This window comes from Lygodium microphyllum, chromosome 22 (assembly GCF_053477565.2).
Source record: "Lygodium microphyllum isolate KBCC chromosome 22, Lygodium_microphyllum_v1.1.10, whole genome shotgun sequence".
Classification (NCBI taxonomy): Eukaryota; Viridiplantae; Streptophyta; class Polypodiopsida; order Schizaeales; family Lygodiaceae; genus Lygodium; species Lygodium microphyllum.
In genome coordinates this window covers 66,603,974-66,676,062 of record NC_141156.1, presented here as the reverse complement: position 1 = coordinate 66,676,062, position 72,089 = coordinate 66,603,974, and the positions used below count along the sequence as shown (strand labels likewise).

Here is a 72,089-nt window from a genome sequence, read left to right as displayed (position 1 = left end):
TCCAATTATGTGCCAAAGTCTTGCTCGCATTGTGGAGCTCTTGCCTACCCTACCATACTTGGATTCTTCTAGTTCAGCTTTCGTTGAGGTTCAATATAGGGGATATGTCCAATTCTTTTATGTTATGGTCTCATTGGATTCATTTGTTATTGAAAAAACCCATTCTCTGGGCATCCCTCAATATTGGAAGCATAACAAGTATATGGATCTTTCATGCTTAATTAGGGCGCATCAATTGCACTCTAATGTAGCTCTGAACAAAGGAACAAAGATTCATGCACCTATCTCTAATTTAGTTGAATGTAGCTAGGTTTTCCCTTTTGTTCCAATCCTTTTTAAACACGTCTCCTGTTGATAAGTAAGTTAAGTGTTTTTTAAAGGTTTAAAAAAGCTCTTTAAGCCTAATGTTGCCAACCATTCGTGCAATAGGAACATTCACACTTCGTATTTGCACAATGTCACAAATACTGCATTGGTTTTGAAAAATGCATGCCTCACTAAAGAGAAAAAAAAAATTAATTGCTTTTAGTAGATGTCATACTTTTTATGTTTGCAATCTATGTTTCTTGATAAACAATTGATATTAATCCAACACTTTTAAGTGATATAAGATTGTTTGAATTAATGCTACATGTCAATCTTATTCTTTCTTAAACTCCTCTTCTATTTTTAAACATCAACCTTGCATTTTTCATCAACATGTCAACCTTATTCTTCCTTGGACTCCTCTTATATTTCAATCCATCTACCACTACATTAAGAAACTCTTGATTCACATCAATTATTTAGTAAGCACTAACTATACTTATGTGAGATAGACAAAGAGATTAACATTGATAGATAGAGGTCCATGAATATTGCATTAATCTACATGTGCATGCACGCGCACACACAAACTCTTCACACATTCAACATCTCACAAGGGAATGCATTATTGTATTTATAAAAGCATGTTATCTATTATGGTATATAAGTATATACGACTAAGTGCATGCTTTTGTGAATAACGTCAACAAACAACCTATTCACATTCCTAGGATTTTACACATTAGACATGAAGTGTCTTGTTAAATGCATGCGAAGTGTATTATTTATAATTCTTTTTTGAGCAAAGGGAAGTGACCCTACAATAGCATGGCTGTTTCCCTTTTCTCACAAAAACCCAAAGTGTACGAGATGAAGCCTTGTGAGCTTTGAAAGTCTACCAATTATGCAATGCACAATTAACAAGTTTGGCCAGCAATGCCAGTGAGACCAAGTAGTATATATAACACAACCATAACACAATTATCAATCTCTCTCCACACCTCCCAATATTTAATAAAAGACCTACTCTCACCCCATTTCCCTCTCATTATGTTCACTTAGTTATGTTGTAGGGAAAAGGACCAAACCTTACACTAGGGCCCATTACCACAATATTAGTGAGTTTGCGAATCTCCCAATTCCCATTTTTGAATACTAAAAAGGTGGCACCCGGATAGCATGCCCATAAGTTTCTCAAGACCATATGATTGACCTATCATTGGAAAGGGCTTGAAAAATGGAATCTATTGAGCTATAGAGCGCTCAATTTGGAGTTATAGTGTTCAAGTTATGACAAATCCAAAGATTTGACCACGTGTCCCAATCTTATGGGAAATTCCCATATTCCCCAATATGGTGTTCATTCCTAGGATACCTTCACGACCCTTAGTGTAGTTTAGGAAAGAAAATGCATGCAATGATGAAAATTGTGCTTTAAAAATCAATTTTTTGATGAAGATATTGATAAAGATCAAGATATACCAATCAAGCATTCAATGTTTACATCAGAATATATAAATGCATTGAAAACTTTGTACCAACATTGTATTTATCTTAATGCATTCATGCAAGGACATGTTTCTTGATATAATTTATATCCTTTAAAATACTTTACATGGCTCTCGATCCACCAACCCCTAGCTCTCTCAATCCAAAAATTCCTAACTATAGAAAATATCCTAATGTAATATTTCCAATCCCAAAGATCCTACCCATATTCACGGAATGTTAGGGTTATTGAACGCCCATGCAAGAATGATCTAGGGTTCTTACCCTAAGGATCAATTGACCAAATACTAGACTTCCATATGAAATTAGGAACCCTAGGATCAAGACGTTATCGGCCTAGTAGGGCTAGGGTTGGATTGGGTCAAGAGGACTCACAAACCCCACATCTTGACCAAAGGTATTCTTGACCAAGGAGTACCGTTTGATGGGAGAAATAATCCCACAAGTCAGGTGCGACACTATGCAATAAGTTGCAACGTCGCATGGTTTTGTATTTAAATCACAAAATAGATTTGCCACTCCTTAGAACAAGGTTGGCGAGTTCTAAGTACAAGTTTAATTTTTTCTAAAGGATGAACAATCATCCTGCTACACCACCCTTCCTTGGGGCTGATTTTCCAAGTTAGGGTAATTATGAATTGCCTAGCAAGCAATTGACCAATCAAGTGAGGACAATGGGGTTGTCCAGGATTTATTGACCATAATATATGGAAACCTAAAGTATTGACAATTTGGGTTAACAGGGTATAAACCCTAATCCAAGGAAAAAGGGTTAGCAAGCAACTCAACTTACGAAGCCCTTGGGATCTTGCCAAGTCGCGATTGATCTAGGATCGAATGCTAGAAGCATTCGGGGAGAAGGAATCATACCTTAGCAGTTGGCCGTATAACTGGAATGTTCGTGTTTGTACTCTTAGGAGCACTGTTTGTACTTCTTTGATCAAGAAACTAATGCCGAAAAAATAACTAATGCTTCAGGTTGAAACACTGGAGGGAGAGGCAGCATTAGTTACCCCTGACTGCTTGCCTGACCCTATCCAAGGGGGTTGTTAGCCGCGCCGGGTACGTGGACCGAACCCACTGCAAGAGATCTCTCTGTGGGTGCTACTTGGAGCAGGAGGATGCTTGGGTGCCAGGGGGACTATCGCCGTAAATCCCTTGTCTCCGGATCATGCACAAGAGGCCGACATGACTCAAGCTGGGATCTCGAGGCACGCATACTAGTCTACGGGCCGAACTTGGAATAGCGATCCCTGAGGATTGGTAGAATTGCCTTAGGGCAGATTATGGAATAGCCTTCAGGCTGGATCATATTATGTATTCCAAAGACTAATAAATAAAGATCAAATGTTAAAAAGGAACTTGTTTGACATTGTCTTTCTATGTCAGTGCCTAAGTTGCATGAAGGAACCGGTGATTAATTTGGTTAATTAAGGAAGCTGTTTTTTCTTGTTAAACTAAATGTGGTAGGTAATTAGATAACTAAAGCAACGTGAGGAAAGTGCGATGGATGTGACCATGGGGCTATCCTACGAAAGGGTGGTCCTGGTTGGCCAAGAACTTTTCTCAAAGAAATTGACATTTATGTAACGATGACCTAGAATCTAGAAAGCTAGAATCCCGATTCATACTATTTTAGGGGAACGGAATGGGACTATGCCTTACGGGCAGAGAGGTCGAGCTTTGCATCCCTCTCATTTCCCATTCTCCTTGAACCAAGTGCAGTATAAATCCACTTCGACCCTGATGTTTTGTCATAAAGTAGTTCGTCCGGGGCTCGACCCTAGCAACGGAATGGGACTATGCCTTACGGGCAGAGAGGTCGAGCTTTGCATCCCTCTCATTTCCCATTCTTCTTGAACCAAGTGCAGTATAAATCCACTTCGACCCTGATGTTTCTGCATAAAGTAGTTCGTCCGGGGCTCGACCCTAGCTACCTTCTAGGAACTTGACCATTAGGAAAACCCTAATTCAGGTCGGCCCCAAGTGGGAACGGTCGGAATGCTTTCGCTTTATGGCAGACTCGGGAAGACCTAGATCACAAACTCCGTGTTATTCCTTGGCAGTACCGAGCGGCGCTTTCTAGACTCTCTTCTCGATGGGCTGCTAAGACGTGTCCCACAAGTGGACAGGGGGAATACGTTACTGTTGGTATCAGAGCAAACCAACAAAATCTAATATTTACAAGAAAACTTAATGAGGGGAAGTAGAGCAATGTTGCCGTTAAGAACATTTCCTTACTTATGTGAGAAATGCGGGATCTAGAGCATGGCAAAACCGGAAGCTATGGAGGATGAAATGAGAAGTGTGGACTCATGATGGAGAAGACAAGGACACTGTTTGTTACACAAGTGAATTAGGTTCCAAGATTGAGACTTGGACTTATAAACACAATCTTGTGTATGTGGACAATGACATTGACACTTCACTGAAAAGAAAAGAGTACTATCATTGCTTTAAGAAAGGAAGCAAGTACAATGCTTTATAGGAAAGTAAGAAACTGCAGTAGGCACCATTGTGCATATGGGATAAGTTAGCCTGCATATCCTTGACCCTGAGACTCCATACAAAGAGGCTGTTTGAGTGTGATTGCTGATTCTCAACACCCCTCCTCAATCACAACTAGAAAAGGCACAAAGTGTGTAGAGGCTGTAATGAGAACCACCTGCAAAGTGTGGGCATACCACAAACATGGCAAAACACCAGAGGCTATCGCAGAAAAGGCTAAGTGTGGGTACCATAAACATGGTGGACATCCAGAGGCTGTAACAGGGGCCTCACAAAGTGTACAGGGACTGTAATGCCAAGTTACATAAGGAGTTTACAAAGCTTATGGCAGGAAGCATTAGGGTAAGGAAGTACAAGGCTTTTAAAACAGTCTATCAGAATTATGAGAGTACAAGGACTGATGAGTCTTGTCCTTCCGATCCTGGTGGTCTTCATCTTCATCTTCTTCTTCCTTTGCTCCATTTTCTTCTTCTTCTTTGACTGCGACTAGATAGGCCTTTTGGGATCTCTTTCTTGCGTGGCAGAACTTCTCGGTGTGTCCGGTCCTTTTGCAGAAGTCACAAAAGAGCTGATCCTTCTTGCCTTTGTACATGTTGCCAACATATAATGCATGCTCATCTCTAGAGGTACTTGGTTCTTCTTTAGTTTTTAGCGTCTTTTCTTCTTCTAACAGTGATGCCTGGATATCAACAAGTTCAGGATTTGGCATGTTGATTAAAGTTGTTGATACATTATTATATTCAGGAGGCAAGCTCTTAAGTAGAACACCGATGCAAACATCTTCATCCATTTTAATGTTGATTCCTGCAAGTTGGGTTAGGAGTTCTTCCATGTAATTAAGATGTGTGGCAAGTGATGTGCTGGACTTCATTTCAAGCCTGAAGAACTCAATTAGGAGACCATACTTTGATGATTTAGATTGTGCACCGAACAGGGTGTCAAGTCTTTTCCATGTATCCTGTGAGGTCTCACAGTTATCCACATGATGGATATAACTGTCGTCTAGCTCCAGTTTGATAATGGCCTGTGCTCTGTCATCATTCTTTTGCCAAGTAGTTGCAAGGTCCGCGTCCCGAGGTTTCTTCTCTTTGCCATTTGTGATGGCCCAGAGACCCTTCTTCATCAGGATGAGCTTGATGCGGGTTTGCCAAGTGTGGAACCCGACTCCTTTGAAACGAGCATTTGGAGAGTCTTTGTCCATGTTAGACTTACGGAAATAGTAGCAAATCAACTTCAGACTTATTAGATTTGAGCAACAGAAGAATTGGTTGAGAGACACAAGTGCTAAAAAACACTAACTGAGTGTCAATGAATATCGAATCTGCAAAAGTCTTTTACTCTTTTAAAATCCAAGTGATCTTTCCCTTCTTGATTTGATGCTGATACCTTCAAATCTGAGTGACAGTACTTTAATGAACTTCAGAGAGTATTGCTCAGTGATTAAAATCACTGTTGATAACTTCAGTGAGAGAAACAGTGAAAAATGTCAGAATTTTGAAGCTTTGGCTATGGTGGAATTAGGGTTTCTGAGACACGGGCCTGGTTTTTTGCTGATTGCAAGAGCTATAGTGGATCATTTTCAAAAATTTTTATATGCCTAGGAAGCTGACTTCATGGGCTACCAAAGCCCTATCATAATCGTCAAGATTGTGGCCTGTATGAAGCACGCAGATACGTCGAACAGAAGCAGGCGCAGTTCTAATAGGATTCCGCGATTTCCGCAATGCTGGAGCCAGGGCGCAGTAATGCAGTCAATTTTTGTGCTAGGATGAAGCGCCTTGAGCAGAGGAACAACTCCCTAGAAGAAATCGTGGGCTGAAATGGCCTGGTTGAAGAGTTATGGAAGCTCCAAGTAAGGTAGGTCCTGTCTGGCTATGGCAGACACAGAGCAGAGATTGAGGATTTTCACAATGCTGAGCTCCAGATGGTCCAATGTCTTGGATTGATGTGATATAGGGAAGCTTTGTGAGTTGGGGAATACTTTTCCAGAAGGAAGCTCCAAGAGATTTGACCTGTGGAGTGAGATATAAGCAGCTCAATCTGACAGGGTGCTGCTGGCTATGGCTGCCATGGAAGCTTCAGTGAGAGTAGAGTTGGGAGATGAAGTCATGAGCTGACATTGAGCTAGACTGAGGTTGAAAGGAATCAAGAGAGGCTAGACAAGCAATGCCATGCCCAACTGGGCTCTGATACCATGTGAGAAATGCGGGATCTAGAGCATGGCAAAACCGGAAGCTATGGAGGATGAAATGAGAAGTGTGGACTCATGATGGAGAAGACAAGGACACTGTTTGTTACACAAGTGAATTACGTTCCAAGATTGAGACTTGGACTCATAAACACAATCTTGTGTATGTGGACAATGACATTGACACTTCACTGAAAAGAAAAGAGTACTATCATTGCTTTAAGAAAGGAAGCAAGTACAATGCTTTATAGGAAAGTAGGAAACTGCAGTAGGCACCATTGTGCATATGGGATAAGTTAGCCTGCATATCCTTGACCCTGAGACTCCATACAAAGAGGCTGTTTGAGTGTGATTGCTGATTCTCAACAACTTACTTATCGATGCTGGCCTGCAGAGTCACGAAGCATGGAACAAATTCTTGGTCTTTCAAGTTATGTTTATGACTGCTTATGCGTGCTTCGGATTATCAACGAAGGCTAGGTATGATGAATATCCTAGATTAAATCCGCCTACAAACACCCGCCTCGAATCAATGCGCCCAACAGATCTACAGGATGCCCTCATTCGAGCTGCACCCATAATACAGGAGGTGCAGACCAGGCCAAGAAATAACAAGACTTGGTCTTACAAGGATCAGAACAAGGGAGTGTATAGGTCTCAAGCTAAGAGAGCACAAGGCCAAAATCAAGGACAAAGGAAGAAAGTCAGGGCCAACACTGTCAGCCATTTCGTTCCTACCCAAGGTAATGGCCACAATCTCCATTGCTTCCATTGCAACGAGCCTGGTCACTTTAAAAGGCAATGTCCCAAGCTTAGCCGAGGGCAACATCAAGGGCCATCCCAAGGAGCCGCCCATGGACAAGGAGCCACCGTCAAGGCCAGAGAGAGAACCTCCAATGGTGTTGCCAACAAGGAACTGTGTGATGAAGAAGACCCATCCATGGAAGCAGACATTGAGAGGGCAACGGTTCATGCCGCTCTTCACAAGAAGGGCCCGAATCGCCAATTCTCGGTGATTCAAACACCATCGGACTATCAAGGTAAAAGCTTCAAAACCTTGATTGATTGTGGCAGTACACATTCCTTCATTTCACCAATCTATGCAAGAAGATTAGGAATAGCCACTAATGATGCACCTACCTTACTTGTGGAATTAGCAAATGGTTGTGAGGTCACTTGTACCAGGCAAATTGCTAAGGTGAAATTCCTATTGGGTAGAAAGTTGACTTTGGTCTGATTCAGGATAATGAACCTAGGTGTCCATGAGTGTTTGCTCGGAATGGATTGGCTTAAACCTAATGATGCCCACATTCACTGTGAAAAGGGCCAAGTCTCCTTTCGAAATTCTAAAGGGGAGCTACTTACAACTCAAGGAGAGGCAGGTAAGCCAAAAATTCAACTGGCCAAAGCAACATGGATAATAAAAGGAGTCAGAAAGGGGCTACCTGTCTACTTGATTTAGCTAAATAAGCTAGATCAAAATCACAAGTCTAGGGAAGAACCTTCATGGCTAAAGGAGTACGCAGACATATTTCCTGAAGAGCTGACAGAGCTTCCTCCTCAAAGGGAAGTCGATCATGAAATCAAACTAGCGCCAGGAAGCTGCACCAATCGCAAAGAGGCCATATAGAATGTCCATCCCAGAAGCGATTGAGCTAAAGGAGCAACTCAAGCAACTATTAGACCAAGGCTACATCCGACCTAGCAGTTCACCATGGGGAGCTCCAATGCTATTCTAGAAGAAGAAAGATGGAACGCTTCGATTATGCATTGATTACAGAGGGTTTAATCAATCAACCATTAAAATCAAATATCCCATTCCAAGAATAGATGAACTTCTTAACCATCTTCAAGGTGCAAAGATCTTCTCTAAGATTGATCTCAGGTCTGGATATTATCAGATAAGGATAAAGGAAGAAGATATACCAAAGACGGCATTCAGCACAAGGTATGGACACTTTGAATTCCTAGTCATGTCATTCGGGCTGACAAATGCTCCTGCTACCTTCAATAGGCTAATGCAGGATATCTTTAGGCCCTATCTTTATGACTTTGTACTCGTCTTCTTTGATGATACCTTGGTCTACTCCAAACAGGAAGAAGATCATGAACCCCAGCTTCGCATTGTTCTTGAAACAATGAGGGCACACAAGCTTTATGCCAAGAAGAAGAAGTGTACATTTTTCAAGCGACAGATTTAATATCTAGGATTCTTTGTATCAGTGAAAGGAATTTCAGTAGATCTGGCCAAGGTCAGAGAGGTGTTGGAGTGGCCAACACCAACAACTATCAAAGAAATACGTAGTTTTCTTGGATTGGCAGGATGGTTCAGGGTCTTTATCAAAAACTATGCTTTGATTACAGCGCCTATGACTAATCTACTAAAGAAACAAGTATCAATTGTATGGTCACCTCTGCTGAACAGTCCAGGTTTAACAAACTAAAGCAAAGCTTGGTATCAGCACCCATCTTGAAACTTTCGGATCTTAGCAAGAAGTTTGAAGTGATAACTGATGCTAGCACACTTGCCTTAGGATGTGTGCTTATGCAAGAAGGTCAACCTGTAGCATACTCTTCAAGAAAATTGAAGAGCCATGAAAGAAACTATGCTACCCACGATTTGGAGCTGTTAGCTGTCATCCATGCTCTCAAACTTTGGAGACACTACTTGCTGGGTAACAAATTTACCTTAGTAACGCACCACAAGAGTCTTAAATGGATTTTTACCCAGAACAAGCTCAATATAAGGCAACGTCAATGGATTGAAGTGCTGGAAGAATATGACTTTGAAATCAAATATCAGCTTGGAAAGGAGAATATAGTTGCCGATGCACTCAGTGGCAAGGCATTCCTGAATTCTCTGATTTTGCAAGATCCATCAACAGCAAGATATCTAGCCACAAAAGTATCCATGCCAAACAACCCAATTCTTGAGCTAGCTGAAGAAGAGGTATGCCATGACCCAACCTATCAGAAATTGCTAAGGGAGATCCCCATCAAGGATCAAGACTCGAAGCTACAAACAAAGTATCAAGAATTCTCTATCAATAGTGGACTTGTCTACTATAGGACAAGGTTATGTATTCCGGCAAGCCAATCACTCAAGTAGAAGATACTTTGGGAAGCTCATGACTCCCCTTTCTCAGGAAATCTTGGCTATGCCAAGACCCTCAATGCGGTCAGAAAGAGCTATTATTGGGATAGGCTTGAAGGTGACGTTCTCAAATATGTCATGGAATGTTTGTCTTGTCAATGCATTAAGGCCGAACATGTCAAAATGCTAGGGAAATTGCAATCACTTGACATTCCCCAAATGAAATGGGAATTCATTAGTATGGATTTTGTTGTTGGCCTGCCCCAAGTTCAGGGAGGATACAACTCCATTATGGTCGTGGTAGATATGCGTACCAAGGTTGCACATCTTATTCCTCTTAAGACAAACTATAAAGCCTCAGACATTGCAAGGTTATTCATCAAGGAGATATTCAAATTGCATGGGTTACCCAAAAGAATCATTAGTGATCGTGACTCTCTCTTCACATCACACTTTTGGAGGGCTATCTTCGAGGCCATTGGGACTCAACTCTATTTCAGTACAGCTTATCATCCCCAAACCGATGGTCAAATGGAACGAGTCAACCAAGTCATTGAGGATATGCTTAGGGCACGCAAACCCAAAAGTGGATTCAATATTTGCCTGGTTGAGTTTTCCTACAATGCTTCTTACCAACAAAGCATACAGATGACCCCTTTTCAAGCATTGTATGGGCATGATTGTGGTACTCCTTTAAAATTTTCAAATTCAACCTTGAGGGTTGAAGCTTCAAAGAAGATGCTAGAAGACATGGACGACCAAACCAAGTCAATAAGACAGGACATCCAAGCCGCCAAGGACAAACAGAAAGCTTACGCGGACCTGAAACGGCAAGATAGATCCTTCGTTGAAGGTGACATGGTCTTCATTCGCGTACGTCCAAAGAAGAGTTTCCTATCTTTGGGTGAATGCAAAAGGCTAAGTCCAAGGTATTATGGACCCTACAAGATTCTCAAATGCCTAGGGCCTAATGCTTACAGACTTCAACTCCCTGAGAACCTAAAAGTTCATAATGTATTCCATATCAGCCTATTGAAGAAGTATGTACCTAACCCTAGTCACGTGCTTGATGATCAACAAGTTGTAATGCCTAGCCAAGGAGTCCTTGAGCTACGGCCTGACAGGATCTTAGATGTTAGGGAGAGGCATTTGAGATCCAGAACTTTGAGAGAATACCTCATCCAGTGGAAAGATTACCCCAAAGAGGATGCCACTTGGATGGATGAAAGCACTCTCAACCAACAATATCCCCAATTCTTCTTGAGATGAGGTCATCTCGATTCCTCTAAGGGGGAGAGAATGTAATATTTCTGTATGAAATATTAATGATCATAGACCCCGCACATCCCGCGCAAGAGCCACTTAAAGTAATCTCCCACAACAATAAAATTTTGGGCTAAGTGCTCCCTCCGTGTGCACTAGCAAACTCCAGCCTGCGCTGTGCATAAGAGACCGTGGCTCAAAAGCCGTAGTTCCACGCGGGAACATCCCTCCAAGGGGAAAATGGATAATGGATAAATTTTTATCAAATTTTTTTATGGATAAAATCCCCTCCCCTTCAACTGTTGCATGGCGGGGGAAAGGGAGTGTAAGAGGAGTGGGTGTTGAGTAGGAGAGCATGGGGGGGGGGAGGAGGCATGCAACTAGCCACGTGTGTGGCTAATCCCCCCCCTTCATTCTATATGACCCCCCCTCAAGATTGGGGGAGGGGGAGGAGAAGGACACCATGCTGCCCGTTGCCAGTCCACAGTCGTCGCCGCCCTGGTCACGCCACACTACTGCCACCTCCACCTTCGTAGCCTTCACCTCCACCATCATCATCACCATCATTACCATCATCATCACTGTCGTCATCTCCATCTTCTTCATCACTCTCTCTCCACGTCAGTTCTGGTACTTTAGAAGCTTAGAAGCTTCTAATTGGAAGCTTTCAATAAGGCTTCCATAAGCCTTATTCACCCATGCTTTTCGGGTTTTTAAAACCGAGGTTGCAAGGGCCGATTCCTGCAAAGGGAAGTAAGTTCGCGGGTAGAAGGGAGTTTTGGAAACCGGATAAAGGGCAAGGAGAGTTTGTTGAGTCGAGATCTACGTCCTCGATGGCTCCTAAGCAAAAGTCGTGAGGCGCACACACGGGAGCTTTCACCCCGAGTACACGTGTGGACAACGCCCCGACTCTTAATGCCCAGGTTCCGATAAATTTTCTGCATGAAAGGATGCATTTAAGCATGTCTTTAATTCACATAGACAAGTTTGAATTCATTGGAAAATTTATATACTCGTGTCAAATTACCAAGTTAAGTTGCATGACAAGTACTTGCATGGTCATGGTAGTTGCATTCTTGAACGCATATTGCATAAGTTAAAAAGATGGATTTGTCTAAAGGCATCCTTATTGCCTCGTGGAAGAACAGTGCATGTAATACATAATGCACTTAGGTAATAATTTCCTAGTTGTGACTCGTGTGTCAGATAATCTTAGACGCACATTGAAGGAAATTATGAACTTTGCAAATTACATGCGAGGATGGTTACATTTTAGGTCAGGTTAAGTAATAAAATGAAGGATTAAATCAAGGATGGACTCATGGCATTCGCTCATGCATGGAGGTCTCTTGTCAAAGTTTGAATGCATCTTCATTAAAAATATTAAAGCTTTGATTTCGTTGCATCAACATAGGGTTTGTACGAGTTAGCTCTGAATGTCAATCAGTATAGTATAGGCAAGGAAAAGAATGATCTCTAAGTTGCATAAAAGGAGAAGGTCTATGGTTTGAAGTTGCATACTCGCATGGAATGATGCATCTCGCCTATCTTCCAGTTACTTGCATCTTTTAGGGGAAAGTACTTGCTAATTTAGAAGAATGTATTTGCATCTTTAAAGTGAAGATTATCCTTACTCGCGGGTTGGTTGGATCAACTAAGTAATCCGCATATAGATGAGTAGCTTACATGGGAATCATATAGGTACGATTAGATTGCAAATGATGATCATCTCAATGCGCTAGGTAGAGTTAAGTTGCGATAAAATTTTGCCTAGTATCGCACTTGGGAAGCCAATTTAATATTTCCGATCCCAAAGATCCTACCCACATTCACGGAATGTTAGGGTTATCTGAACGCCCATGCAAGAATGATCTAGGGTTCTTACCCTAAGGATCAATTGACCAAATACTAGACTTCCGTATGAAATTAGGAACCCTAGGACCAAGACGTTATCGGCCTAGTAGGGCTAGGGTTGGATTGGGTCAAGAGGACTCGCAAACCCCACATCTTGACCAAAGGTATTCTTGACCAAGGAGTACCGTTTGATGGGAGAAATAATCCCACAAGTCAGGTGCGACACCTATGCAACAAGTTGCAACGTCGCATGGTTGTGTTTAAATCACAAAATAGATTTGCCACTCCTTAGAACAAGGTTGGCGAGTTCTAAGTACAAGTCTAATTTTTTCTAAAGGATGAACAGTCATCCTCCTACACCACCCTTCCTTGGGGCTGATTTGCCAAGTTAGGGTAATTATGAATTGCCTAGCAAGCAATTGACCAATCAAATGAGGACAACGGGGTTGTCCAGGATTTATTGACCATAATATATGGAAACCTAAAGTATTGACAATTTGGGTTAACAGGATATAAACCCTAACCCAAGGAAAAAGGGTTAGCAAGCAACTCAACTTACGAAGCCCTTGGGATCTTGCCAAGTCGCGATTGATCTAGGATCGAATGTTGGAAGCATTCGGGGAGAAGGAATCATACCTTAGCAGTTGGCCGTATAAACGACCACTGGAATGTTCGTGTTTATACTCTTAGGAGCACTGTTTGTACTTCTTTGATCAAGAAACTAATGCCGAAAAAATAACTAATGCTTCAAGTTGAAAGCCTGGAGGGAGAGGCAGCATTAGTTACCCCCAACTGCCTGCCTAACCCTATCCAAGGGGGTTGTTAGCCGTGCTGGGTACGTGGACCGAACCCGCTGCGAGAGGTCTCTCCGTGGGTGCTACTTGGAGCAGGAGGATGCTTGGGTGCCAGGGGGGCTATGGCCGTAAATCCCTTGTCTCCGGATCCTGCACAAGAGGCCGACGTGACTCGAGATGGGATCTCGAGGCCCGCATACTAGTCTACGGGCCGAACTTGGAATAGCAATCCCTGAGGATTGCTAGAATTGCCTTAGGGCGGATTATGGAATAGCCTTCGGGCTGGATCATATTATGTATTCCAAAGACTAATAAATAAAGATCAAATATTAAAAAGGAACTTGTTTGACATTGTCTTTCTATGTTAGTGCCTAAGTTGCATGAAGGAATCGGTAATTAATTTGGTTAATTAAGAAAGCCGTTTTTGCTTGTCAAACTAAATGTGGTAGGTAATTAGATAACTAAAGCAACCTAAGGAAAGTGCAGTGGATGTGACCATAGGTCCGTCCTACGGAAGGGTGGTCCCGATTGGCCGGGAACTTTTCTGAAAGGAATTGACAGTAAGGTAACGATGACCTAGAATCTAGAAAGCTAGAATCCCGATTTATACTATTTTAGGGGAACGGAATGGGACTATGCCTTACACAGGCAAAGAGGTCGAGCTTCGCATCCCTCTCGTTTCCCATTCTCCTTGAACCAAGTGTAGTATAAATCCACTTTGACCCTAATGTTTCTACATAAAGTAGTTCGTCCGGGGATCGACGCGAGCTACCTTCTAGGAATTTGACCATTAGAAAAACCCTGATTCAGGTCGATCCTAAGTGGGAACAACCGGAATGCTTCCGCTTCATGGCAGACTCGAGAAGACCTAGATCGCAAACCCCGTGTCATTCCTTGGGAGTACCTGGCGACGCTTTCTAGACTCTCTTCCTGATGGGCTGCTAAGATGTGTGCCACAAGTGGACAGGGGGGACACGTTACACCTAAAGTGATATGCCAAGTAAATTAGTGCTTATCAATGGTGTACCCTCATATGCAGATACTACTAGGGTTATTGAGTATAGCCTCAGTGGGCCTAATGACATGTAGTGTATTGGAAAACATTCATGTAAGCACATCAACCCAATGGCACGGAATGAGTTTAATCACTTGGGGTGTAAGAGGCCCTAGTGTAGTGTCCAAAACAATGTAAAGTGTGGTGCTTGTGACCCTCTCCATCCCAATGAAATGTGTAAGTGCTAGGTTCTAGAAAATATACCTCTTTCTTAAGTTGCCTTGGCCTCTAGCATCCAGCTCTCTTGTTTATCTACAAATGCTCAAACTCAAACAAGAAAAAGTGATATGCATAAGGAAATCCAAATCAGAAGCAAGATTTGAACTCATAACCTATTAGAAGTCCAAATATAATTGCTTTTCAAACTAGAAAAACAACAATCATAATACAATGTCTTAAAACCTAGCACTCCATTGCAAGCTTAGAGTTATTTTTGTTTTTGCAAAAACACATCACATGTTTAGCCCAACCCCTAACAACCCCTAGCCTAGAAACATTTATGTGCATCAATTTTTTTTAGATAAATGAGATTTATTAATTATCCAATCTCTTTCTAGATCCCTTGTCTTCTCTTTAATTGTTCAAACATCTAGGTCTCAATAGACATGGTTTCTCTTATGGGTTGTTTTGTCGCATTTTCTACTTCCTCATAAGGCTTTACTTCAACCCAAAAGAACCAAATCTCCTGTCAATTCCATATTGTTCATTTTTCCATGTGTTTCCTCTATATCTTCCAAAGAATATTGACTATCTTATTCTTCAATGATGTCTTCCAAAGATAGGTGACTTCTTTCCTCTTTAACTTTCTCGTCAAGGCACTTTCCTTATCTAGTTGGGTTTATTATGTTGTTTCACCTTCTATTGACTTTTCTTATATAAGATATTTAATTTTCTCGAGAGCGTTTTGCACATTCTCTCTCTTGGTATCCTTTGTTTCTATATTAGGCTCTTCTGAACTCCAATCCCAGTCCTCCTCACTCAAAACAACTTAAAACATGTCTAAGGACTTCTAATGAGCTCTCAAAGTCATTAAAAGATGTTTCCACCTTGCTTTTGTTGTCTACGTTTAGATCAATCTCATCAAGTCTATCAGTGAGATGTGTTGAGCAATCCCCACTCATTTCAACATCACAATCTTTGCCACAAAAAAGTTAAGTCTCTCAAGGCTCCCAACACCATCAAAATCAATCTCAACACCTAGGGGCTCTCCTAGACTTCCCTTGCAATTCATACTAGTTTTCAACAACTTATTACCAATCAAACAAACCCATTACCATCAATAACATTCAATGAGTGGGCGACACTTACCTCAACACTCTCACAACCTATGTCTAGATCTAGATGTTCTTCTCCAACTTGCTTTCATTGCAACCAACTTAACTAGACAACAAACTAGTTTCCAACCTCATTTTCAACTTCTCAAGTTCCAAGCCCCTAAAAACTTCATCCATAGGATGTTTTGATTCTTGTTCCACTCCTTGTTTGAAAACATCAACCTCAAGTTTTCTATTATTGGTAAAGTCCAACCTTTGATCACTTGAGATAAAATCCAAATTTACTTCTCTATGTAGCCTCTCAAAAGAAACTTCAAGCCACATAATCTGAATGTCATCCTTATTGATCTCAACTATCTAACTCTTCTCATTCAATACTTCTACAACTTCATCCAAAAAATCCATAAGATCATCAAAGTCTTCTCCTTCTCTTATCTTTTCACCTTTACATGCTCCCAATGAACCATCAGGGTCATGTAAAAAGGATTTCACTCTATTGTTGCCACCAACTTTCTAACAACCAATCGTACAATGCTCCAAGTGTGTCGAGCAAGGTTTACTCTCTTCCAACTCAAACTTTGTCGCATCATAGTCAACAACATCCTCTACAGTTGCACTCAAGATTCTCAACTTTACCCAACTCAATCTTCTCAACATCACCACTTACATGGAAACCCCCAATTCTTCATCACATTCAACTTCATCACAAGAGTAAACACATTTTGCATTTGCATACTCTACTCTCTACCCAACACTAAGATACTCCCTCCCATACACATCATGAGTATTCTTCTCAAAAGAAAATACCTTAGAGTGTATCTTCCCTTTTTCAAACTTCTTTTCGTCCAAATTCCCTAGGGTTTCATTAGAAAAACACCCCACTTCTCACACTGTTCATACCTCTCACTTAGCTCTTTCTTTAAGAATCTATGCTCTAAGCCCACCCCTTGTGTAACTCCTCAAATACATCTCCAAAAGAGACTCTCTTAGTTTTCAACACATTTTTTATGCTTACTTGAAAAGCATCCAAATTACATTGCTAGTTAAGCTCATAAAATCCAAAATCACATTCAACATGCTCTTTCTCATTTTGAATCCTTCTCTTTTCTAGGGTTTTCTCTTACCTATAGAAATTTCATGCTTATCCTTTGAGGTTTTCACCTTGAAAACATGAGAGTTAACCTTATCAATCAACCCACAAGGATTTATGAGTAAGTGATCATCTCATAGTCCTTGATTCACAAGAAATTTCACAATGACTCTCCAACATTATCCTTACCAAGTAGGCTAGCTGATACTTCTTGAACTCTCTCTTTATCTCCTCCTATTCCCATTGTAAGTCGGGAAACTTCTTGGGTAGAATCTGATTCAATCTTGCATTCTTCATCTTCCTCTTTCTCATTTTCCAAACTTTGTGTTCTCTTGCTCATTCTCATCTTCCTCACTATCATCATCCTCAATTGACTTCCTTATTGTCATGTCAAACTTTCTACATAAGCTTTGCATATTGTAAACTTTCATTATCCTCAATTGGCTTTCTTCAATCATTTGGATTCTGAACTTCTTAATAGAGGCTTGTGTAATCAGACATATGTGTGCTCCTCCATCAATATAAGCCTCTCCCATATATTTGTCCTTGGATATTAATAATTGGGTAGATGTCAAGTGATTCCTCTGCATTGAGTATCCTCAATATGCCTTTCTCCTTTTCCTTTGCCTTAGGATTTACTAGCCTATTCCACTCTCTTCTCATCTTTGGACAAATCTTCGTGAGCTGAGTAAAGAAGCTATAAGCTTTCCTTCTGAGTAGATCCTTTTACATGTCATAGTCATCTTCTCCTTGCCCTAGAAGTATGTCAATTGCATGGTAATGGCTTCTAGGATCTCTAGCCATAACCTCTCCCTACTTTGCATTCTCCTTGGTCTTCCCTATCTAGACCATAGCATCTTCCTTTCCCTTTTCTCTCCATCTCTCACTAGCCTTGCTGGTCTCTAATTCATCTTTCTCTACTTCTCTCCTTCTCTCGATAGTAGGTACCACATCAGCCCTTTTGTTAGCAGCTACATTGCAATTCAATACACTCTTTCCTTTCTTCTCAATGGTTAGACCTCTCGAAGTGGATGGCTCATGGATCTCAATCATGTAGTCATTCTACTTGTTAGGTAGGTTCTTTAGGAGTCAATATATATCACCTCCTATTCTTCTAGATTGTGGACAGTTTGAACTTATATGACCAACCTCACCACAATTGAAACAACCTAGAAGTCCTTTCGAAAAACCTCTACCATTTCCTCTAGGTAGTTCTCCTTATACTCCTTAACTAACATGCCCTTCAACTCCTCTACCCTATTGTCTATCCCTCAAAGTTATAAGCCTCATATTTTGCATTTATCCAACCAACTAGTCTTCAATCATATGTACTAGATGATCTCCATGTATTCTCAATACTTGATAGTTCTATCCATTAACTTCTAGGAAATGGTTCTTAGTCTCAATTCTAGGTCTCTCATCTCTAGGTCTTTCAAACTAATCTCTTTTTCAAATTTTCTATTTTCCTTTGGCACAACAAAATGTACATTGGATGGCAACAATACAAGCTGAATATGATTTCATAAAGAATTAAACATGACATTTAGTTACATTGCATGTTGGAAAGAAAGCCATTGGTACTAAATGGGTCTATAAAATGAAACAACAAGTGGATGGATCCATTGATAAAGTACAAGGCCAAGCTTGTGGCAAAAGGCTATGCACAAAAGAAAGGCATTGATTATGAGGAGACATTTGCTCCTACAATCTGTATATCCACTACCAGTGCACAGTTGCATTGGCTACCTACTATGGTTGGATTGTACACCAACTTATTATAAGGAGACATATTCCTATATTCCATATGACCACTATTAGGTGTACAGTTACATTGGCTATACGCAAAAGGCTATGCGCAAAAGAAAGCCATTGATTATTAGGAGACATTTGCTCCTACATTCTATATGACTAGTATCACGTGTCCTGTTGCATTGGATATCCACTATGGTTGGATTGTGCACCATCTTGACATTACAATTGCATTTTTATATGAAAAACTTCAGGAAGAAGTGTATGTTCAACAACCCATGGGTTTTGCAGTTGAAGGATCTGAATACTTGATATAAAAGCTGAAAGAAGCTTTATATAGTTTGAAACAAGCTCTACAAACTTGGTATGCCAAAATTGATGCCTTCTTACTTAGCCAAGGGTTCATTAATAGCCTATCAAAGTCTACTCTTTACATATACAAAAAAAGGGAATCCTTATTGGTTATTTGTCTTTATGTGAAAGATCTTCTACTCACAAGGACACATACTCATCAAATTTCAACATTTAAGAAAAAATTGCAACAAACTTTTGATATGTCAAATTTGGGACCTTTGCATTACTATTTGGGCAATCAGCTTATTCGTGATACTAAAGGCATTGGATTATCACATCCTAGATATATTGGTAAACTCCTTGAGAGATTTGGCTTCCAAGATTGCAAGCCAATTAGCACACCGATGGAGAGTGGACTTAAGCTATCTTTACATGATAACAATGATTTTTCACATTCATACATATGCTCCAGTAATTGAATGCCTCATTTATTTATGCAACACAAGGCCAGATATTCAATTTGCAGTTTCGGCCTTGAGCAAATATATGCACAACTCAAGCATGTCACATTGGTAAGTTATGAAGCGTGTTTTCCATTACTTGCAGGGCAACAAGACTCTTGGATTGCTTTATACCAAGGTGAGGCCGTTGCAGATACATGCTTACAATGATTTCGATTGGGTTGGAGATTTTGATTATTGTCACTCGACAAGTGACAATTGTTTCTTTCTTAGCTCTTCTTGCATTTCTCGGCTTAATAAGAAACAATCCACTATTACCACATCAACATAAGCAATGGCTAAAGTAAACCAGCTAGTTTTAAGGTGTTGTCCTTGTTTTGCTTATATGGCATGCTAAATGCAAGGCAACTTTCACTACTACAATTGTACTTCGCACTTTAAGTTACACACTTTGCAATCAATTAGTGTTAAGCAATGACCACTCATTCTCTCTTGCTCTACTATCTACACACTTTCTCAAGCTAAGCTAAGCTACTGTCATCTCCACCAACATAAATCAATGTGAACAATATTGATTGCAAGCTTGATTTCTCCTATTTTCCAACAAACAATGTAGAGCAAACAAGGCTTTAAAGTTCACAATCCATTGATGTCCATTCAACATAGCTTGAGGCACTCTATGCAAGGAATGAGGTATTATTGGTCTGACTAATGAGTAGAACTATTTATGTTCTCAAGTTGGGAGTTTTCCTAGGGCTCCACTACTAGCCAACTTGTTCTCATAGGATTCTTTAGAAGTTCTCAACCTTTCTTATAACCTAGAAAGTTTGAAAGCAAGGCAACAACAAAACCAAATCACACAACGCACACCTTAATCACTCAATGAATCTGTTCTGACACATAGGACAACCCCATTTCTTAGCTTGTATTTCAGACAACCAACTCATACATCTAGCTCAATGGCTACAAGGCATGTTGTTAAGTGTTCTTTGGTCAATGGTCCTACTAAATCCCTTTTCGGAGGCATGTTTGCAAAGGGTGTTGGTCATTCACTTTCCTGTAACAAAGGAGCAATTGTGAAACATGTCTCATTCATTTCCAACCTTTGTATCTGTATTTGATGGAATGGGTCCTTTCTTGCCATCTTTTAGTCAACAGAAGGGTGATCAAGTAAGATCTAGCAATGGTTCTGCAAGGCTGAGCTCCAAGTCTTGTCAACATTTGTCACTTGAGGCATCTGTGTATTTGATGAACAATCATACTTCAGCCAATGTGTAATGTACACCCTCAACTCCTAATTTCACTTCATATTCTGATAGCAACCCCCAGTTTGAAGATTTTGAAGATATTGCACACGTGGGATCTACAAAGGACAATAAGACACTTGAGTTCTTAAAGGATCTGGTTTTTGGTCCATCGCCAAGACATCTCTTGAAAAAAACCAAGTAGAAGAGAGTTTCTTTCCTTTATTACCAGACTACCTAGCAGCTAGAACACTATTTTTCAAACAGGTTCGCATTCATATGGTGATCACTATTGAGGGGCTGTAGAGAAGTACTAAACATCATACCAAAATCATTCAAACATTGAAAGAGAAGACACAACATCATATGTAACAACCAAGGACATAGCTTTCAAGCTATGAGCATCTATGGCAGCCAATTAAAAGTCAGTGTGCTCTTTGTCACTTGAGCTACCGCAATGGTGTACCGTTGGATGAAATTATAGATGCAAGATCATCACCACTTTCTAGAAAGATAGATTTCTGTCCATTGGCAATTTCTCTTGTTGTTTTATGAAGGAATACGATAGACCCAAAAAGATGTTATTTCTAATGCAATAGCAACATCACTTGGTATTGTACCAGCCACCTCAAACTTTTGCAATGCTACATCCAGTATCTACTTCCATGACATCAATCCTAGTCTAAACTCAACTTGTGAATGCTCATATAGTATACTGCCCCATAATAGAATCATCCTTTCATGCAAGCCCACAGAGAGATTTCAAGGTTGAGACAGAACCCTTGCTTCTGGAATAGTACTTGCAAATAGGCCAACAATTGGAAATTAGCCATCAGAGATGGTTAAAACAAAGCAAATGATGTCATAGCAGTGCACGTCCGCACGCACACCCCTCAGAAAAAAAACTGTCTCAAGATTTTAGTGTGATTAGACAGCACTATTTGTCTTGTGTTTTTTCCATCCAGTGTGCTTGTCTATATTCTCGCATTTATGTATTCTGGGTAGTACCCATGACTTACGATTTTTGTATGCGTGTTATTTTATTTTTGTGCATATGTGTTAAAGATAAGAACCCAAGGATTTACTGTGAAGAACCCGTATGAGAAAGATTGTTTATCATAACCATGAAGATTATGATCAAAATATCCAAACCTGGAATGAAAAGGATTATCTACTGTCTAAATAGGTCTTACCAAAGAGGGCTGAACTGGTTCAAACCACATCTCAAGTATGAAATGGCTAAATGCAAGTGGCTGCAAATGTTTAAGTGGGTGCCCATTGGTAGGAGGGATGCCCATGAAAGAGCCCAATGCTAAGTGGCTTAACGCCAAAGCTCAAAAGCATACAAAGCGTGTTGTTGTGGCTATCATGATATTCCAGACCTCTATTCTTAATTTGCACCAAATTTAGCACTACTGACCCACACTCACAGGCGCCATACTCAGTAAGATTATCAGCAATGAATCACTTTTACAAAGCATCAAAACCATGGAAAGATAAAAGCCATGAGTTGATGTGACATGAAAAGCAAGGACAGTGAAAAGTAAAGCAGGGGTATGAAGTCCAGATATCTGGACAGATCTGAATGAATCAAAACACAAGTAATGCAGATGGAAAGCTTGAGTTTAGAATGCTAAATGCAAACAATTGGAACATAAAATCATGGAAAGTAGAGCCTGAACTGGGGTCGACTGGTTATAAATACATGAAGAGAAAAACATGCTAATCTTGGGCGATTGAAGAGAGGAATATTCAGAGTTATTGAGTCTTTGCACAGAGTACGGGTGCCTTAAACACCTAGCAAGGCTTGCCTAGAAACGTGCTTCTTTGTATTAGAGTTCTCATACAAGATCTTGAATTATGAAACCTACCTAGGCTCTCACCTAACCAAATTCCCGTAAAACAGAAGATTATTCACTTGTAATACAGAGTGTGTTTCATTGGTCTCAATTCTCATTTTCTCCTATCTTGCAATTCTTATTTGAGAACCCCATCAGTTAGTTTGCAAACCCCCTCGAACCCAACATGAAAAGCCACATCTAGATTTGTAAGATGGGAGATCACAATGTTCATGAAGCTGATAGGGACTTTGATAGAGATCTGATGATGCGGATATTGGATATATTTATGCAGATAGTTGAATTTGGGGATCTAGATATGGATATCAAGAGGCAAGTATTTCAAACATGTAAGCCGATGGTTGATCAAGGACTTTCTACGGGGAATGTGTTGCAAATATTGGAAACATGTAAACAGATAGTTGAATTTGGCAATATTGATATAGGATTCAAGAAACAAGTATTTCAAACATGCCAACATATGGTTGATTTACTTAAGCTACAACAAACCAAATAGATGTCAGAGTGCAACGGAGTGGAATCATATGACCAAGACTAAGAGATAGAGTGAACATAGAGAGAGAGAGAGAGAATAACACAAAAGAACTGAAAATGATGAATGCTAAGTAAAGAATGCAAATATGGACACGGGCTCAATGTGCATGCCTGCATATGTCCACCTCGACTTACCGTGCTGTGAATCTCAAATTCTGCACAAATCTCCACGTGCTGAGCCTAAAGATCTGTGATCTCATGTGCTAAAGAGTGGGCTGGGAGGCAACTATAAATAGGCTGCAAAAGTAAAGCAATAAAGTGCAGGTTGTCTGCATTAAATGCAGCCGACTCTACACGTGGAAAAAACTGCCAACTGCTGCTGGATGACCATCACACATGGCAAATGTTGCTGGCTGGCTGGTCCAACTACTCACACGTGTAGGAAACCTGTTGTGATAACTTATCAGACCTGCCACGTTGCACCTCTTGCTTGCCCATGACTGATGGTACCTGCCTAAACTACCATACAAGAGTGCACAACCGCAGGCAACTGCTCTAGAATGCCCAGACTAACAAGAAATGCATGTAATGTGCCCATCTCTGATGAATGCCTGTCCAAGGATGACCATATCTCTAACATCCCCTCTTAGATCTTGGACATGGCATAAGACTGAGGAATTTGGAATGTTGCCAAAGTAAAACTTGGGGAAGTGCCTTCGTAAACAAGCTTGCAAGATTGTCCTCCATCTTCCAGTACACCACATCAATAGTCTCATCCAAAAGCTTCTCCCAAATGAAATGATATTGTATCTCAATGTGCTTTGTCCTCGCCTGGAACATAGGGTTCCATGCCAAAGCAATGCAACTCTCATTGTCGCAGTAAAGAGTAGTAAGACCTATCTACGAGGGCAGCCAACCTCCTCCAATAACCTTCAAAGCCACACCGTCTCACATGTGGTAGAAGATGTTGCCCGATACTCCACCTCAATCGATGATAGAGCAAACGTGGGCTACTTCTAACTACTCCATGAAATAGCCCCAACACCTGAAGTAAAGCAATAACTTGTCATGGACCTCTTGTGGTCCACATCTCCAACCCAATCTAAATCACTCCAACCTATAAGCAAAAGATCCAAATCATTTGCACCTGCTGGATAATAGATCCTTAGGTTGGGGTTCCCCCTCACGAACCACAAAACCCTTCAAGTAGCCTACCAATGCACCATCTTGGGTTCACTCATGAACCCTACTAACAAACCTATAGCAAAACAGAAGTCAGCGCAAGGGTTGAGGAGCCAAATCAAAGACCCAATCTACTACCAATAGCGGGTAGTGTTGAAAAACCCTTCACCTACAGTTTGCGTTTTTGCATTTCTGTGTTTTGTGTTTAGGGTTTGCAGCCCCAAAAAGGGGCGCCATCCTAGAGTGACTGTGCCTATTTATAGGCCACTCTCTCATTCATTCCTTATGGCTGATTCATTTAGTCCGTCACCTCTTCTCTCCAGCCTCTCCATTACCCTCACACCCCTTTAGGAAGACATTGCGGTTCGTGGTTCGTTCATCATCCTCCTTGTGCTATGGCACCCTTGTTCCCTTGTATCACATACACTTCATGATTCAAAACTTCATCATTCCATTCATCAAAGTTTCTTCTCTCTTCTCTTCTCTTCTTCATGTTTTTGCCGAGTTCACTCTATGTTCCTCCCAACAAACCCTACTATCTTGCTAGTACGTCATCTTTTGACATGGTATCAAAGTTGAATCTGCTCAAACAATGGCAAAGATCCTCCACTCCAGTGAAGGCAAAGACCAATGGCGGGTTCGACATCCACTTCTCTTCTTCTTCTGTTGTCTTGCTGGTACGTCATCTTTTGATATGGTATCAAAGTTGGATCTGCTCAAACAGTGGCAAAGATCCTCCACTCCAGTGAAGGCAAAGATCGATGCGGGTTCGACATCCACTTCTCTTCTTCTTCTATTGCATCAACATTTCGTTTTAACAGGTTTTAGGCGTTTTCAACTTGCTGTCCATACCCTTTCGCGGAGGACATCGCAATCTCAGCTATCCCTTGCTGTCATCTATAGTCTGGCACCTATTTTCAACCTTCCACCCACAGTTTGCAACTGTTTACAGTAGAGCTACTGTTGCTGATCACTCTCCATTCAAAAAATAATCTCGTTTTTGCAAATTTCAGGTATTTCAGCTTGCTGCCCATACCTTGGACGCGGAGGATATCGTAGTCCAAGCTGGCCATTGCTGTGTTGAGTGTTGAAATGACTTGTTTTTTGGCTGATTTTTGTTGTTTTTGAGAGCTGAATGGTTGATTTTATGGGATGATTGATTGATTTGGAAGTGGTTTGAGAATGTTTTGGATGATATTGATTGTGTTTTTGAAGATCATGATGTTTGTTGGTGGTTCTGTGATGTTCTGATAGGTTCTGATTGGTTCTGTATACCTTCTGTTTTGTTCTGTTTTGGTCTGTTTTGTTCTGATTGTCTTCTGTAAGGAGGGAATGAGTATTGATTGATGAAGAATGAGATATTGTGAAAGCTTATTGAATGTTTTGTGAGAGTTTGGAATGAGTTGAGAGTGAGTTATGAAATTTTGATGACCTTCTGTAACCTTCTGTAGGTCTTCTGTAGAGCTTTTGCTTCTGTTCTGTCTCTGTTTTGTTCTGTACTGTAGCTGTTCTGGTACTGTTCTGTAGACTGTTATGTATGCTTCTGTAAGTGTTCTGTGGAATGTATGTGTGACTTTAGGGAAAGTTTTCTAGCCTTGAAAAGAGGTGAATACAAGTGCAAAAGAGCTGAAGGAAGTGGAAGAAGTAGCTGCTGAAGACTCAAGAGAAGACTAGAATAAAGTGACAGTAGTGAGCTATGAAGAGAAACTGTAGTGGCTCTGGTGACTCTTCATATCAGACATACCTCTTGGGAGGGGTATCCACGACCTAAGAGTGATTATTGAGAGTAATTTTTGAGAGATTGTAGTGAGGACATGATGTATTATTGATGGAGTGAGATAGAGAGAGTCAGAGATAGCCAATTCTACTCAAACAGAGTGATTGTATATGAGAGATTGAGAGAGAAGGCTATGAAGATATTGAAGATGAATACTATGTGATGTATTTCCATTCAAAGATGGTGTACTTCTTTGCTTTCTTTGTTCCATTGATGGATTTTGTGAAGATGTTGAAGAATATGGTTGATTCTATTAAAATCCGTGGGAGATCTACATGATGCTGCATGAAGATTTGTTGTGCCTGGTGTTCTTTTCTTCATTGTGATCATATGAAACATGATAAACAAGCTTGTTGATGTTACAAGATAGATTTTCTTGCAAGAGAATTCCTTTTTCCTTGGTGTTCCTCTCGGGGCTCCATGTTTTTGGTGCGCAGCCGGGGAATCTTGCCATCAACAAGCACCAAAAGAGGCTGAAAATGAAGGAAATGGCATTGCCAAGAAGAGAAGAATTCAATGGATGTTTGTAAAGTTCCTTCTTCCACTGAAGAGTTGGAATTTCTCATAATCAAAGCCACTTTCCACAAGAAGTTCATCCCACAATGGCGGAAACACATCACCATCATGATGCATGCTCTATGTGGTGGACAGTTTCCTCTTCCTATTGAAGCAGCAGAAACTTGCATCTTGGTGGAAAACTGTTTGGGAACAAACTGAAGAACAGAAACAGAGAGAATGACCATCCATGGAAGATTTGGCATTCATTGAGAAGTTTCCAGACAACATCAAGTGGGAGATTGTGAAGAAGCTTCAGGAGTCTTGGTCTGTAGAGGTTCACAAAGATAAGAAGGAAAAGAGTTGGAATTTGTTCGTGGATGCTCAACAGCAAGATACATGGGATGCTTAGTGTACTGATAATCTTCTGTTTGTTCAATTAGCAACCCACTGAAAGTTGGTAGACAGAGTGTTTTTCACAACATACACTATTGAAACCATAAGAAGCTGGCATTACTATGATGATAGTACCACCACAATGCTCAGACGTATGCATTTTGACACCTTCAAAACCGAATACCTTCCTCTCTGTAGTGGCATGAAAGCAGAATTCAGGGACGTTGAAAAGAAAGAAGTAGAAGAAATGTTGGCAAGAGAGTCCTACAGAGACTGAGGCCTTCTGTTAACCCTCTGTGGAGCACTAACAACATAGTGGAGCCAACCCCCTGATGAATGACGCAATAAAAAGGCAAGCGTTAGAACGAGTCCAGAGGTACGTGAGAAGAGAGAAAGCAAAAATCAGAGCCGAGAGCGAGCTCGCAGCAGAAGCCGCCTTTGACGCCCTTGCGGAACTCTTTACAGAAGTCCCAATGGCACATCAAGCCCTTCCTCCTCCTGCTGGAGGTCCACTTCCAAGCCAGATCCGTCCTGGAAATATTGATGACAGACCAGCGAATGTAGTCCCATTGCCAGTTTTTAAGGGAGAGTACAATGAAGATCCCGATCTTCATGTAGCAGAGTTTATGGTAGCATGTGTGGCTAACAATGCCAGAACCCCTGAGCATTGGTTAGCAATATTCCCCGCCACTTTCAAGGGCGCAGCGTTTCAGTGGTATGAGAGACAAGCAGCAGGAACTTTTGGCACATGGGACGACCTGAAGTTGGCCTTCCTCACTAAATTCAGGCGTGAAGGTTTTGAAGAGCGGATAAGAGAGGAATTTATGAACCTAAGTCAGTCCTCTGGAGAAAGAGTGGAAGCCTATGTCTCACGAATGGAATCCATCCTGAAGAGATGGACTAACCATAATCTAGATGATGGCATTCAGAAGGGAGTGTTTCTCAGAGGATTACAACCAGAAGTCCGTAAGTTTGTGGAGCTGCAAAGACCAGCCACACTGCAAGCTGCAACAGAAGGTGCAAGACTGTACAATGAAGTGGAAGCTCGATTGGCGATGAATTCAGGAAGAGGAGTCCTACCTCCTCTGATGCCAGGAATGATGTACCCACCAAATGCAGTTCCAGGGACTGTTCCCTATCCCTACCAACAGATGCCCTCAGTATCACAGTACAGTGCACCAAATCCACAGTGGCCACAATCCATGCCTCAAATGATGGCTCAACCACAACAACCATGGTCTCAACCAATTTCCTCAATCAAGTCAGCAGCAACAGTGGAATCCTACCAACTGGAGTCAACAGCCAACAGTTCAAACAGGAGCACTGAATCAGAACCAGAACAGAGACCCCTCTGTACCAGCCCAACCCGTTTATGCAGTGATTACAGAGACTCCTCAAAACCCTCCTGCCAGTACGTCCGGAGGAGAAAGCTTGAAGGATTATTTATCCAACTCAGTTGCAAACATTAAGAAGGAGTTGATGGATGTGATTACAGAGCAACTACAGACGTTGAAAGTGAATACCGCTAGCATATCCAACGTTGCAGGAGCAGGAAGAGATGTGATGCGGTCAAACACTTGGTGTGGTAAGTGTCATCAAGCAGGCCATTTAGCCATTGAATGTACACGGAAACTAACCATCCCTGGAGCCTTCTGTTCCTACTGTTTGCGGAAGAATCATACAAAGGACATTTGCTCCCTGAAGGAGATGCATGATAGGAGAAGGAAGGAAGAAGACGCAAGATTTAACTTGCTGGAATCCAAAATGACAACACAAGATATTGGACCCAAGCCTAGAGAGTTTGGTCCTAATTTCGGACCCAGAAGATTTCCTTCCCAAAGTTACAGAGGCAGACAGTCTGGCGGTGGTCAGAGATCAGAAGTGGAGTGTTACAGATGCGGAGAAAAGGGACACATCTCACCAAATTGTCCAAATCCTCGAAGGTCAGTGGATTACAAGCCCTTATGCAGTCGTTGCAAAGGAGAAGGCCACACTGCAAAAGACTGCCCAAGTCCAGCCCCAGCGAAAAACAGTGCTACTGATAGTCCGTCCAAGGCCCAAGAGCCTACCTCCAATTTAGTGGAATTGGAAGTTGCTGCCATCACGCGTGCAAAGCAGAAGGAACCACCTATCCAGAAAGAAAATAACCCTCCTGCCAGAACAGTGAAGTTCAATCTTCCACCAGAAGAACAGAACAGAACAGAGCCTAACAGTGCCGTACAGAGCCCTACAGTGCCACAGAGAGTTACAGAGACAGTTACAGAGGCAAGACCAGAGGTCCAGGATACAGAAGAGGAGGACGTGCCACAAGTGGCAGAAGAAGTTCCCATGATTCCTCTGATGGAAGAAAGAGGAAAAATGAAAATGGGTGTTGCCCCATTCCCTAATCGGTTAGAGAAGCCAGTGGATCCTATTAAGGAATACGATCTGGTCAGAGATCTAGATACCTTTAAACCAAACCTTACATTTCGACAATTATTGATGTTGTCTCCCAGTTGCCGGAAAAGATTCAAAAGTATACTGACAAAAAGACGTGGTTTAAGGATTGCTCCCTCAATAGTAACAAAGTCCAACAAGGCTCCAGAGCCTGTAAAAGAAGTGGATGTGGCTAATGCTTTCCTAGATCCAGGTACTCCAGAGACTGGCGCGTGGATAGAAGGCTGCTTCATTGCAAATGCACTAATTGATGGAGGCTCATCAGTGAACATTATGACGGATGTGACGATGAAGGATCTAGGCCTACAAGGTGTGCAACCCACCCAATGGCTCATCAGACTGGCGGATCAGAGTAGAATCAAGCCTTTGGGCATTCTCCCATATGTGAAGACTACAGTGGCTGGAAAAGATTATTGGCTGACCTATTTGGTGGTGAAGCCAAACTCTTATGGTACGTCCTATCCCCTGTTACTGGGCAGACCATGGCTTTTTGAAGCCCGAGCAAGGACGGATTGGTTTAAAGGAACTTTGACCTTGGGCAGAGGACCCAACAAAGTGGTGCTGAAACTGTATGGTTCTCAAAAAGGCCATGGATCCACCTCCTTGGAATTATCTTCTGATTCCCCTAACGAGGCTACAGATGGAACATCAGCAGACGAAGATGCTGTCAAACAAATCCTTCCCAAGAAAGTAATGGCACATTCCTTTACAGTGGATACTGTAAGCCGACTTCCAACAGATGCAAAGCCATTATCAATGGGTGAATACTTCCTGCCTGAATCAGGAATGCCTTCTGAAATCACTTCTGACAGTGAGATAGAAGCATGGATGTACTGCTCTCCCTGTTACATGGCCACAGCAGAAGCAGAAGCTGAAGCAGAGACAGAGACAGGAGAGGACACAGAGAATCTGTTTTTCTGTTACAGAGCTCCTACAGAAGCAGAAGCAGAAGCAAAAACAGAAGCAGACGCGGAGACAGAGACAGAGACAGAAGAGGATGGATATGATATGGACGAAGAAGATTATGGAAGTGAAATGGAAGAGTCTATCCCACCTGAAGAGGATACATTTAAAGAAGAAGTTCCAGAAGTATCAGAAGCCGATGAGCTCGTGCTATGGGCCAGAATGGCGATGGTACCATTCGGTCTGGTAAATGGATCTTCTCATACGCAAAACTTTTATAAGGGATGGATTAAGAAGAACAAGCCGTCTTTTAAGTGTGGCTCCTGCCGTCCTAACCCATCCTTGCCAAAGAAAGATGATGATGATGCACCGTGCCAACAAGCACTAGTCTGACAAACCCAACAGAAATTAGAGGGTCCCTGTCATGTGACGTTCCTGGATGTGTCATCTTCAGAAGATGAGTCTTCAAGCCAAGACGTAATTAATCTTGAAACCAAACCCGAAACAGCTCTAATTCCATTCCAACGTCTTAAAGAGCAACCTAAGTCTCCACCAAAAGAAGAAGTTGGTTTTAGTGGGACATCAGAAGAGGACATCACTCCCTTGAAGGAGTCGGATCTGTATCCAGAAGCAGTCCGTGGGACCTTCATTCGTGAAGTAGAAGGTGAAAGGCAATTAATCGTTGTGGATGCTGAAGGCACTGAACGCCATTTGAAGGTGGGTAGCAGTCTCCCAGAAGAGGAGTTGTCAACTTTGTACAACTTGTTGAAAGAAAATTTGGACGTGTTTGCATGGTCTTACAAAGACCTAAAGGGGATTGATCCCACAATATGTCAACATCATATTGATTTGGAGCCTGATGCCAAGCCAGTACGGCAACGACAGAGGCGAATGAACCCGAATTATTCCACATTGGTGAAAGCGGAGCTGCTGAAGCTTCTGGAAGCCGAGTTCATCTATCCAGTGGCAAACAGTGAATGGGTTTCACCCATCGTGGTTGTACCCAAGAAGAATGGCAAATTGCGAATATGTGTGGATTTCCGAAAACTTAATTCCAAGACGAAGAAGGATCATTTTCCTATCCCTTTCACAGACCAACTATTGGACACAGTGGCAGGACATGAGCTTTATTCCCTTCTGGATGGATTCAGTGGATACAACCAAGTCCAAATCGCAGAAAAAGACCAATCCAAAACAACCTTCACCACAGAATGGGGGACCTATGCTTACCGAGTGATGCCATTTGGGCTCTGCAATGCCCCTGCTACTTTCCAACGAGTCATGATGGCCGCATTTCAAAATCATCTGCACAACTTTATTGAGGTATATTTGGATGACTTTTGTGTCTATAGTTTGATCAGTGAACACTGGGGACATTTGGAACAATGCTTTGACCGATGCCGGGAGTATGGGATTTCCCTCAACCCCGACAAATGCATCTTTGGAGTCTCTTCTGGAGTTCTGTTGGGCCACATTGTCTCTGCACAAGGGATATCAACAGACCCTGCAAAGATTGAAAAGATTGCAGCTCTGGCAGCACCCACCAACCTCAAACAGTTGAGGGGATTCCTAGGCCATGTGGGTTACTACAGAAGGTTCATAGCCCATTTTGCAACAAAGGCAACCTCCTTGCACAAGCTCCTGAGGAAAGATGCAGAGTTTACTTGGACAGAAGAATGTGACAAAGCCTTCCACACTCTGAAGCAGTGTTTGATAGAAGCACCCATTCTGCAACCTCCTGATTGGACGAAAGAGTTCCATGTACACACTGATGCATCAATTGAAGGCTTAGGTGCTGTCCTCTGCCAGAAGGGCTCCTCAAAGCTGGACCAACCGATCTATTACGCAAGCCGAAAAGTCACTGATAGGGAACGAAACTATACAGTGACAGAGCTGGAGTGTTTGGCAATGGTGTTTGCCCTGGAGAAGTTCCGCCACTACCTCCTATCCACCCACTTTAAATTTTATGTGGATCATGAGGCCTTGTCCTTCTTGATGAACAAAGCAAATGTGAAAGGACGATTGATGAGATGGCTCCTTTTATTCCAGGAGTTCGACTTTGAGGTGATTACTAAGCCTGGTCGTTCCCATGTTCTAGCTGATCATCTGTCGCGTATCCCACAAACTGCAGACGAGGAGCAGGATGATCCAGACCTCCCTGATGCTTCCCTATTTTTGGTAGAAACTGTCACTCCCTGGTATGCAGATATTGCCAATCTGTTGGCAACCCAACAGTACCCTCCTGGTATTTCTAGTCGGGAAAGGAAGAAGCTCATGCTAGAAACAGCCCCATACACCCTGCTCGGCGGTGCACTGTACAAGAAGGGCAAAGATGAAGTGCTCAGAAGATGTGTTGCAGGAGATGAGATTGGGATTGTTCTGAAGGCTTGCCATGACGAGCCATGTGGAGGTCACTTTGCAGGAGAAGCTACAGCCAGGAAGGCTCTGCTAGCAGGATATTGGTGGCCTACCATTCATAAGGATGCCTATGATTATTGTAAAAGATGTGATGCTTGTCAAAGAATGGGGAAACCCACGAAGACAAGTGCCATGCCACTGCAACCTATCCTTCCCTTAAAGCCGTTTGAGAAGTGGGGCATTGACTTCGTAGGTCCGATCGACCCTCCCACCAGAAGGAAACAGAACCGATACATCCTCGTATGTACGGATTATGTCACAAAGTGGTGTGAAGCTAAAGCCCTAAAGCGGGACGATGGTAACAGCGTGGCCCTGTTCATGTACGAGAATATCATCACCCGTTTTGGTAGTCCCTTAGAGCTGGTAAGTGACAGAGGCACTCATTTCCTCAACAAAGTCATGGAAGAGTTGACAAAGTTGTATAAGATCCGCCATCGCAAGTCCACTCCTTATTACCCCAGAGCCAACGGCCAAGTCGAAGTCATGAATCGTATCCTCTGCTCGATTCTGACAAGAACAATTGCTGCACATCGTCGTGATTGGGACGATCGACTTACAGAGGCCCTCTGGGCGTACAGAACCTCCCATAAAGCAGCAACAGGACAGACACCTTTCCAGCTGGTGTATGGAACAGAAGCTGTTTTTCCTGTTGAACTGGAACTACCCTCTTTGAGAGTGGCGATCAAAGAGCGTTTGGGGGATGATGATTCACTGCAACGCCGTCTCCTGCATTTGGAATGTTTGGACGAAATTCGCAGGATGGCTCTACAGTGCATGGAAGCCACGCAAGCTCAACGCAAGGCTTACCATGATAGTTTCATCAAGCACAAGGAGTTCAAAGAAGGTGATTTGGTCCTAGCCTATGATTCACGCTTTGGCAAGTTTCCTGGCAAGCTCCAGCAGCGGTGGATGGGCCCCTATAAGGTACTTGCAGTCAACCCTAATGGCTCTGTCCAAGTGCAGACCATTGATGCCTCTGATGATCCCTTTCTGATCAATGGATATCGCCTGAAGAAGATACCTCTGATGATCCCTTTCTGATCAATGGATATCGCCTGAAGAAGTACTTCCCTCCTTGGGGATCTTGACAATTATGGACACTTGATCCTTTCCCTCGTTGGCGCAGCACTGTACTTCTTATGATGCTACTTCTGATAGCCATTCTTCAGCCACTTCTGATGAGGTGGACGCAACCCTTTGTCCCCTCAAAACCCCCTTCCAGCCTTGATCTCTTATCCTCTATTTTCCACCAGCGACAGTGGCGAGGTGGGTTCTGACAAATGGTCTTTCTACCATTCCCTTGTTCAATATAGAAAAAAAAAAGAGAAAAAAAAAAACAAAACAAAACATATCGGTCATGGGAGAAAATGACTTAGGTCCCTATCATGCCAACCTATTCTTCGAGAAAAGGTGGAAACACCCTCGGAAATAGGGGAAAACAAGAAAAAACAAAAAAGAAGAAAAAAAAAAAAAAAAAACAAATCTGTTATGAGAGAAAAGGAAGCAATTCCCTGTCATAGCAGGCCTCGTTCCAAGAAAAGGTGATAAACACCCTTGGGCGAGAAGCTGGCTGTGAAAAAGGTGGTAACACCCAACAGTCCAGAAAGTGGATTTATTAATTGATATCCCTAGGATCCAATTCCGAAGCTGCCTCCCTTGGTACGCTGTGTCCTGGGTCTTTCTGCAAAGTGACTAACTGTCCTCTAGCAGACGACATGTTCCTGTCCAATACAATAATCGATTTGATGGCTACCTCCCTGGGTACTCCTCTTCAACAACTGATGACGCGATCTTCATCGACAACCCCTTGAGTGATGTGAGCTTTCATCCTAACCGGATGGGGAAGTGAGTATGGTTGCCCTCTGTAATTATCAACAGAGCGTGAGACAGAGGGTGGGGCGAGAGACCAGTCTTTTCCCTTCAAATCAAATGAGAGGTGAGAAGTGTGAATGAAGTGTTGCACTCACGGGATGGGCCTCTCCATGCACAAAGCACAATTTGTTTCTGTGCACTACACCATAAGGCTCCCTGGCCTTCCTTCTCGCACCGTATGCCGGCACAGGGCGGGATGCACTGTTGCACCATCAACTGCGCACAATGCATACACCCTTTGCACAAGCGACTGTGAGGATTACATCAATGGGTTTCAGGAAAAGGCTGCTCTCCTGTATCTATCCACAGAGCGTGAGACAGAGGGTGGGTTGAGTGTGACTGGAGTTTCTTCAATCAATTACCGAGAGGTGAGATTGAGGGACGTTACGACACTTGGAGTCAGGTATGTTCCCGTTTCCCTATGCACCCACGGGATGGGTTTTTGCCATCATCACAAGACACATTACCCTGTTCTGTACACTGCACTGTAAGGCTCCCTTGCCTTCCTCCTTGCACCTATGCCAGACGGGTTGGACGCACTAATGCACCATCAACTGTGCACCCTGGCATACTCCTGCACCATTCCCCCCTTGTCGATTCCTCAACCGGGTATGAGATATGGGTCTTAATCCTTATTCCTCGAGTGATATTAGTCATGGGGCGAGTGACTGTTCTTTCATTTCAATTGAGTGATTGAGAGTTGAGTGCAATATCCCTCATCATCGACGAATTTCCTACAATTCCTTCCATCAGCTACCTCCCTGGGTGCTGCGGCGTGGTCCCTGCCCTGACGAACGTGTGCTGTAAAGATGCCTTGGTCCCTCCAGCGCCGACAACAACACTGGACGTGCCATCGATACTCAACCTTGATTCTTGACGCAACGGGCCAAGTTTTTCTAACCCTACAACTTCTGTTTCTTAGTGATGTTCATGTTTTAAGTGTGGGGAAGTTAGTGGATGGTCTGTGGCGTGGTCCTAGGTCCCTGTTGCTCGGTTAACCCTATCCGTTAAGGTTTTAAGTGTGGGGACGCGTCCCTGCGCGTCTACATTGCATATCCTTTGCATATGCCTTACCCTGCTCATGCATGTATGCCTTGCCTTGCTTTTACCCTACGGGGGTCCCTTCCCACCCACCCAGTTATGTTCCCCCCACCTTTGGGGCTGTTCCCTTGCAGTTTTCCTTCATTCCCTAATTTTGCGGTCCTGTCCTGTGAATGCATCCTACGTTCACCAAAATCCAAATCCAACCTTATAGCCCTGTTCCTCCCTTCGAACTGCTCATTTTTCCTTTTTACCTACCCCTGTTCCGGTGCACGGTTTTTGAGTTATTAATTTTTGAAGCATTTTACGCAATTTAGATGATTTTCCATGTGAACGCACTTTTCTTGCTTCGGAACCGTGATCTGACATCATAGCCCTGACTAGTGCTTTTTCCCTGACAGTTTTCCTTTTTATTCCGCATCATTCCGATATACGGTTTGTCCGTTATTAATTTTCCGGGTTTTCACGACTTTTTCGTGTGTATTTTTGACATTTTTCCATGTGAACCTGCCCTGTTTGCATCGGAATTCCAATTTGATTTGACAGCCGTGTCCCCTGTGCCTTCCCCTACCTTTTTCCTTTTTTCTCCACCCTTTTTCGACTTCCGGATTTTTACTTATTAATTTTTAAATGAGTTTTCGGGAGTATTTTTGGAGTTTTTCACATGAGAACCCCTCCTATTTCCGCCGGAACTGCGTTTTAACGTGATCACCCTGTGCCACTCCTTTCTGCAGACATTTTTCCTTCTTACTGCATGTTATTCTGGTAAACGGTTCGTCCGATATTAATTTCTGATCCCATTTTTGGGTTTATTTTTTGGGTTTTTCCCATGTGAACGCGTCTTCTCTCAGTCGGAATTATGTTTTGACATGATAGGATTGTCGGGCACATCTTTCTGCACAGTTTTCTTTTTTTCCGCACCTCATTCCGATGCACGGCTCTTTCGATATTAATTTTTAAATTGCGTTTTTGATTCGTTTTTTGTGTTTTTTGCACGTGACCGCCCTTTACCCCTCCTGGAACCCCCGTCCCGTATTTTCCTTGTTTTCCGCCTGCCGTCCTGCCCACTTTTTGTTTTTACGCTATTTCGTTTTGACGTCCGGATTGGGAGTTATTAATTTTTCTTTATTTTTACGTGTATTCGCGCGCCCGTTTTACGCGTGAGCGCGCCCTTTTTCGATTTTACGAGTCTCCACGCGCCCCGGTCGTGTCCGCCTAACCCGTACTGTCATCCCAGCGTCCTTTCAATCCCGTCACGACAAATTTTTTTACCCCGCCCCGCGCATGTGCACGGGACGGAGGTACCTACCCTTGTCCCCACCCTGCCCACCCCCCTACCCTACCCTTGTCCCTACCCTTCCCCCCACCTGCCCACCCCATGGCCCCCCCCACGGGCCCCCCACCCCTTTCCCCTAACTACCCACCCCTTCCCCCCAACCGCCCCTTTCTCTCCCTCTCTTTCTTTCTCTCTCTCTCTTTCTTTCTCTCCTATCTCTCTCTCTCCTTCTTTTCCCCCCACGTCCGTGCTTCTCCTCCCTCCTCCTCTTCCTCCCTGCGCCCCCCAGTCCTCCGTCGCCTCCCTCCCCTCCTCCCCCGCCTCCCTCCCCTCCTCCCCCGCCACCAGCGACCTCCTCCTCTTCCTCCCTGCGCCCCCCAGTCCTCCGTCGCCTCCCTCCCCTCCTCCCCCGCCTCCCTCCCCTCCTCCCCCGCCCCCAGCGACCTCCTCCTCTTCCTCCCTGCGCCCCCCAGTCCTCCGTCGCCTCCCTCCTTCCCCAGCCCACCAGCGACTTCCTCCTCCTCCTCCGCCCCCAGCGACTCCCTCTCCCTTTTCCACCGCCCCCGCCCCCAGCGACTCCCTCTCCCTTTTCCACCGCCCCCGCCCCCAGCGACTCCGCCCCCAGCGACTCCCTCTCCCTCTTCCACCGCCCCCGCCCCCAGCGACTCCGCCCCTAGCGACTCCCTCTCCCTCTTCCTCCGCCCCCGCCCCCAGTGACTCCCTCCTCCACCCCCGCCCCCAACGACTTCCTTCTCCTCCACCGCCCCCCCCAGCGTCTCCGCCTCCTCCCCCTCTGCCACCTCCTCCCACCCTCTCACCTGCCCCAGGTTAGCCACTAACCTTAGATTAGTTAACACTAACCTAACTGTGATTCATTACTAACCTAGCTTAGGTTAAAAATTCACTTAACTAGGGTTAGGTTAAAAATTCACTTAACTAGGGTTAGGTTAAAAATTCACTTAACTAGGGTTAGGTTAACCTTAACCTAACTATAGTTAGTCAACTAACCTACCTCAGGTTAGTCTTTTCCCCACTAACTAAGTTAGTCTCTCCTAGGTTAGTTAGAACTTACCTAGACTAATTTAACTAACCTAGACTGACCCGAGACTAACCTAATTGACTTAGTCCACCCTAGACTTAGGTAGACTAACCTAATCAACCTTGACTTACCTGACTAGACTTAGGTAGACTAACCTGACTTATCCCACTAACCTGACTTAATTGACTTATGTTTAACTGACTTATTTGATTAATGTGATTTAGGTGACTTAATTAATCACTACATTAATTTTCCATTAAAAAATTTCAGAAAAATTTCTAAAAATTCATTTTGCCTTTTGTCAATTTTTGGAAATTTGTCTGCTGGAAATTGTCTACCCTATAATTTATGAAAATTCCACATTTCCTAAATTTACCCCTAAATTGCAAAAAAATGTAGAAAATTCATTTAAAAAATTGCAAAAAATTTCTAAAAACATTCTCAAAAATTCCCCTCACCTCCCTTGCTCATTTTCCATTTATTCAAATATAAATAATCACAACTAAAAATAAAAAATAAAAATAAAAAAAATAAAAAAAACCAACACAAACCAAATCCACCCATCTGCTAAGGTGTTGTCATTGTTGTTTCATCAGTGCTCTTTACTTTTCCTTTACTGGAACTCTTCCGTGCGCATTCCTGCATTACATACACACCCCTTCCAGGTATTTATTTTATGTGCTTTATTTATTTTTATTTTCCCCCTTAATCACAAATTAATTGTTAAAATGAACCCTTTAATTCACCTACCGTTTCCACGCGCATTCGCGCTAAATACACATTTTTTTAAATTAAAATGAACCAACCGTTCACTTAGCACGCGCTACGTGCGCTAAAGAGGCACTTTAAATTTTATTAAAATAAACCAGCCGTCACATGAGCACGCGCTGGCAAAAAAGCGCTCCACATCACCTTAATTTATAATCAATGAATTGCATTTAGAGACCCAGTCGGGAATCGAAGTCCGGGAATCGAATAACTGCACCGCTTAACCTAATAATTGGTAATTAAATTTATAATAAGGAACCGTCATTTTCTTGCTAAGGTTTATCACCTAATAAAAATTCACCCATTTTTAATAAATGCTTAAACTCAACCCTTCATTAAATTAATTCCCCCTCACTACACTTAATTCCCCTTTTTAATGAAGCGTTTCGTGGGATGGGTATGCGCAGTCATTAGTGTTATTTTCCATGGTCCAGTCTTGGTTCTATCACAGATTTAGTTTTGATTTGTGTCGGATGTGGTATTGTTTTGGTTTCCTGTATTCGTTACGGTTACGGGTACGGTATGCAGTTTTTTTCTTTTGTTGCCTGCTACGGGGTTCAGGGTGTTTGTCTGATGCATCGCATGAAGCTTTCGGTCGCATTTGTCTCGAGGTCATGTCAAATTTTTTCTAGGATGTGGTTTGCCTGGGGTTAGTTGGTCGAGTCACGTTTTATTGGTAATTCTCTTATCCTTGGTTTTTGTCTGTTGCTTTGCAGGCATTCTCCTTGATTGTCTGTGTTTGTGGTGTGTGTGTAACCATCTGAATGGCGCCTTCTCATGCTCCTCCCCCTATCCAGTACGTCCCATTAGTTAGTAAGGATTACTCGTCCCTACTTACTTTTGAGCCCCTCACGAAGGCGGGACTTGCTGCTTTTGTGGCCACTCCTTTTCCATTACTTCCAGAGGATCCGTCCTTATGTGATGAGTTCCTGGCCTCTTACAGCAAGAAGACAAGCGTAGTCCAAGGAATGTCTATGACATTGACGTCTCGAGGCTTAGGGAAGGCTCTATCTTTACCCTCCAAAGGAGAACCTTTTGTGACCACTCGTCAGCTCTTCTCTAATGAAGAGATTCTCAAGCTATTGAAGAAGCAGACACGGGAAATCCTTGATGTTAAGAAGGTGATAAACTCTTCCGGAGTTTCGTTTTCTATGATTACTGATCCCGTATGGAAGACGATGTGTCAATTCCTTCAGGATAGGTTTATGCCTGCCAAAACGCCATCCCATTATTTGTCCAAAGAGCTTTTCACAGCTTCCAGGATGGTGTTGAAAGGAGTTGCTATTGATTGGAGCACATACCTCCTTACTAAAATGGATCAGCATTTTGTTAAAGTCACGAGGGGTAATGTTACCAATGTTACCTATGGATCATATTTGTCTGCCTTCTTGACCTATTCAGATTTACAGAAGACTGTGCCTCCACCTCCTCCATCAGATCCAGTACCTCCTCCTCCATCTTCAGAAGAGTCAGCACCTATTGATATTGAGGATGATGATTTTCCGCCTCCCCTGGTCATACAGCGCAAACGCTTGAAGAGGGTAGCGGATAAAGCCCCTGCTGTACTTCCCTCAGTGCCTATCCCTGCTACTTCTGGCAGTGAACTCCCTCGGTATCTCACTTGCAATAACATGTTTCGAGCACATAGAGAAGGATCCTTGGAGATCTCAGTTCCCTCCCTGAACAGTCTCGTTTCAGGAGATGCCATTCCTTTCCTCTGCAAGGATATTCAAAGTTCCATTGAGTTGTCAGTGACAGCCTGTGTTCAACAGCTGTACGCATCTTTCTATGAGGAGCTCATGCAGTCTAAAGATCAATTGCATAAGGCAACATCTGAGTTAGCTTCTGCTAAGGATACCCTAGCAGATCTATTTAAGCAAATGGAACAGCAAACCCAACTGGTTGCCACTCAAAGCGATGAGATTTCTTCATTGAAGACCCAGTTATTCGAGGCTCAGTCACAGGTTACTAGCCTTTCAGCAGAGAAGGAGAGGATGTCCAGCGAAGCGAAAGAATTCCAAGTTCTTTTAGATGACAAGCTTTCAGCTTTACAGACTGCTAATGACACAGTGGCCAACCAAGCCTCCCAAATCCAGCAGTTGCAAGATCAGCTTGCAAAGTCCCGCTCTGTTCCTCCAAGCCCTCCTGTTCCATTAATTCCTTCTCTTTCACAGCAGGATTTGGCTGCCCTACAGAGACAGGCTACTTTGTGCCCTCTATTCCAAGATAAAGTGGAAAGATTGCAGTCCAGAATGGACTTGTTATGGTCTACCTTTGAACAGTTTCAGGAATATGTCCTACCAGACCATTCTTTCTTTGTCCACTACCACTTACAGAAGTTGGTCTTCTACATGAAGCTTTCCACGATGGATTTACCTTTTCCAGAGGATAGCTGGAGTGGGGCTTGGTCTGCTGAGTTGTTGACAGAGGTAGTCAGAATGGTCTTTGAAGATTCTGTCACGCCAGACACCATGTTGATGTCATACATGTATCTACGAGGAGATTTGTTAATTCCAAATGAGATAGATATGGCATGGTATGTGGGGGATGTGGTCTTACAGGCTGTTTTATATGTCAATCATTTGGAGTTGCGCATAGCTGATATGTTCCAAAGTTATTCCTCCAAAGTAGCTGATTGTCAGGATAATTCGTGGCATCCCATGATTGATTCGGTGGTCCTAAATCAAAGACAAAACACAGCTCCTACCTTTGTACAGAGTACTAACCAACTGAAGATGGATCTCTTAACCTATCTTTCCAAACATAATCCATTTGATGCTACCTTCTTTGATGCCTATCATAGACGATCTCTCTTGGGACCTTCTGTTCCTACCCTCCTCTATTACCAACAATTGGCTCACCGCTATGCTATATATATTTCCCTTTGTCAAACTAATTCCACAGTAATTTTACCACTTCTTTTCCAACCTTCAAATTTCCCTCAAATTCCTATTTTCACTTACTGTTCCTTTATTGAGAATAGGGTATTTTCCCCTTCTCCACCCTGTCCTTCACCCCTCATAAATGTACCCTCCACATTTCCTATTTATCAGTTAACACCGTTCCTTAGTGATTCCTTACAAATTTCTGCCACTCCTTCTTTAACCTTTTCTTCCTTTTATGATTTTTCCTATCCTTCCCTACATCCACTTTCCCTTATTCCATTACCCTCTCCTAACACTTCCATATCTCAACCACCTCAGTTGGTTAGTGACTGTGACGGTTTTGATAATCAGATTTCCAGAAGAAGGGGATGGAGTTCGGATGATTGCCTTACAGGACCGCAGATTAATTGGCCAGTAATTCCGGGCGAATGGACAGCTTCCAGTCAAGCTTATCAAAACTATGTTCATTTTGCCCAGCAATATTCACAGTCTGCAGATCCCTCAGTGAGATTAACTACTCACTTTGCTTGGTACCTGGCGTATATGCATAGGCACTCTCATACTGATTCAAAGACTATTCCAAAGTTGTGCATGAATGTCAATGTTAGCATTGATTCCCAACAGCTGGAGATATTGTATTTTCATGCCCTCTGTTTGCCTAGCAGATACTTGGTCCTGTTGGAAAGGATGTGCTGTCTCCAATTTTTTCAAAATCCTCCTAAAAACTTTGTAGATGAATCCTTATCTATGGATCGATTCTGACAACATCAATCTTTTAAGAGGGATCATCTTCATTGATACCTTTCCAATGTATGGTGGAAGCTTTTTAATGAACAACTCTCTTTTTGAAGAAGTCATTCAGATGGTTGTCTTGTGTATTAGTGTTTGTGTTGTGAGTTCCTTTATGTCAAACGAACGTGGTGGTTTCCTATTGGATTTTGTGTACGAGCTATGTTTTGGAGATTTGTAGAGATGGGGTCGTGGATGGAGTATTGAAGATGATGCTGATGAAGAAGAAGCAAACTTTAATATCCTTTACAAATTTGTGATGATTTTTAGTTTGATAAGAGGTGTTAATTTCAAACGAGTTTTCCTTTCTTTGTATTTTTATATCAGAAACAGGTTATAAGTTGGGGTCGTGGTGGATGCATTCTTTGTGAAAAGATATTGAAGATCAAAGTTGAGCTCTTTTGAACTTGTATTCCCTTTTTCCTGGGTCGCGAGGACGCTTCCTTATTAAGTGTGGGGATATGTTGAGTGTTGAAATGACTTGTTTTTTGGCTGATTTTTGTTGTTTTTGAGAGCTGAATGGTTGATTTTATGGGATGATTGATTGATTTGGAAGTGGTTTGAGAATGTTTTGGATGATATTGATTGTGTTTTGGAAGATCATGATGTTTGTTGGTAGTTCTGTGATGTTCTGATAGGTTCTGATTGGTTCTGTATACCTTCTGTTTTGGTCTGTTTTGTTCTAATTGTCTTCTGTAAGGAGGGAATGAGTATTGATTGATGAAGAATGAGATATTGTGAAAGCTTATTGAATGTTTTGTGAGAGTTTGGAATGAGTTGAGAGTGAGTTATGAAATTTTGATGACCTTCTGTAACCTTCTGTAGGTCTTCTGTAGGTCTTCTGTAGAGCTTCTGCTTCTGTTCTGTCTCTGTTCTGTTCTGTACTGTAGCTGTTCTGGTACTGTTCTGTAGACTGTTATGTATCCTTCTATAAGTGTTCTGTGGAATATATGTGTGACTTTGGGGAAAGTTTTCTAGCCTTGGAAAGAGGTGAATACAAGTGCAAAAGAGCTGAAGGAAGTGGAAGAAGTAGCTGCTGAAGACTCAAGAGAAGACTAGAATAAAGTGACAGTAGTGAGCTATGAAGAGACACTGTAGTGGCTCTGGTGACTCTTCATATCAGACATACCTCTTGGGAGGGGTATCCACGACCTAAGAGTGATTATTGAGAGTAATTTTTGAGAGATTGTAGTGAGGACATGATGTATTATTGATGGAGTGAGATAGAGAGAGTCAGAGATAGCCAATTCTACTCAAACAGAGTGATTGTATATGAGAGATTGAGAGAGAAGGCTATGAAGATATTGAAGATGAATACTATGTGATGTATTTCCATTCAAAGATGGTGTACTTCTTTGCTTTCTTTGTTCCATTGATGGATTTTGTGAAGATGTTGAAGAATATGGTTGATTCTATTAAAATCCGTGGGAGATCTACATGATGCTGCATGAAGATTTGTTGTGCCTGGTGTTCTTTTCTTCATTGTGATCATATGAAACATGATAAACAAGCTTGTTGATGTTACAAGATAGATTTTCTTGCAAGAGAATTCCTTTTTCCTTGGTGTTCCTCTCGGGGCTCCATGCTGTCTATCACAGTTTGGTGCTTGTTTCTAGCCTACCACACACTGTTTGGAGCTAATTGCAGCATAGTGACTGCTACTGCTGGTTTTTCCTGCGTTTTTAGTTTCTCTCTCCTCACCTGCGTTTTGTCTTTCTCTGTTCTCCTCATCAAAGAAGAAAAAGACTAGTGGCAAGTTTGGCATCAACATTTGATTTCTCTATCATTTCTGTTGCATATTGGGAGATATCCTTTTTCTCCTTTCCACCCTCCCTTCTCCAGTTTGCCATAGCGGTACCATGGCGTCTCCACCGACAGATTGTCCTTGTACTGTGTGCTACTACTGCGGCACGAATAGTCATCCCATCAAAGACTCTCAACATCGACCTTTACTCCCAACCCCTCCAAAGTATATGCATCTTCCACCAAGCACTCCTTGTGCCACCTCTCCTTTCTGGGCCACAGAGATCATTTAGTATTGGCCAAAGTATTATGCTCAAGGCAATAAGCCGCACCCAACGCGCACTAAGTCCTTTCAAGCACACGGAGGCTCTAAGACCTTACAAGGCCATAAGCCCTCCTGGAGACCACCCCATTGCGCAGAGGTTTCCCCCACCCACTTCCGGGTATAGTGGCTTCCATGGCCCACATCTCCTCCGTAGTCCACTCTCCTAAGAGCCTGCGACTGTTCCCCACCCTTGGCTCATCCTGAGCCTCCTTCTTCCCCACCCTCTTCCACTCAAGTTCGAAAGGCCACTTCTAGGTGCTTTCTGGCTTCTTCTTCCGAGACCCAAATACCTTCTTCGGCACAACTGGTGGCACTTCCTTAATCATTAGATACTTCGCATTCTGTGAGCCATAAGTGGTTGGATTCCCTTTCTCTCTCAGATTGGGATTCAAAGGGGGATTTTCTAACTTCGCCCTCAGAGGGCACTTCCAGCTCTTCGGCTTTAGAATGGGCTCCTACTTCTACTACTTCCGATTCAGAGAGGGACCTGTCAGAAGTGGAGCAGCGGTGGAAGCATAAACATGTGTTGAAATAAACTGCTGAAACACAAGACAAAAAGAGAAAAGAAAAGAACACGATACAGATGAGAACTCAGATGTATGCACGGGAAATGGAATCCATATATCTGAACACGAGACAGTCGCATACAACAGTGAGTCACTGGCTACGTGGGCACTGGCACTGGCTCCTCTCTCCACAGAGTCTGCAGATGGTGAAATGAAGTGACTGACTGAGGAGGAGCCACTGAGTATAAATAGGCTGAAAAAGTGGGGAGCAATAATGCTGGTCGGACAGCATTAATGCTGGCCGATTGGTGCATAAAATGCTCCACTGGCATAAAATGCCACACCAGAAAAATACCTAAAATACCTAATAAAAATGCCCAGCTCAGATCAAGCTCAGACTCACACATGAGCTGGCAAATACTCTACTGACACCCTCTCTCAGATCATGGGTGATCTGATACAATACAATAGTACAATGAAAAGGGATCAGAAACTATACAACATAGAACCACCAAGTAGAACCATGGATACCCAAGCAATGGGTGATCAAGCCACCACCAAGGTGCCTCGGAGAGAACCTGATGTCGATGTTGATCGTACCAAACACCTGAAAATAGAGAAGATCATAGCATGTCTCTGTGTCCATCACCAATGTCTCGCAGTAGCATACAAGACCAGCCTGTCAAAAATGCCTCTGAACATATGTGACCATGGAGTCCCCGCCTTTGGCCAGACCGCCAAAGTATCCCCTCATGTGAGCTCCAGACGAAAGCCTCCCGCTCTCTGTCAAATAACCAGCTCAGCATGAACCTGGATGTCAATCCCAGCTCCAAGATTTGATTCCGCCAGACTGAAGTCGATGCGTCAGGGACGTCCCTCTCTGGAACCTGTGCACCTGTATAAAAATATAGATGAGGCGCGGCTGCCCCATCTGAACACCCACTCACACTCCCTCTCTGGCACAAGAGAGTCGTGAGGGATGACCTCATCACCACCACTAGAAAGCAGCCGAGGAAGGGGCCACAAAGCCCTTCCCGCGATCCGAAGAAGAGGATCCCTTCCGCGCCTTGGACTTCACCTTGGTCGGAAGATCTGAGTCGGAGTCTGATGAAGAAGAGGACTCATCGGTAGAGTCAACATCCCGCTTCGTCTTCTGCTCCTTCTTCCTGGAAGCCGCTAACTTCTTGCAGTCCTTCCGCAAATGTCCCTTCTTGCCACAGTGGTAACACTGGGCCTTCGACTTCTTCTTCCCGTCACCCCTCTCTGAAGCTACATAAGCCTCACCTCCATAATGTGCCAGAAGCCGCCCCTGTAATCTCAAGGATGCATCATGGTTGTCCTCATCAAAGTCTTCAGGAAGAGGAAAAGGACGGAGAGGTCGACCAATAGCTCCACAGACGATGTACCATAGCCGCGTCTGCACAAACCAAGCTTTCATGACAACACTCCATGTGAGATAATTAGGTCCATGTAACTTATCATCAGTGGAAGTGCACGGAGGAGCCATATGGAGAGGATAAGAAGAGAAGTAGAGAAGAGATGGAACTTAGAGAGGAAACACAGCCAAAACACAAGCACAGACTACAGAAAATGAGAGTTCACATGCAAGATAACCCAAAATCTGATCAATAGAAGACAAAATCTGCTGCAGAAAGTCAAAAAATCAGTCAAAAACTGCCAAAAACAGCAAAAACGGCCTGAAGGAACAGTCACCCAGCCACGAGAGATGCTGAATCAGCAAAATGCAGACTGTAAACTGCAGAAAAACAGGTAGAAAACTGTCGCCAGCAGTTGCAGATGAAAAACGCAGGCAGCAGAGGGTGCGTAGGCAGCAGAGGGTGCGGAGGCAGCAGGTGATGGCAAAACTGCAAAAAACGCAGGCTCAAAACAGCCCTAAAACAGGTCGCCTGGCTGCGACAGCAGTCGTCTGATCAGCAGGGGTAAAAACAGTCCTGAAATCAGCAAGAAAACACAGCAGAAACACAAATCCTGAAAACTGATACCATGTCAGAAGTGGAGCAGCGGTGGAAGCATAAACATGTGTTGAAATAAACTGCTGAAACACAAGACAAAAAGAGAAAAGAAAATAACACGATACAGATGAGAACTCAGATGTATGCACAGGAAATGGAATCCATATATCTGAACACGAGACAGTCGCATACAACAGCGAGTCACTGGCTGCGTGGGCACTGGCACTGGCTCCTCTCTCCACAGAGTCTGCAGATGGTGAAATGAAGTGACTGACTGAGGAGGAGCCACTGAGTATAAATAGGCTGAAAAAGTGGGGAGCATTAATGCTGGCCGACTGGTGCATAAAATGCTCCACTGGCATAAAATGCCACACCAGAAAAATACCTAAAATACCTAATAAAAATGCCCAGCTCAGATCAAGCTCAGACTCACACATGAGCTGACAAATACTCTGCTGACAGGACCCTATGTGCCATGAAGTTCTTCACACACCACCACCTTTCACATTCGAGGAGTGGCTCTCCTTTGAGCAATCATTTCCTCTACTCATACCAAGGATCTAGAGGATCTACCTAGATCGGGGCCCTTGGGTCTTTAGCAGTGACTTGGTGGCTAGGCCTTCGTATTCCTTCTAGCATGGAGTCACGGAGCTAGTGGCTTCTCTCCCGAGGTTGAGTTTTGGATTCTAAAGCTCATCCAGACTCCTAACTCTCTTCAAAGGTCTCCTTTCAAGTGTTATTCTCAGATAACAAGGTGGATCTTCTTTGTCCCTTGGTTAGCATGGAGCCACCTCCCGAGATCAAGTACAGGCATATCCTTATGGTTCTCCCCACCACACAAAGTCAGGCATTCCTCCTATGCATTGCATATTTTCATCATCTTTATACTAGGGTGCTTGGGCAAGTGAATAATTTCCCCATGAGGGACACTGTCCAAGTGGCCACTGTCTGCTGCATAAGCATTCTTCAACATGTAGCATTGCATCTCCACCTCACTTTGCTCTTGTTCCCCTTTTTGGGCCTAAGAGGGGGTGTTGAGAAACCCTTCACCCATAGTTTGCATTTTCGCGTTTTTGCGTTTTGCATTTAGGGTTTGCGTTTAGGGTTTGCATCCCTAAAAGGGGTGCCATCCTAGATTGATTGTGCCTATTTATAGGCCACTCTCTCATTCATTCCTTATGGCTAATTCATTTAGTCTGTCACATCTTCTCTCTAGCCTCTCCACTACCCTCACACCCCTTCAGGAGGACATTGTGTTTCCTGGTTCATGGCTGTCTTCATCATCTTCCTTGTACTATGGCACCCCTGTTCCCTTGTATCACATTCACTCCATGATTCAGAATTTCATCATTCCATTCATAAATTTCTTCTCTCTTCTCTTCTCTTCTCTTCTCTTCTTCATGTTTTTGCCTAGTTCACTCTGTGTTCCTCCCCGCAAACCCTACTGTCTCGTTGGTACATCATCTTTTGATAGGTAGCATCCGCCAAAGGAGAATATACATGGGCTATGGCGTTCCAGTTTGGATCCACAGGAGTCAAAATATACTTGCATCTCTCTATCTCAAATGTAGTCAAGAGCTCTTGCATGTATCGCTATTGGGAGATGAAGATCCCCCTCGAAGTCTAATAGTTCTCATGGCCTAGGAAAGAAATGGAGTTCGTTTGCTGAACCATCTAGGCATGGTCACCTCTCACAATCAAGTTGTCCACATAAAGGACAAACAACACACAAACTCCATCACAGGGTGTAAATAAAGCTACGGATCGGCTTTGGAGCACCGATATCCCAACTTCTCCTGGAGGAAAGATTCTATCTTCTCGTTCCAAGCACAAAGAGCTTGTTTGAGGCCATAAAGGGCCTTCTTCAACCTATACACCTATCCATCTGATGAGAAAAATCCAAGAGGTTGGTCAACATAGATCTCCTCCTTCAACTCACCAATCATGAAGTCAAACTCACAATAAACTGATAAAATGACCATCTTCTATGGCTGGCTAAGGCAAGTACAGCTCTAATGGTAGCTATCCGAATTGTAGGTGCAAAGGTGTAATGGAAATCCACCACTAGCCACTATGAAAAACCCTTTGCAAACGAGTCATGCCTTGTGCTTATCCAAAGTACCATCATTGTGATATTTGGTCTTGATAACCCATTTCACACCAATCATCTTTCTATGAACAGGCCGAGACACAAGATCCCAAGTGCCATTCCGCTCAATAGTATTCAACTCTTGCTCCATAGACTTCTTCCAATGTTGTGACTGAAAAGCCTCCTTCACGGAGGTGGACTCCCTATCTTGTATGGCATAGGTCATCAAACAATAGTTAGTACAAACAAGCTCGATAGTATGTGTCTGGTTCCTCTAAGACTACCGCAGACCATCTTACAGTTACCACTCCTCAGGGACCCTCTCAATCCTTGAATCATGGAGTGTGTCTCGAGCCCAATGAAAAGGAGGCCCAATCTCTCCTTGTTGCGCTCCATCTGCCTGCTGAAGTCTCCAAAACATCCACCAACAGTAGCACGATTGGGGAAGATCCAAAGCATAATACCTTGGGAAACGCATATATGGGTTTTTGATCCAAGTGGACTACACTCTTGGCCCATCCGAAGGATGTGTGGGTTCAGAGGGATTGGATGTCGCGGTGCTGCACATTCACACACATAATTCTCAGAAGAAAGACCGTGTGTCAAGATTTTAGTGTGTGATTAGATAGCACTATTCGTCTTGTGTTTTTCCCGTCCAATATGTTTGTGTGTATTCCCGCATTTAAGTATTCCAGGTAGTACTGACTTACCATTTTTGTGTGCATGTTACTTTATTTTCATGCATGTGTGTTAACGATAAGAACCCAAGGATTTACTATGAAGAACCCGTATGAGAAAGATTGTGTCTCATAAGCATGAAGATTATGATTAAAAAATCCAAACCCAAAATGAAGAAGCCTATTTGCAGTGTGAATAGGTCTTTCTAAAGAGGGCTGAACTAGTTCAAACCTCATCTCTAGTGTAAAATGGCTAAATGCAAGTGGCTGCCCATGTTTAAGTGAGTACCAATTGGTAGGAGGGATTCCCAAGAAAGAGCTCATTGTTAAGTGGCTTAAAGCCAAAGCTCAAAAGCATACAAAACATGTTGTTGTGGCTGTCATGGTATTCTAGACCTCTATCCTTGATTTGCACCAAATTTAGCGCTGCTAACCCACATTCACAGGCACCATACTCAACAAGATTATCAGCAATGAATCACTTTTACAAAGCATCAAAAGCATGGAAAGATAAAAGCTAACAGTTGTATGTGACATGAAAAGCAAAGCAGAGGTATGCAGTCCACATATCTGGACAGATCTGAATGAATCTGAGTAAAGTGATTCTTAGCCATTGAATACTGAAAAGCATAACACAAGCAATGCAGATGCAAAGCTTGAGTTTAGATGCTAAATGCAAATACTTAGAACACAAAATCATGGAAAACAGGGCCTGAATTGGAGTGGACTGGTTATAAATACATTTAGAGAAGAATATGCAAATCCTGGGCGATTGAAGAGAGAGAGTATTCAAAGTTATTGAGTCTTTGCAAAGAGTACGGGTGCATTAAACACCCAACAAGGCTTACCCAGAAACGCGCTTCCTTGTATTAGAGTTCTAGCATGAGATCTTGAATTGTAAAACCTACCTAGGCTCTTGCCTATCCAAATTCCCATAAAACGGAAGATTATTCACTTGTAATACAATGCATCTCATTGGTATCAATTCTCATTTTCTCGCAAACCCCCTTGACGACAGAGATTTGCCTCATTTAATAGAAACTCGTCAGAAGCCAAATCTACTGAAGATGGGCTCCACACTCGGCTAGGCCATTCATTAATCATCCACGGTTCTCAGCATGTTGAGGATCTTCTCTTGAACCCTCTTTTGCAGGAGCAAAGAAAGATAAATGTCCGAGTAAAAAGATTGATCATTGCCACTACTTTCTGTGTAGTGTGGGTCCCACCCACATTGTCAATGCACACCTATGGCAAAGTTGTTCTCAGCAAACCTTCTAGTGTATTGATTGGGTCAATGGCACTCACTTCTAGATCAAAAGAACACACAATTTTGCAATGCCGATCAGTTCGTACATTTGTAGCCTTGGGACTGCTGCATGCTATCAGTGATGTACAACCAACAACAAAATATACAATGTGTTTAGGACATTGAAACTGTAGCTAGCTGTTTCAGTAAGATTTATGTTTTTGAGTCCTTTCATCAATCATCTTTGAGTCAGTAAGCACATGCATCTAGTCAACATGTTGGACTACAACAGGCTGCCATTTAGTCAAGCTAATCGCTTTGGTATGCAGCAACAACCACGAATAGCTCACCTTTATCAAATGTGGCACCCACCACAAACTTTGACAAAACAATATCATAAGTCTGTTCATCAACAATCATTCCAACAATTGCAGCAACTTACTCATCATCGACTTGAATTTCAAAGGCAGCAACACATCCCAAGACAATAGCTTAATTCATAGGTCTTTGGAAGTTCCAAGAAGGTCTCCAAGTTTTCAGAGCAGCCACAAGAGCTACAACACCAACAATGGTTTCGTGCTCCAACTCAACCAGCTGGTTATGGCTACCACAAGGGAACATTGTCACAACTTCTCTAGCTAGTGTTTAAGACCTTCAAAAATGAAGACTGAGATATCTCTTATGTCCAAAGAGCTCCCTCACTCATGCAACCACGATAACCAAATGCAGCTGCTACAGTAAAAATGAGAGAGAGAGAGAGAGAGAGAGAAGAAACAATCGATGATCAAATGTCATAGATCTCTTAAACATGGACTCAATCTGAAATGAGAGCCAGCAAACGATCCTCAACTCTCCAAAAGAGACCTTAGCTGCATTCTAATCTTCATTTTTGCTTGCCAAACCTCTTATCTTCACATAACTTGATTGAGGATCAAGATGCAAAAGATAGAGAGTAGAGCAAAGAAGATATTCTGGAATTTAGTATAAATTGAGAGACTAGAGGGGATGAAGATACTTCGTCAAAGATTTTGTCTGTGTTCTTGCAGGACATGCAAGAACATCGAGGAAAAGTATGCATACAAGAGTATGATTCAAGAGTGTCTACAAAGCATGATATGATTGGTGTTTTGCCATTTGATCCAAGATACAGTATTTGGGTTGCATGCATGATCGATTGGCCGAGTATGCTATGGTTGCTAGACCCACAAGGCCGATATGGCTGTAGGTGACTACAATGGACAGGAAGGGCTGAATTGAAGACATTTAAAGCTGCTTTAATTGGGAGAGGATTAATGAAGACCAATGCATTCAGAATGGGGTTTGATACCTGGGGAAGAGGCCTACAAAGTTTGATGACCATCCAAGATCATATGCAAGAGATATAGAGACGAAAAGGACGATATCAAGCTAGGACTGTATGCTTTAAAGAACAGTTGCAGGCTGCGCAGAAGGTTTTAGAAACTAATACCTTCAAAGTTTGGTTCTGGGGTCTTCAATAAAGTTGTAGCTCGCGACTAAGGCAACAAATTTGCTTTTGAAAGCTTGGCCATCTGAGTTTGCCATCAAAAGATACGAGCAGTTTTCTATGGGGTAATCCTGTAGGACAATTTTCTAGATAGGACGATACTGAGTCCGACGGATGTAAATGCTTGTATGAGACATATACTTTGTCAAAGATGATTGAGGCTTACCTAAGGATACCCAACAAAGAGAGGAGGTTCAAGATATGTGAGATAAGAAATATAGAAGAGGCAAATATATAGGAGAACTAGTGGAAGATGAGCAATTTGCTAATGAAGATGAGGATAAGGAATATGCATTAACATACGAGCTTGAGCTTGAAATACCATATGATCCTGGCTATCATTAGATGTAGAGGAATACATAGAGGATGAGAAGACCGAGCTCTTGATGCCTTAGGATCTGGGTAGGAGTGATTGGACTTGCTATGTAATGAAGACAAAAGTTTGGATTTTAGATCCTCCAACGCAACATGATCCAAAGCACAATACCTTGCAAAACCCATATATGGGTTTTCGATCTAGATGGACTACATTGTTGGCCCATTCGGAGAATGTGTGGGTTTAGAGGGGATGGATGCCGCAGTGCTACATGTCCATACACATAAACCTCAGAAGAGAGACTGTGTGTCAAGACTTTAGTGCGTGATTAGATAACACTATTTATCTTGTGTTTTTTTGTCTAATATGTTCGTATGTATTCCCGCATTTATGTATTCCGAGTAGTACCCATGACTTACCATTTTTGTGTGCAAAGACAAGAACCCAAGGATTTATTGTTAAGAACCCGTATGAGAAAGACTGTGTCTCATAAACATGAAGATTATGATCAAAATATCCAAACCCAAAATGAAGAAGACTATTTGCAGTGTGAATAGGTCTTACCAAAGAGGGCTGAACTGGTTCAAACCTCATCTCCATTGTGAAATGGCTAAATGCAAGTGGCTGCCCATGTTTGAGTGCCCATTGGTAGGAGGGATGCCCATGAAAGAACTCATTGTTAAGTGGCTTAAAGCCAAAGCTCAAAAGCATACAAAGCTTGCTGTTGTGACTGTCATGATATTCCAGAACCTATCCTTGATTTGCACCGAATTTAGCACTGTTGACCCACACTCGCAGGCGCCATACTCAGCAAGATTATCAGCAATGAATCCCTTTTACAAAGCATCAAAAGCATGGAAAGATAGAAGCTATGAGTTGTATGTGACATGAAAAGCAAAGCAGGGGAATGCAATTCAGATATCTAGACAGATTTGAATGAATCTGAGTACAGTGATTCTTAGCCATTGATTACTGAAAAGCATAACACAAGTAATGCAGATGGAAAGCTTGGGTTCAGAATGCTAAATGTAAATACTTGTAAACAACAAAATCATAGAAAACAGGGCCTGAATTGGAGTGGACTGGTTAAAAATACATGAAGAGAAGAACATGCGAATTCTAGGCGATTGAAGAGAGAAGAGTATTCAGAGTTATTGAGTCTTTGCACAGAGTATTGGTGCCTTAAATGCCCGGAAAGGCTTGCCCAAAAACAGGCTTCTTTTGTATTAGAGTTCTCGTATAAGATCTTGAATTGTAAAACCTACATAGGCTCTTGCCTAACCAAATTCCGGTAAAATGGAAGATTATTCACTTGTAATACAATGTCTTTCATTGGTCTCAATTCTCATTTTCTCCTATCTTGTGATTCTTGTTCGATAATTCCAATGGTTAGTGGCTATTCACAAACCCCCTTGACGGCAGATATTTGCCTCTTTTGACAGAAACTCGCCAGGTGCCAAATCTACTGAAGATGGGCTCTGCACTCAACTAGACCCTTCATTAATCATCCAGGGTTGTCAACAACAACAATGGTTTGGTGCTCCAACTCAACCAATCGGTTATGGTTACCACAAGGGAACATTGTCACAACTTCTCTAGCTGAGTGTTTTAGACCTTCAAAAATGAAGGCTGAGATATCATTGATGTCCATTGAGCTCCCCCCTCATGCAACCACCATAACCAAATGTAGCTGATACAGTGAAAATGTGTGTGTGTGTGTGTGTGTGTGTGTGTGTGTGTGTGTGAGAGAGAGAGAGAGAGGAAACAATCGATAATCAAATGTCATATATCTCTTAAACATGGACTCAAATTGAAATGAGACCTGGTAAATGATCCTCAACACTCCAAAAGAGAGCTTAGTTGCATTCCAATCTTATCTTTGCTTGCCAAACCTTATCTTCACATAACCTTCCTCTTCAAGTGCGATATTATATCTAATTGCAATGACATTGTCATGATGGAAATTGCCATTCCCATTTCCCCTAATGTGGTCAAATCAAATATACAAAGTGCCAAAATGGAAAGAAGAAGATTGACAGAAGCTACATTGGCTCCCATGTTTTTCTGGGCCCTCATTATTGCAAAAGAAGTGTGTAGGATGGTGGGGTGTTTCTTTGAAATGCTTATGCTGATTAACAACTAGAATGGCAGTCACTGTTTCTAATAGGTCCTATAGATGTGTGTTAGTGTAATAGTTACAACCTTATCCAAAAACCTAACAATATATAAAATAAAGATGTTCAAATATCCCTCTAGGATAGTTGCAGACATATAATTCATTTGGGAATCATTGCATTGTGAAAACCATCTTAACAGAAATGATTTGCTTGTCAATTTGCATGTATTGAGAACTAACAACAATTGCTGTATTAGAAAATCCTCTATTTTGCAAACATTGCATGTGTCTATTTGACCATGGGCTAAATGAAGTGATCCAAATCAAGCCAACCTACTTCCTAGGGTACTATCATAATTGTGGCATGTCATACTAATATTGTCAATATGCAATCATTACTTCATTTGTGTTAATCAAGCATAGTTCACTGAACATCATCTGGGGAGGTGGGGTGCATAACATCAAGAATTAATAGGAAAACCAGCCAAGGATTGTTTGAGTCCAAGAGGAAGCCTCAATACTTAAACAAAATTTGAATGATATCTGAGTAGGAGCTCTTTAATCCAAAACATAGTGAGGAATGATGACACTAGCATGGCAACCAAAATGCAACTACCACGAAGGGTCAAGAGTGCAAGCAATTGCTCTGGATGTTGACGATGTTTGCAACCGCATCAAGGCTCATCAACTATGCACTGATCCAATGGCCTTTTGCCAACACAAATGCATACATAATCCACAATCCAACCACCTAATTGTATATGCAGCAGTCTGCTGCACAGCCATGTGATCAGCCACAACCATGCATGCCCAAAACCCACATTAACTATTCCATGTGTAAAGGTATGCTGGTCACATTGTCTCAAAATCTGGAGATTCAATATATGAGCTCTCTGAATGGTGTTGTAGACACAGCTAACTTGTGTCCACTTTGTACATGTTTTACTGAGGGATTGACTTACTATCTCTCGCCATTCCACTAGTTCTTGGCACAGCATACACTAAGGGATTGACCTACTATCACTAGCCATTGCATAAGTTCTTGGCATAGCACTGCAATTGGTGTTTTCATGAGTGGAGACTCATTGTTTCCACTTTCGATGCCTAACATATGGGCAATTAAAACTACTCTTAAGTGAAGTCCTGATGATTAGCACAAGGTATGATACCAAAATGCCTTACTGAACACAATCTATATATTATCTACACATGAGATCCTTGACTAGTTAAGGAAGAGCATCCACTACGAATGAATGTGGGCAATAGTAACAATTTCTCACCCATTTGTTGGTCAACAATGAACACTGTGACCCAATGATTCACATGGCTAGTATGCATCATTCCTCACATTGACTACCTTTAAGCTGTTCATCTACTTGTTGATTATTCATCTACACATTATACACATTTTTATACATAATTTAGCCTATTTTGACTCAGACCTGCAACTAGTTTATGTATCCAGATCAGCTCCTACTAATGACTTGCAATTTCATGCATTGTCCACTCCTATACTATTTGGACTTCACTATGTTTTTTCACCTAAGAAAACAAGCCCTCTTACTCTAGCACAAGCTTCCTTCTACTCATACAAAAGCCTTTTGCATTCTACTATTGCTAATCCAATCCACAAATTGCAACTCGTTAACAATGCTACATTTCAGGTATCCTGCTTTTCACTCATGACAGCAAGCCTCTTGCTTTACAATGGTCTCCCTCTTCTACAATGCCCTACCTACAGCATACCTATACTTGCATTGCTGCAATTTTCTGCTCATAGAGTTCATCTCTTGTAATTTCTTGCAATTTCATGAATGGTGCTATTCACTCTCTAGATGTCTGCTTTTGGCAAAAGTAAGACATGGATACCCAAGAAAATTCCTGTATTAGTGGATTCCCAAAACAAATGAATAGACATGTAATTCATTCCAAATTCATTTTCACTATTGCTAAGAATGTCTTAGAGACTTTCTACTTGCTTCAGACCTTCAAGCTAATGAATGCTTGCTGCTCCAAAGTGCCTTCTAATACATGTTGATGGCAACCTCCTTGTGGCCTACTAACCTAACAAAACTCACTAAATCGACACACTGCCCTTTCTGATCATGATGCACCTCTATGATGCCATAATCCTCTCTTAATGTTTCTCAAAGACTCGTTTTTTTCAGCTTGTGATCAAGGATCATGGCCCGATCAAGGTGGACCTTCTTGCAATCTAAATCATGACCAAGGAATTTATCAAGGCCAAGGAAGCCATCCCTAGCTTTAGAGAGTGCAACCTACAAGCATGTAAATCATGTTGAATTTGGTTGGCAGATTACCCAAGGTTAGCATCACTAGAGAAGGGAAGAACCATCTTGGGTCTATGTCGTAAGATTCAAAACCTGCTCTTGAGATGGATAATTTTAATTTCCTGAGGAAGGGACTTCTCACTAGGTGTAAACGCCAATTGGTTGGGTCGACTCGCACAATGAAGTGGCTAATCTCATTGACTTGAACGAGATATTTGAATCTAATTTAACAGACTACACAAAGACAAACCAGTATAGCTATGACCATTATAATTACGAGACAGCTACTAATCTCACTGACTTGAATGGTGTACTTGAATCCAATTTAAAAGATCCTCCTTTTGGCTTCCTAGTTTCTTTTGAGGGACAAATGCCAACATTTCCTGTTTGATACATTTTAAAAAACCACTATAACCACCTGATGTTCTGGCATTTGCCTACAAGAGCACATATTGGAGTTAAGTCCTTACCTACTTAGGGGGAGGAGGACGGTTGAACTGGAAGTTTGCACCAAAGCCACAACCGCCATTTTGCAAGTAATAAGTGCAATCTGGTTGACCTGATCCGACAGGATAAGGTCACACATACTTTTACTTTTTGTGTAAATACCTTCGAGTCTGGTTTCAAGTCCGCTTTCATCGTGCACCTCTGGAGGTTGATCGCGATCATTCTGTAGAGAGAGAGAGAGAGAGAGAGTGCTAGAGCGGAGTTAGAAATCGATGTGCCATGACTAATTAATCCTTAATTAAGATTAAGATATATTAAGCAAATGTGTGAGAAAGACGAGGTATTGAGCGTAAGCATAGAAGGGAAAGTCACAACGTGACTGTGTCTCTTCCTTGCACGTGAGTGACTCGATCGCCAGGTATCTTTCTTGCATCTTTTGCTTGCAGGTTGATGTGTTGATCGTCGGGTCTCTCTCTTGTTAATTTATTTTATTATTTTTTTGGCTTTTTATACAAGAGCTAAAAGTTGAAAGCTAAAAAAAGTAGCAATGAAATATTAAACGTCATAGTTAAGATTGAAAAGGTCCCAATAATTAGAAAAAAATGAGAAATAAAAAACAATGGGTAGTTGAACGTGTAAAAATTAACCTAAATTAACTTTAAAATGATAAAATCAATAACCTTGAAACCAACAAATATCAATAATGTACCCGTTTATTAGTGGTGACAGACGAGTCTAACTGACGTCGTCCGACACTCTCATGGAATGTCATGGGGTTTATCGCCTAGGGTTTCTCAAGTTCGCCTCGCAATAGAACGTTCGTGGCGAACCCATTAGGATCGACCTTAAACTTGAGTCTCTAGTGGTCAAAGTCTACTGACAGCATTCTAGCGTCAAGTCCTGGACATCCTACTTTACGCAGAGATACCCAAACCAAAGTAGATTCATGCCGCACTTGGTTCAAAGAGAATGGGAAACGAGAGGGATGCGATAATCAATCTCTCTGCCCGTAGGCCATAGTCCCATTCCGGTCCCCTAAAACGGCATGAATCAAGGTTCTAACCTAACAATTTCTAGGGGTCGATGTCAGCAAAACCTTGTGAGAAGCCTTCCAATTTTTTGGGACTACCTTGCCATAAGATAAACCCGTCAGGGGTTCTGCCCACCCGCTTCCCTTGATAGCTTTAGTGTTCTAATTAGATCCTATTACATTTATATGTGACATTCAAAATCACCTTCCTCAATTAAGCATTTTAGGGAACAGGGTTCGTTCGCGTAATTTACAGCACTAACACGAAAATAGAGCAAGCAACCTTTTTAACAAACAAGTTCCTTAACTTATCTTCAAGTTAATATTTGCCTCTTGCCCATACATGAGAAATTATATTTTCTGTTTGCCTTGCAAAAGTTCCCGGTCTAAATCACATGGCACCATAATTTCCATCATTTATCTAGAATAGGATCTTCCAACGTCTCAGACATTGGACTCACAGTAGTCTTCACCTCTGTTTCGGACTATGCAAGGGGTGTCCAGAGCTCCACCTAACCCCTAGAGGCCTAAGAGTGAAACACGATTTCCATGTTTGGCCTTTTCACCACTCGACCTTCGGCTCGTGAATTGAGTAATGCCCTTTTCGGGTTAACTTGCGGTGCGATCTTGGAGATGATCCACCCGTGCAAAATATCCTTTCTTTAATTAATCCATTTAGAAAACAAGCACAAACAAAGCATTCAGCCCTAATATCATCTTCTAGAAAACATTCCTTTATCCCCATGGCAACTTGTCATCATAGACCTCTGCCATGTATTTGCCATTGTTGGGATAAAAGGCCCTTGGGCATGCTCGTATATAATGACCACCCATATTCTTTATTCATATATATGAGATAGTGCAATAAGGCTATCATATATATCATTCTTGACAGCACCTACATTGTGTGTGCTCTTCTCTCTCGCGTCTTTCTCTTCTCCTTCTCCACTGCCATTGCATCCCTTTCAACTGGTATTAGAGCTTTGGATCAGAGTTTGATCGTGGAGCTTGGCCCTGCATTACTTCTACCCAAATTGAAGGCCTAGAGCTTGGAGCTTCAATGCCAGCCATGGCTTCTTCCCCCCGATGTAAGATTTCATCTCTTGCCTCTCCTCGGCCCTCATAGGCTCTTTGCAGGCATCCCTTCGCTTCATTGGGCACCTTGTATGCTCCCATTTACCCCCTTATCCTCAGGATAACCAGCAAGCCCCACAATAGCAGCTCATGTTTTTTTTGCGCATGTTTCAAAATCTGGCTCAAAAATCTCATTTTTTACTCATATCTCGAGCATCCGAAATCCGATTTAGGCAAGGTAAGAGTCTAATTTGGGGTTTTGGCACGCTTCGGATGCAACAACGATGTCAGATCTGCCAAATTGTGATCACAGAATTCTTTACAACAAATATGAGTTTGATTTACAACAAGAAAATGTCATGCTCTTAGCTTATGTGATGCTCCCGAGGCTTGGTATTTGATACCCAGATGCTTTGGGGATGTTTACCAAATGTTTTGAGATGCTTTGGGACTTGTTTTGAGCTTTCATAGCTTGATTTATGTAGAGATTTACTATTGTACATTGTTTGGGCAGCAAGGTTTTATCACGGACGGCTCATGCATAATGCTCTTTGTTGATATTTGGGTGTCCTGTTGGATGTATTGATGCTTGGTCTCATCATGGTTTATGCCCGGATACGCTATTTGAGAGCTATTGAGCCTTGATTTGGATGCGAACACTTCATTTTTTATTGGGATTTTATGCTACTTTGGTTGGCAAGTTATTTTACCTCCAATTTGATTATGCCTATGGTCTACGAGTGCTTCCGACTACTTGAGATGATCTGCTGATGTATTTGGATGATGCCACTTTGATGTTTATGCTCCCGGATGCTTCTTGAGCAAAGAGTAGAGCTCAATTCTTGGTTCACTGTCATTTTCTTTGTAGTTGGCATTTCAATTGATAAGGTTTATGTCCCATGCTACCCATTATGGGACTAATGTCTAATGTGGATGCTCGGCTACAGTATAGCAGATGTTTGGGCTTGAATCGACTTGCATTTGAAAATTTTGTGGAGCAGTTTGCATTTGGTTGGCTTATCACTTATGCAACTTGGATGCTATTTGGCCCTTAATGCTCCGATTATGGATCTTGGATTTACGTGGATGCAGATACATATTTGATCAGTGCTTACTCCATTGTCTTGGCTGTTGGTTGTTAAGCTTTCATTGCTCATTGATGCTTGGTTCTTTGCGGGTTACTCCTTGATCAGTGGACTTCTTAACAGTGCTTGGGTTTAGCAGTTATGACTTTGATGCTTTTGTGTTGCCTAGCTTCTATGCTAGTTGGGTTGCTTTTGCCCATACAGATCAGAGAGCAGTCGCTCTTGATGCTTACCTGGCTATGCACTTTGTCTACTGTCATGTACTTTACAGAGCCACTTATTTGGATGTTGTTGCACAGATACTTAGGCTTCTCCTGGAGCTTGACTATTGTAAGATGCTTTGCTACTTTTCGGCCTTTTCTTGACTCGGCTGTTCCTAGGTGGCATGATGTACTGCAGAGCTATGTGTATGCATATGGTTATGGGCTGATTTCATGGCTGAATATCGTATGCTCTTATGACAGATGTCTTATGCTTTACTGTACTATGGTTGGTTATGTCATGCAGTTGGCTACAACTCCTCTTTATGTGGGAGCTTTTGCATCCTTGGTTGATGCCTTTATGTCCTCCCGTCAGTTGAGGTTTTTGCAACATGCTTCTACCACTTGCACTTCTATTGACATTTGTCTTGATGAGTAGGTTCCCTCTATTGGAATAGCCCTACACTCCTTGAGATATTCAGATGTCTTAGATAGCCCTATTGATGATTGTCTTCTTCTTCTTCTACAGATGTATGCTTCCATTGTGGGAAGCTTGGGCATGTTAAAAGAAAATGTTTCAGATGGATTAGAGAGCAACAGAGACAGAGATGGAATTGACATGAGTAGAGAGTCAGAGATACAAGAGATGCATTGGATGTTACCACTCTTTCTAGTGGTGAGATACATGCAATTAGCCATGATGATGCAGTTGAGCATGTACTCCTATCATCTAGTTTCCCTACAACTTTCTTGTTGAGTGATATGGCCTACGCCTCAAATTGGCTATTGGATTCTATGGTATCTTGTCATGTTACTTCACATAGAGCATGGTTCTCTACTTATAGGGAGTTTGATGGATGCATTTCTTTGGGCCTTGAGCAGACTTATGCTATTCTTGGTACAGGGGATAGACACGTAGCTTTGCCTGATGGGACTTCTCTTATGCTCCATGATGTCTTACATGTTCCTATGCTTAGTAAGAACTTGATGTCTATCCGTCAGTTGCATGATGCAGGTTTTAGTGTCTCCCTTGCAGATCGATCTTGGAAGATCTGTCGTGGTTGCTTGGTTTTGGCCAAAGGTTCTAGAGTTGGTTCTCATTACCCAGTGCATGTCTATCATGTGGGAGATTCTATGGTTGCGGTTATCCGGATACCACATGCATTGTTATGGCATTATCTCCTAGGCCATATGCACCACAGAGAAATAAAGATCTTGTCTTGTTCAAACTCATTGCTGCCTCCTTTGTCACATGCAGATATTGGTACTTGCCCTAATTGTACTTATGGTTCTTATAGGGCCCTTTTGGCTCATGGAAATCATGAGAGGCATGATCCTCTAGATCTTATCCATTGTGCAGTATATGAACCTATGCCTTCCCAATCACTTGGTGGAGCATCATACTTTATGACCTTCATGGATCATGCTACCTACCGTGTTTGGGCTTTTCCCTTGGTACAGATTGAGGATGCCGTAGTTATGCTTGACAAGTTTATGGATTCTACTAGTTGCAGGCCTAGGTGCTTGCAGATGGATTATGAGAGTCATGCTATCTCTCCTAGATTTCAGCCCTATTGTCAGCAGTCTGGCATTGATTTCCTATTCCCACGATATTACGGGATTGCTCATGGCATGTGCCTAAATCTACATGCAAAGGTTGCTCCTATGCTTACCACATCTAGGTTATCTTATGGCTTTTGGGCTGAGGCCCTTATGACGACAATCTATTTGCTTAATAGGATGCCATATCTGACTTTGGATGGTATTACACCACATGAGGCATGGAGTGGCATAAGTCCCTCCTATGATTATTTGAGGATGTTTGGCTCTGCCAAGCATTTGTTTGTATGCCAGATATGCCTATGTCACACAGATGTATCCACCTTGGTTATGGAGATGGTGACTTTCAGGCTTATATGTTATGGGATTTGGATGCCCAGCAGGTTATAGCATCCGTCATGCTATCTTTTATGAGACATGGACATCTTTCAAGCCTCTTGATGTGCGTTCAGTGCGCTTTATGGTTAATGTTACAATCGTATGTCAATTTTCCACTTTGTTAAGTCCGTATACTATCTTGAGACCCCGTGGCCCTTCTTCTATGATTGACTTTAGAGAGTCTATGTGCTCTCAGCTGTCTCCTATGCGCCACACGTATGCTATGTGCTACTCTGATGCTTATGCATCACAACCTTGCACTCATAAGTTATGCTTGCTTCATGAGAAACATCCTTGGATTTCTCTACTGTATGGAGCTATGGGATCGCTTATCTCCTAGATGTCATGGACTCAGGGATGCTTGACTCTTCTTTCACAGAGGTTCCCACTTATTGCACAGGTCACTTTCCGATTGGGCATTGGGTGAGATATCATTATTTCTCACCTTGTCTCTTTTCCTTTTTTTTCTTTGTTTTTTCACTCCCTGGCCCATTGGCCTTTTAGTGGGAGGTTGTTGGGGTAAAAGGCCCTTAGGCCTACTCGTGTACAATGACCGCCCATATTCTTTATTCATATATATGAGATAGTGCAATAAGGCTATAATATATATCATTCTTGACAACACCTACATTGTGTGTGATCTTCTCTCTCGCATCTTCCTATTCTCCTTCTCCACTGCCATTGCATCCCCTTTAGCCATCAATCACAAGCACTATCCAAACCACAATCCAAATTAGTTTAATGCAAAAGCATTTTGTTTGATCAACCAAAAAAAGTAATGGTATTCTTTTTCAAACATTGAAAGAATAGTCGCGATAAACTTTCAATCCGCATTTTTTCTCTCCCTCTTGGGATCAAGAGCGATACCATGCAGAATTTTAACTTGACTTTATCTTCCTTTCAATGAATGTGATAAAAATTTATAACAGTGCAAGACTATCTTCTAAAGTAAAATAATCCCCAACCTCCCAATTCTCTAGGACCACCCTATCGTAGGATAGACCCATCAGGGGTTCCGCCCACCCACTTCCCTTGATAGCTTTAGTTTTCTAATTAGGTCCTATCACATTTATGTGTGACATTCAAAATTAGCTTCCTCAATTAAGCCTTTTAGGAAACGGGGTTCATTCACGTAATTTATAGCATTGACACGAAAATAGAGCAATCAATCCTTTTGACAAACAAGTTCCTTAACTTATCTTCAAGTTAATCTTTGTCTCCTGCCTATACATGAGAAAGTATATTTCCCTTCTGCCTTGTAGAAGTTCCCATCTAAATCACATGGCACCATAATTTCCATCCTTCATCTAGAATAGGATCTTCCAATGCTTGATACGTTGGGTTTCCATCATCTGCATTTTTGCACTCCCCCTTGGAATCAAGAGCGATACCATGTAGAATTTTAACTTGACTTTATCTTCCTTTTAATGAATGCGACGATGCAAGACAATCTTCTAATGTAAAATAATCCCCAAATTATTGTGCGAGTTGTAATCAACTCATGGTTTGGCAGCACAAGGTAAACTCTTTAACGGTTATTCAATGAGAAATCTTCACATGACATATGCAAGACTTTTAATGCAAGATCCTTTCATGTACCATTGAAGTATGTTTCGTTTAATATTTCCCATGCATGTACCGTCTATGTGCATAACCCTTAGGGTAACCTTGTGAACCCTAAACAGTATTGTCCTAGGTGAGGATTAATTTGAAGGCTTATCGATGCTTAATACTTTAGAGTCTCAAATGTTGCTTATGCTATGCATGGATTTTAACGCATAGCAATGTGAAGCAATTTACTTCTCTTGACATATGCACTTCACAAACTCCATCTTCGAATACTTGAAGATGAAATTTATCCTTTCAGTTAGCCTATTCTCATGCGGCATAGTACGGACTAATGCATCTCATGTGAAAATCAAAGCAAGCATCCATCAATTTGGAAATACATTACTTACAACTGGTATTGCAACTGGATTGGCAGTGATGCCTTCACCCGAGGTTTCGTTGCGGATAATGGGATTTCTGCCTGGATTCAACATTCTTTGTTATGGGGCCATTCACGAACGTCCCTTTCTTGTATGTGCAATTCCCATGGGATTTTCAACAATCTCCTTCTCAAATAGCGGGGCCAATCAGGGAGGAAGTTAAGCTTGCAGGGTGGAGATTAATCTTGTTGGGAAGGGAATAACTCGGAAGAGAGACAAAGAAAAATGCGTGTGGTCACCCTCTAAGGAGGGGAAGGAAAGGAGACCCCCTTGGATTATTCTCTCTCTCTCTCTCTCTCTCTCTCTCTCTCTCTCTCTCTCTCTCTCTCTCTCTCTCTTTCGATTCAGTGTGCATGGGCATTAAGTCCTCTCCTCCTTCCTTTTTGTCAGTGTTCCGTTCAAAGCCTCCTCCTCCTTCCTCTTACGATGGGGGGGGGTGTGGAAGAGGTGGAGTGGTGGTGGTCTCCCCCCCCCCACCTGTCGGATTGCATGGTGGCTCACTTGGCGGACTCGTCGAGGAGGTTAAGGAGGGGTGGTAGGCCCATGGCCTCCCCTCCATCAACGTCATCTCCCTCTTCTACCTTGCCATCTACTCCTCTCTCAACATCATCCCTACCATCCCATCATTATCTCCTTCCTTCCCCTTGCCATGTCTGACAACGACAATGGGGAAGGATTTAAAAAATTTTAATTGACTTTAATAAAAGTGGGGGTTCCTATGTGAAGGGGACGGGGTATTACACCGGTTGATAACGAAGGATGATAGCTAATCGATGGCACAATATTCAATGATGATGATGGATGAGCATGGAATCAAGAGAGGTCGAGTTGGTAGATGACAGAGACAAATGACGTGTGTGATGGAAGATATTGACAGACAAATGGAGGATGTTGATATGGTGCTATTGTAGGTGCAGAAAATGTTGTGTAGATGCAAGAGATGACGACGTTGACAACTTTAAAAATGACATTATTCATTTGTCAACTAGTAGCCAAGTTGGTCAACAACACATTTATCGTTCGTTGGAGCAGTTGCGAGTGCACACATCACAACACCACACACATGTACTCACTCTTCACACACTATGTTGCACACAACACTCGTGCAAAAGTAACACGTCAAGCGTCGCTCATTGGAGAGCAACATATCAAGCATCAGAGTAGTTGATGGGACCTAAAACGGGCCGACATTGGCTCATGCACTAGCCGGACCTCTATCATGCGCTCAACAACCCCACGGCCTCGCGGCCAGGAGCGTGGATGACACATATATCATCTTCCTAAACATCTTGCGTTTGTATCACGTCTTGTAGTCCAACTCTAACCCAATTAACACTCCTCAAAGGGAGTCCCAGCACATTGCCAAATAGCATGAAGTACAAACATAGAAGGTCCTCCCACAGCTGACTGCCGCTACCTCACTGCGACTCTCCTACACCTTGGGGATTGGCCCCTCGATGCATCGCTAAACATATATATAACATAATATCGCACATATTTCCACTCAAGGTACCAATTGATAGTATCCAGGGATGTACCATACCTCACTTTCTTTCCCCTTAGACCCAACGCCTAGCCTACAGCTTGGACAACCTTACTCACTCAACGTTGGTCATATTCCTCTAGAAAGCAATTGCCATGCATCCAAGAGGTATTGTCTGATACCTTTTATCATTTCTTCATGATTTATGCAAATTTTGCATGTCCACATGCTCAAACAAAGAAAAATTAGCATTTTTGTTTAGTGCAAAAGCATTCTTTCAATGAATTTGACTATTGCTCGCATGCGGCATTGCATGAACCTAGCACTGAGAAGACCTCGTGCTACTAGGTTCTTAATTTTTAATTAACGACCAACCTAAATGGTATGCATAAAAACCAGCAAGCTTTTCATCATTTCATTCAGCATTTAAACACCTTTCATACACTCTACCCCCTCACCCATTTAGATTGTGCATCGTTGATCGGTTTAGGGTTCATTTTCCACATTTTTATTGTATAAAAAGCCATAAAAACTCACTAAAACATAAAGGTAGGGCTGATCTGAGGCTACACCTCATACTTCAAACCCCCCATACACCCACAAACATAAATCTTATTTTTCCTTAATTTTCGGCACTCAAAATCTATTTTTCCCTTATTTTTCTTCAATTTTCCCTATTTTTCTTGTATATTTTGCAATATTAAATGACTGAAAATACAAAATGAGTTGTGGGGTATGGACCTTAGGTTCATTTGCAGTAAAAACACAAATTTAGTTGGTGTGTCTTATTATACTTTCCATTTATATCTAAAAAACACCCAATTTTTCCATATTTCGCGTGTTTTACGGGTTTTACACTACTAATTTCATCCACAAAACTTATGATTTTCTGAGTTTCTGAGCATAAACAGTTGGAAGACATTGCAAACAATATTATAATGCATAATCATCCCATGGGAACAAGTATTCATGAAGCAAATTGCATAAAACATCAATTTCCTTTGTAAAAATGAGATTATCGTTCTTTGCGGGTTGCAGGTTTTTATTTGCCATATCTCGGGACTGATTTCCAGCCACCCTTAATGCTCATGAAAGTCCACAATCAGCAATCTTCCTTCCTCTTGCACCAGGGAGCAATCCGGTCTTCATTGGACAAGCATCCGTCATCCATTCTTCTTCTTTTTCTTCACCACATGAATCTACCTTTAGGGGAGAGAGAGGGAGGAGAGAGAAAGACTGAATTCAGAATTCTTCATAGAGTCAGCATCCAGGGGGGATTGAAGCCCCATGATCATTGATGTGGGTTATTGTAGGCAGGGAGAGGCATGATCAACAAGAGGGCGCAAATTTCGGCGCCCTCCTGCTCACGCCTTCTCCACGTTTTTTCATCCTTCATTGCATGAAAAATTTCATGCTACATTTAAATTTTGGGCTCCCAAGGGTCACTTACCCATTTTGGCCAAATTTTGTCCACCCCTTCGCATCTTGACCGGTTCCTTGGCCATTTCCCCGTCCGGACTCCGAATCGAGCTCTGAAAAATCCTGGGCGTCCGGCTCGGCATCCCACATTGGCCAGTAACTCGTGTCAACCCGCACGATAGTCTGAAAAATTATGAAAAATCAGCAAGTGTCACTCGGGCGCCTTTAAAGCACTTTGGCGCTTAAAATCGTCCTAGATCGAGCCACCGCCTTCGACGTTGAATATTTTTCCCTTGATATTCATAATTTTTAGCTATTTTTAAGCACTTCTCAGCACCCAAATTCCACTCTCATTGGTGACCACGGGATAGGGCGACTCAGCCCGTCGAAACCCACAATGGATCTGCACATGAACAACCAAAGGAAGCATCAAGCTGATACAAAATAGATACATATTAAACACAACACAATGCTCACCCTACCCCCTGACAGAACCAAGGCATGACATCCACAAGGAGTAGGCCTAGCATAATCTTATAGAAGATTCGAAGCTAGTCACTAACCAACTGTTCCAACACGGCCAAATTAAAAAGAACTATCAAAGAGGTTGCCCTAAGTGGTGGTCTGAACTACCTACCTAACTAAGGACAACACAACCAGGAGCTCCTACTAGGCGAGGACTCCTATAGCCTGATCAAGAAGTATTTTCTTTTTTTTAGAGCTTTTATTTTATTGACATACTCGGGCATGTAAAAAGGAGGGAGTTGAGCGTAGTGACCCAGGGAGAACAGGGCATCGGCCTCAAGACCTGTCTCGGTACCCAAGAACCTACCAAGCCCTGGCAACGCGACACTTAATCCTTTTTTTATGCTCACTTTTATTTTCGCTTCAACCTTCCTTATTTCCTTCTTTTCTAGCAAGATGCCACCCCTAGGAAGACAAGGCATTGGCCCCGGGTCTGACTCGTCCCCAAGAACCTACCAAGCCTTCGTTAGGCAATGATCAAGTGCTTATAAATTTTCATTTCTTTTCTTCTTCAATTTTTATAGGGGTTAGAACCTCTTTTTACACACCTTCGTATATTTATTTGTTGTCTTTTGGGATATTCAGGGTTTCTTTTCCTTTATCATCATTATTTTTTTTCCTTTTCCGACAGGCTTCTCTAACTGCCTCACAACTAACAAGAACTCCTGGAACAGCTACCTAGCAAGCTAGCAGAACAGGGTCACTGGGACTCCCTACTAAAACATGTCTTTCAATGCTCGACAATGTCTTTACAGGAGGCAACAACTACTCAGACCTCCCTCAAACATACTGAACCTAATCCTGGGACTTCATGCCTTGGACGTCGGTCCCCAACAAGAAACGAAAAAACCCCTTAACAAGTACACAAACACATAGAGCATAAAAGCCACAGTACTCATAAAGGAAAGATATCACCTGGATAGGGCCACGAGAAGCTTCCATGCGACAAAAGGCTCCTGCCAAGCTCTTCTTCAAAACCTGTCTAGCACAGAACTCAAACAAGAAACCATTAACTGCACCTGTACTAAACAGATAACTGACCCTCTTGGCCTAATGAAATAAAACACTTCACCACAAAAATTAATCGGCCCTCTTGGCCTAACAAAATCAAACAAAATAATACCTACACATCCTTTCTTGGAAGAATCCAGATATATAATAATAAGCTCCTTTCCAAGGAGGAAAAACAGGCTCGTAGCCCTAAACTAAATGCATAAGGTTATGACCCATCCCTCCTGCATAGATAGCAAGAGACGTATCCATAACATGTTGTCTAATTAACCTATGGGTCCTGGATAACAATGCTAGATTGGTCTCGGCTACTCTTTGCATCACCCATATCAATCATTGTTTGCCATATATTGCATGCTCTGATAACATACCTCACAAGCGACCGGGTCCTGTTTCATCATTGATCACAATATCCGAACTAAAACAACAATTAAAGAAGAGGTCTTCCTCATAAGCAAGATTTGCTAATGAATCCGCAAACTGATTCCAATAACGTGTAATCAGCTGAAAAGACACTCTCTCAAACTCCTCTAGTAGGGTCATAGCAGTCCGATGATACATACAAAGAATGGGATTCCACACTGTGTATGTCCCATCTAGCTGATTCAGGATCAACTGGGAATCCCCTTTTACTAACAACCAATGAATACCACCTTGTTTGGCAATATGCAGTCCCATAATCAAGGCTTTATACTCTGCCATATTGTTAGTGAATCCTACCCCGAGATAAGCAGCTAACTTCATCGTCACTCTGCGTCGGGGGTCTCGGATTACTACTCCAACACTCCCTTTTTTATTAGGGCCCCTGGATGCGCCGTCAAAATATAATGTGTACGTCCACAATGGGTTTACACAGCCGGCCATCGCGGACTCCTCTATTCGTAATTATGGTAATCAACATTTAGCATGTTGAGAGGATGAACTGACGGCTCCATCCCACCTTCATTGAACTCAACAGGGATACTCGTCAACAGTCGTAAACAGTGATGGAAGAAGACTTTAATCTCCCACACAAAGGTTCCGTATTCTTGCTCAATCACCTTATATCCTTTGCTCCACCAGATGAGTTTCCCCTGATGCTATCTTTGCTCCAGATATGAGTGCTCCAAATAAGGGATTAATCGACCCATCAACCGTCTTTTAAGCTCTTTTCCCGCAGGTCTCACATCATTCCTAGCATGGACCTGCAATGCATTTCTTTGTATATTAGCATACTTAGAAGTAATAAGGTTTAATCTTATTAAGATTAACCTTATTCTTAAACTCTACTCCCTGTAAATCAGCTAATAGGGCTGTAGACCTGTTCTTCCCTAACCTAACAATCTTGTAGGGACCATCCCATTTAGGTTCGAGCTTCCCTGGGAACAAATCCCTACACGCATCATAATACAAAACCAGTTGCCCTTTCTTAAAGGTATACTTCTTCGCTTTTAGGTCATGCAACTATTTCGTGCGACATTTAGCCACCTCTTGATGTAATAGGCTTTGCAACTTGATTTCATCGAGGTGCGCTAAAGTCATGAAACGTTCTAATAGGGCGTCCTCATTACCCAAAGAATGGTTTATTGCGAATCTAATGGTCGGTAACTCAGTTTCTAAGGGTAAAACACACTCCTCACCATAAACTAGTTTGAACGGTGTGTGGCCAGTGGCTTGCTTGAATGTGGTATTATATGCCTATACTGCCACATATAGCTTCTTATCCCAGTCGCATTTCTTTTCAGATACGACTTTCGATAGGATACCCACAAGCTTCTTGTTGGTACTTTCAACTTGCCCATTTGCTTGTGGATTATAAGGAGTCGTTTTATTGTGCTTGATTTGCCAAGCCTCAGTCAAGCTTTGGATCACCTTATTCAAGAAATGGGTTCCACGGTCTGACACTAATTCTTTCGGGGGACCAAAACGGCATATTATCTGCTCTAAAAGGAAACTAGCAGTTTCTTTAGCATCATCTTTCCTTGTTGCACGTGCTTCTGACCACTTGTGAAGTAGTCAATTGCTACAATAATATACCTCTTTTGCGTAGTCGACGACGGAGTAATAGGACCCACAAAGTCTATTCCTCACTTCTCAAATGGAAGTATCGCCATAATAGGGGTGAGTGGTCTTTTCCTATTCTCTCGACTATCATGTCGTTGACAAATATCGCATCTCTTCACATACGCGAACGCATCTTGGAAAATGGCAGGCCACGAGTAACCTGCTCTTAAAGCCTTTTGTGCTGTAAGTCGTCCAGCAAAATGGTCTCCGCAAGCGGAATCATGGCACTCTTCCAGAATGAATGGCACCTCGTCAGGCATCTTACATCCGCGATAGATGTCATCAACCCCTTGTCGATATAATGTACCTGCGATCAAGGCAAACTTTAATGCCTGCTGCTTAATTTTCCTTCTCTCAGCTTTAGATAGGTCGGATCCAGCCTCTCCTCTCGATAAATAATGCGTTATTGCAACATACCAGGAGGGAATAGACGTCATATCTATCTTAAATAATGATCCATGTCACTACCTTCAGCCACAGATTCTTTCGGCTCCCCAAAGTCCACAAGACATTCCACAATACCATGTAACCTTGGTGGCTTACTCCTGATCTCATAATCAAACTCCTGCAAAGTGAGTAACCACTTCGCTAGACGATCAGGCGACTGCAGCTTATTCATCAATAATCGAAGCCCCTCCGCCTTTGTATAAAGCACAACTTTCTCATAGAGAATATAGTGCGTGAATTTCTTGGTCCCAAAGACCATCACAAGACACAACTTCTCCGTGTAGGTATAATTGATCTCTG

General features: G+C 42.3%; 1 long non-coding RNA gene across 3 annotated transcripts; it reads right to left on the bottom strand.

The window, feature by feature from the left end:
- Nucleotides 1–20,347: 20,347 nt before the first annotated feature.
- On the bottom strand, nucleotides 20,348–58,013 carry LOC148017248 (uncharacterized). Of its 3 annotated transcripts, none has more exons than XR_015687864.1 (3): nucleotides 57,570–58,006; nucleotides 53,257–53,525; nucleotides 20,348–20,801 (listed from the first exon to the last, which is right to left on the bottom strand). It is a non-coding gene; the product is annotated as an uncharacterized LOC148017248 (long non-coding RNA). The 3 variants fall into 3 exon arrangements; XR_015687865.1 differs by lacking the exon at nucleotides 20,348–20,801 and adding an exon at nucleotides 50,656–50,984; XR_015687866.1 differs by lacking the exon at nucleotides 20,348–20,801 and having other exon boundaries at nucleotides 52,819–53,525; nucleotides 57,570–57,769; nucleotides 57,922–58,013.
- Nucleotides 58,014–72,089: the final 14,076 nt, after the last annotated feature.